The sequence below is a fragment of the Cibotium barometz genome, chromosome 47 (assembly GCF_041138505.1).
Source record: "Cibotium barometz isolate CiBa-2024 chromosome 47, ASM4113850v1, whole genome shotgun sequence".
NCBI lineage: Eukaryota > Viridiplantae > Streptophyta > Polypodiopsida > Cyatheales > Cibotiaceae > Cibotium > Cibotium barometz.
The window spans coordinates 22843085-22915173 of NC_141092.1; the positions used below are offsets into that span (position 1 = coordinate 22843085).

Genomic DNA, 72089 nt, shown 5'->3' on the forward strand with positions numbered 1-72089 from the left:
CTGTCTTTAAAACAATCCTTCAATGAAAATCATAATATTATTATTATTGATCATCATCCTCCAAAATTCTGAGTCCATTATATTACAAAATATGTCATCTGGACTCTCCGTTGAAGACCAGCTGGCCAACCAACGAGATCCAATATCAAAATTGAATTCACAAAAGTCATTCTTTTTAGTCCATCCGAATCATCCTCGACGTACGCATGGGTGTCTTAGCAACCGCAAGTCCATGCATCACCTGGTCAGAACCCTCTAGGATCCTACTTAGGTGTCCTAGCACTTCACTCAAGGACCGCTTCATCGGTCCTCGCCCATCGTATCGAAAGTGCACCATTTTAACCATACCGAGACTGGTCAAGACCTCGGTAGGCTTTGCCGCAAGTGATGTCCCTCGACGACTCCCTACCAACTATTACAACAAGCCTCTTCTTAGTTAAACACATACCAAATGCTTCCTCCAACATTTTGGAGCAAAACAGTCCTTTAAAAGAAAACAGAGGTTCTATGCAAGTAAAATTCCCGGTTTGAGATTGGTTTCACAAAACTCCTTTTTTTTCCCTTAATCCATATTTTCTTAATGAGAATCATTGATCTATCGTCAGGGTAATCTACCCATCATTGAATGTCCAACTAGATTCTTGGTGATTTTGGTTAAGGAAAAACTAGGTTAATTCAACGGTAGTCTATTCTTTGTATTAATAACTAGAATCGGTCACGAGGTTTTTGCTTGATTCAGATCGAGAGATAGACAAGTAGTTTACTGACCATCCCTCTCATAGTCGTGGTCTTACCAAAATCATTCGGTTTAGTTCTAGCTTTGATTCCAATGATTTTCTTTAGATAAACACCTACTGAACTTCTAACCGTAAGGAAATTCCAACTTTGTGAGTTTCATTCCTTCTTAACTACATAATAGATTAAGAAATGGTTTTATATAAGAATATCAGATTTTAATGAAAATACTCTTCTTCCATTTAATCTAATTTTGGGTAAATACCAATTTAGTGATTTAACCACATAAAATATCTATAGATATTCTTTCTACCAACTTAATTTATCAACCCTAATTCTCTAGGTGGAATTATGGTGAAAATTCCTCTTTTGTCAACCAAAATTTAATTCAATTCTTTCTCTACTTAAATACCATAAAAATTCTTCTTTTAACTAAATACAAATATCCATTTTTTTAATAAGCTTAAAATTTCTCTTTTTCTCATTTAATGATTGGATTTCAATTGTCATGGGAATTCCTCTTTTATCATAAAAAAATTTATCTAAAATTTCTTTTTAAATTCAATAAAAATATCCATTAATTCAAATATGCCAAGAATTCCACTTGGGAATTCCTCTTTTATCAGTTAAATTTTCTTATGCATAAAAATAAATTTATCTAAAATTATCTTAAAATTAAATAAAAATATCCATTAATTCAATTATACAAAGAATTCCACTTTTACTATCTAAAAAATTGAATTCCATATGTCATGGGAATTTCTCTTTTATCATTTAAATTTTCTTATGCATAAAAATAAATTTATCTAAAATTCTCTTAAAATTAAATAAAAATATCCATTAATTCAATTATACCAAGAATTTCACTTTTATCATTTAAAAGATTGAATTCCAAATATCATGGAAATTCCTCTTTTTGCGTAAAAATAAAAATACCAAAATTTTCTCTTTTCTTTAATTAATTATTTATGCATAAACACTAAAAATTAAATTTTTATGGATGTGATGAAAATTATTCTTTTAGCATAGGATGACTAATCCTAGAATATGGTAGGAAGTCCTCTTCTCACATTATGCATAAAAATGAGTTATGTATTAATTTCTAAAAAATTTACCATAGCTCCGCTGCTATTACTGATAATTTTTAATATTTTTAGAAAGAATAAGACTTTGTAGTACAATTATGATAGAATGACTATCATTAGACCTAAATCTAATTTATGGAATTAAATCATAAGTTTATTATAATTTTATTAGCATAAAAGCATAAAAAGCCATTTTCTAACCTCTAACCAGCATAGAGTTCGATTTATGAATTGAGAATTTATCAATGAGAAACATCCATTTGAATAAGAATTAGTCATAGGAATAGCTATGGGGGTTCAAAAAGTGAAATCTGCAAAACAGTAAACTTTAGAACAACAAGACTGATTCTGCTAACAACTTCAAGGCCTCAGAGCTCATAGTGCAACTAAGCAAAAAAGAACATACTTGGTTTTGGTTACTTAGGAAAAGTGCTAGGTTAGCACCCCTGCACAAGAGAGATGCTATATCTCAAGTAAAAAAACTATATTAGGCCCAAAGAAATGAGTAAAAAAGCTACCAGAGCAAGCCCTTTATGAGCAGTATAAGTATACCCTACCAAGTCCAAAACCTACAGAGCTAGTATATTAAAAATTAAAGAAAGGGATATGGTACACCCCAAAAAAACCAAAAAGTTTCTGCTTGTGACACTGTAAAAGATTCTAAGAGCCAACAAGAACTATGTAATTCAAAGTAAAAACCAGAAAATCCATTGGGACATTAACAAGCAAAGCATAATACCTTACACCAAGGACCATAAAATCCATTGGGACATTAACAAGCAAAGCATAATACCTTACACCAAGGACCATTTACTTCACATTTTACAAATCTATAGGCAGCAAATGAAAACCATTGATGATCAGAAGGTGACCCAGACAAAAATAGAGCTTAGAGAACTGTAAAATCTCAAGCAGGCATCAAGCCCATGCACTAAATATCCTAACAACCAATATCCATCATGCTTTTATATCAGACCCAACAGATCATTAGCATCTGCATAATACTACATCAACTTGCAAACGAACCATTTTAAAATGTAAGCCAAGTTACATGAGAACAGAAAAAAGCACCTGGTTGGAAGGTCTCCCACCGCATGCAAGGAGTAGAGTCATCACAACAAGCCAAATGCAGACTAAGTGAGTGAATAGATCACTCACCTTAACTTATATAGGAGATGAAGTTCTTTGAAAGGTTTCCCTCCAGAATGTATGGTAGCATGTATCTACTAAATACGCCAGTCCACAACCACCACAAAACAGGCCAGATCAACAAATCCAAAACCTCAACCTCCAAGCCATGAAGTGCTAAACACCAAGCAGGGCCCCACCTAGGACAGGGTATTTGTAGAAAAACCAGATACGGGATCCCGAATCCAAACAAGAGAGAAACAGAACCACTAGCAGTCGGATAATAAATGACAATCCCAAAATGGTGTTCACATTGCCAACTATAATAGACCCCTCCATCAGGGCACTAAATAAGTCATCTCCCTCTTAGTTCAGAGTTTATTTCTTAAAAAAAACAAAAAGAACTCAATATGAGAGTTTATTGAAAAAAAATCAAGAAATATTTAATAAAAAGGATTTTTTAGAAGAGAAATGTGTGTGTGTGTGTGTGTGTGTACGTGCGTGAGAGAGAGAGAGAGAGAGAGAGAGAGAGAGAGAGAGAGAGAGAGAGAGAATAGAGAGAGAAAGACATCCATTAATAACCTCAAAGATTATTACATCATTATGTTCATCAATTTTCTTCTCGAAATGCACTTCAATATTTCCCTAAAAATGAAGCGCTTTTCCTCATAGCTCCTACATTACCCACAATATAGAACCCATGTAATAATCCTAATGCCTCTTTAATTAAGAGGAGCTTGAGATTGTCCTCTAACCTACAAGGTCTAACACTATATAAATATATCGTGGATTACCATCATCCCATCTATCAAATCCACAAACTTCACATTTTGGGCTGGGTTGGTATCCATAAATGTGGAATCTCTTCAAAAAATAGCGTATCCGATAATTTATTATTTTGGTAGACCAACTTTAATATGTCTAATGACATATCTATACATAAAACATAAACAAACTTTACATTAAATAACAATCATGATCTTTTTTTTAGTGAGCAAGAGAAGAAGAGTAAAAGAAAAGGAGTGAGAAACAAAGACAGTATATATATATATATAAACATTAAAATACTTAAAGAAACCTTCTAGCATCAATGGTCACATAAAAAAACATATCCATATTTAATATTTAATGAATTTACGCTTCGGAATACATTTGATAACTTTATCAAATACCTCTCATGTTTGATCTTTGTTGCCCCAAAGACTATATAGCCTATTGGATAAAAATCTATCAAGCCTAGATTTTCTTTTATATACACGATGGCTATAATTTCTTCTAATTGTTTTGGACTTAAACGTATAACAATTTTAAAAACATCATCCCATCCAACAGCTTCAACCTGCCATGGCCCATCGCATCCCCCATCATTAAAGCGATGCTCGAACTCTGTAGCCATATTCACCCTTTCCTCAAAGGAAAGGGTGCTCCTCGTGCTAAAAAAATTTGTGAGTCTAGTCAATCATATATACATACATATATAGTAAGATGTATGACATAGGTATATAGATGTATAACATATATGTAGATGTGATATGTAAATAAACACATGTAATTACAAAAAAAAAACATGAAAATCAAAAAAGCATATATACACAAAAAAAACATGAATATATTTAAAAGAAGGGTCCTCCTCTAACAATGAAGAGTGTAACTTGAAAAGGATATTTTTTTATTTATCTATATATGTATATAGGTATATATGTATGTACACATGTACATCCATGCATACACTCTTATAGATAAATACATACATATATGCATGTATGTAGGTATACACATACATACATACATTAATTAATATGTATGTACGTATATAGGTATGTATGTATGTACACATGTACATCCATGCATACACTCTTATAGATAAATTCATACATATATGCATGTATGTAGGTATACATATACATACATACATGTATGTATGTATATACATGTATGTAGGTATATACATACATACATATATTAATCTTATAGATACATACAAAAATACTCATATAGAATTACTAAGAAATTCAAAGTTAGACCATATAAATGTATATGTATATTTTTGTGTGTGTATGGATGTCTATGCTTATGAATGTGTATCTTTGTATGTATTTGTGTGATCATGCATGTGTGTGTATATATGTACATACACATGTGATGCCATGATGGATTTTGACCCCGTGTATTTTAGTTCTCTCTCTCTCTCTCTCTCTCTCTCTCTCTCTCTCTCTCTCTCTCTCTCTCTCTCTCTCTCTCTCTCTCTCTCACACACACACACACACACACACACACGCACGCACACACGCACACACACAACACTCCTAGAGTGTCTTATCTTAACCGATTTAGGGTTTTTTAGCGCGATAAACGTTACCTATACCTTAATATTAGACATTTCAATTTTGGCAATACCTCCATTATGGGGAATAACCACACTGGTCATGCCTGGCAACACATGAAGGTGCTTGAAAAAAGTACATACATTTCTGTCAGAAGATATTTCATTTTTGCCCTTAAAGAATCTTATGTTTATCTTTTGACATGATATTTTGAATGCTGCTTGGTGTTGTTTTACTATTTTGAATTTGATTGGAGGGCTCATGTATTGGTTAACTCACACCGCATTAGAATATGGGGGTTTGATTACACTATGTGTTGTACTCAACGCATCTATTTTTTTAAGGGTTCTCATTTTTTTGATGATATGATTGTTAGCCCTTAATAAGGTGCTAGTCATGCAAAGGATCGGGCTATTAGCACGTTATTACTGATGAGTAGTATTGGGTTAATCTCAAACTAGGCTATTACTGGTTAGTCGTAATAATGAATGACTCTTATTAGGCTTGACTTATATAATAATATGGCCATTACCATTGAATAATATATTGCTAATCTCAAACCTTACATTAAGAGGGCTTTTTGATATAAATATTCATGCGGGGCTATTACAACCGTATTTAGTTCATATGGCTTGCTCTAGGATTCTTAGAATAGATCACTAATAATCCAAAACATTGTATTGTTTGATCACCACATAAGGGTAATGTTGTCTATGGTGGCAACTCGATTGATTTCAGACCAATCATTTTGAATTGTTCTTTTATTTATGGAATACATTCATTATGGGTTGGATATACATACTTGCTTTCAATAATTAGTTGACTCTATTGATAGGAAATGTTGTTATAAATTATTGGTTGGGTCTACTTAGTTGTTTATTGGTATCTATCATTCGGGTAGGATTATAACTATGGACCCTCTGAGTGCTTGATGCATGATAAGCATTTGGTAGCTTATGGATATTCTCCCCTTTTCTGATTTTTCAGCCGATTATTAGAGGCTCTAATTCTATGGCCAAATATAGTAACTCGCTCTCTTATCTCTTACTTCACATGATGTTGGTATAGTTGGCTTGAAAATAATGTGTGAAAACGTGGATGATTAGCAATAGAATAGATGATTAGTTTCAGTAGTCTGTAGCTTGGGCATGGACATACAAGGCCCATTAGTCTATCCACTATGTGGATTATTATGTCATTTATTTGTCTTGCATTTTTTGAGGATGATTAGATGATACATTTATTGGTTATCTATCTAAAAATTGGGAATTGAGTCTTGAAGTCTAAAAAGGGTTTAATTGACCCAACCATAGCTTAAACATTAGGGTCTTTGAGTGACATCTATAACATGTGGACCTAGGTCTTGGGACATCTATAACATGTGGACCTAGGTCTTAAGACACCTGTAATACACATACAGGCTAACAATTTGTTTGTCTGTATTGGATGGATACATGTAACAGGATCTACCCTCTCAAGTGTCTCATAGTTTAAGCTTTAAGACACATGTTTCAATATTTGAGACAAAGTCTCCCGTATAACTGATGGCATGATTATTGTAGACAATAATTTTGTTATGTAATCATGTTTAACACTTCATTTATCAAGACTATTTGGGTTCTCAAATTGATTGTTCAACTGTGGATATGTTACAAGTATAAATAAAAAACACACGCACTAGTTGCATATACTCTTTTTTCACAAAAAGGATATATAGATCTTTGGCTTGAGATTTTATTGACCTAGGAGTTTAGCTTCCCTCACTATCATAATGCTCTAGGACCAATAGTTTTTAAGCATGTTGCTTAACACCTTGGTTGAGATTATGGCTCTCACTGCATTAATGCTTAGCTTGCTGGTTAAAGGAAGTCTTAGTCTCATTCCATTTCCAATTCAATCTCACTGATGGGATTTTTTTGTTATAGATTTTACTTCTCAGAGGGATTGAAATACCCTTGGAACATACTCCTTCAAAAGCATGCTAACATGTTCTTGCTTGCATAAAGGATAAAGAAGCTCATAACAAAATCATGTCCTCTATTAATCCTGAGGCATTTCTGTTAGGGTCCATCGTGTAGTTTCTTTCGTTCAATGATTGGGTTCGGGTTTTGGCAACACTATCTAGACAAGAATAAGAAGAAGGGTAATCATACCATCTCAGACCTACTTTCACATATTACTATACTTACAAAGGCCGACCACTTGGATCTCACAGCTTTTGCTGTGGTGGGTGTTGACATTTCCAATTTTCTAAGAAAGCAATGTGGGTTGGAGCCTTCCTTTCTAGCAGTTCCTTCCGCACCAAATGTTCCCTTGGCTGGCAACATTTTCAACAATGATCCTACTTCTCTCAAGGCCATCAAATCATTCCAAAAAGACATGAGCACCATGTCTAATTCCTAGCTACTAGAACTAGTTTCGAAGGTATCTAAAGTCTACCCATTCCTACCTCTACCTATTCGTCAGTCAGGTGGAAGTAGAATCAACTGAGGTTTCACATCATCTTTGGACATTAGCAAATAAAGGGTTTCTTGCACATATCCAAGCAGAAACCTGGATTTATCTTGCTAATCTATCGGTGTCCATCCTTGAAGAATACAAAAACCATGCTATCAAAGGAGTTCAATATATGGAAAGGGGAGAGCTATTGAAATCACCTTTTTCTATGAGCTTCTTGGACCCTTCTAAATGTTCATCTCACCAGTGGGCATCTATGGGCAGGACAAAAGGTACTATGACCTTCACCAAAGCCAATGTAGAATATTACTCAGAAACTATCTGGAATGTTTATAGACCCTATCTAAAGTGTGCTTGCAAATTTCTTGATCCTAATGCTCCTTGTGACTCTAGTATCATATGGTTTAACCATGCCATTGGTTTTTTCTAAATCACTTGAAATATTTATTTCCAAATAAGCCGGTAGTCTTCCATCTTTCTCTTCTATGTTCTTGGTTTGGTGGACAAGCTTGGCACAAATTTCCTTTTTATAGTTTAGACAGATTATGTTGGATGTAATCATTGAATCAAAAGGAACAAAGCCAGGTACCATACTCACTAGCTATGGAGAATTTAAAGGCATTAAGCTTATAAATTCTTTGATGAACCCTTATATTGATATTGAATTCTCTTCCTCCCCCCCCGGCCCAAGAAAGAAACCTATCATATCTTTTGGAACCCCCATTACTTTTACTTCTTTTCTCTCCCCCTCCTCTGGCTTTAGTTCTACTAGAAGCAAATCTAAATCCTTTACTTCAAGAGGATGTGGGCGTGGTTTCCCCATCCGTAATCTACATGACTTGTAGTTCTTGATTTCATGATTAACAGATTTCAAAAAGTCCCACTAGGAGACAAATGCTTTGTACCAAGGATGAAGTACAAAAAGATAATTTCTTTCATTGCTTATTTGTTTATAAACTTTTGGAATATGCTTCACCTAAGGAATTATTTCGAGCAGCCTTTGATTTGGTCTTAGGAAACCATGATGTTTTACAAAATGTTAAAATTGGATGGAAGTATGCTACATGTTTAAAGAAATTATTTTGCAGGCATGATTTTTTATGAGAAGAAAGGACTCCTCCATGTTTTTGTTCTGAATTTCAGACTTTTATGAAAGAGTTTATTGATTTTAGTTCACATGTATGCACGGTGGATCTTAATATTATTTCAAATCTGACTATTATAAATCTACTAGCAAAGGGGTTAAATCACATCCCTATTGCACCTCTCAATGCACATCAATGCCTTGCTAGATTGATTGTCAAACATTGCCAACAAACTCCAACTGGAGTCTTTGCAACTTAATATGATTACTGCAAAAGTCCCTCACATTTTTTTGGGAAAAATAAAAGGGATTCCCAAGAAATGGCTGTCAAACGAGAACTCGTGGACTAACCCTCACTTCATGCTTTCTTCATCACCATTACTATAAAAATTCATGGTGTTTGGTCTTGATAAAGCACCCAATAATGTGTCTATCATTTGTAAACATCTTGCATATGAGGCTGGGAAGAAAAGGTTATCAGGCGAAGAATTTTATGTGCTTTCATACACTCCTTTTGAGATTGCCAAAGGTCTACAAGAAGAACTTAGGAGCATGCATATTGAATTGCTTAATACTAGATTACCTGTGCTTGTTCCTACTTTTAAAATACATAAGAATAAATTTAGATGGATTTCTAATGCGGCCAATGGTATCTTCACATAAAAAATTTAGATGGATTTCTAATGCGGCCAATGGTATCTTCACAGAAATTACTTCTATCATTACTAATGTCCTTAACTCGGTTCTTTATGACTTTCACATGATTTGTGGGATTAAGCAGCAGGAACTTAAAGTTTTTTTAGATATCCATTCTAACCCTTTTTGGATCACAACAAGAAATGTAACCGAGGGAATCTTAAACCTTCTAGAATTTATCTTTCATAGATTCACTACAAATATCACACAGTGCTATTATGAAAATATCCCATTGATTGGGAGCCTAGCCTTATGAACATACTATACAAGGTATGTAATATGGTATTTGACAAAAGAAGGTTGGATGGCTTCTCTAAGATTTCTCTAAGTCATGGCAATGCACGATGGGTTAAAAAACCATCAGCAGTATTTCTAAGGACAATTGATGCAGGAGAAATTCAACATTTGCTTTTCTGGCTTTTTAATCACAATTTCATTCAACTAGGCTCTTAAGTATTTAGACAAATGAAGGGTATTCCCATGGGATTTTCTTGCTTTTCTGGCTTTTTAATCACAATTTCATTCAACTAGGCTCTTAAGTATTTAGACAAATGAAGGGTATTCCCATGGGATTTTCTTGCTCCGTGGTTGTGTAATATTTATTTTGCTTATTTTGAATATTATTTTTTTGCTTCTAATGTGGACATTACACAAAAAAAAAATTTATAGAAAGCATCAAACACTCTTTTAGATATATGGATGACATCCTTAATCTTAATTATCCTGAGTTTGCTTCACTCCTCAAAGAAATTTATCCAATTGACCCGATTTCAATCGAACCTACCTAGCTAAATGGGTTAAACTCTAGGGAAACCTTCTTTGTCACCAAAACTATTTGAATATTGAAATTTCACTTATAAGTCCTTTTACATTTGGTAATTCTATTACACGATATACTTGGAAAAGGGAAAAACTACCAATTACACCTTCATAATTTGTCAAGAGAAAAAGTAATCCTCCCTTTCCTTAGACATTAAACACCATTCTCATATAATTTCACTTGGTAATGTACTTTTCAGCTAACCCCTTTATTGCCTTTAAAGGTCTCTAAACTGATCAATAAGTTTTGTAACAATGGTTTCAAGAAAGCTGATGTGTTCTTAGGATTGTTGTTGAATGTCTGGCCTACAACGAATGGCTGGGGGGTTAAATTTGACCCATCTCTTCTTATCAACTTACTGAGGCAGTAGGCCCATACTCATGGGGCCTATTGCATCAATGAGTATGGTTCTTAGGTGGTGATGGCGCACGCACACACACACACACACACACACATAACACTCCTAGAGTTTCTTATCTTAATCGATTTAGGGTTTTTTTAGTGATAAACATTACCTATGCCTTAGTACTAGACATTTAATTTTTGGCGATACCCCCATTATGGGGCATAACCACACTGGTCATGCCTAGCAACACATGAAGGCATGAGCTCCACACAAAAATCATCGAGGGATTCTCCTTGAAGGCTCCTGGGCTATGGTAGTAGCTGGCATCCTTTGCGCGAATGCGGGTATAAAAAGGCCACCTTTCATGTGGGTTATACATGATTTGGTTGTCAACGTAGAGGATATGCTTTTGATTGTGGCTTTTGGAGCCACAAGTGTGTGTTGCCTTCATGGAAGCCTTGAGCTTTGAGCACATTGGTAGGCACCTAGCGTTGCTGGCTACGTTGTGCTTGGGGTTGCCTAACCCATGGCTATGGGACCTTTTGTCATGGCTTCCTAGGGAATTGCTATGGGGGAGGAGTATAGGCGGTATGCTTGGATAGCCAGAGGCGAGTGTTGCCTTCATAGTAGCCTTGTGCTCGTACCAAGTGGTCGAGGATGAGCCAACATTGAAGCTTGGGCTTAGGGTTGGTTTTTGTTGGCTTAGTTGGATTCTTGCACTTGGGTGTGGCAGAGATGGTCGTTTGGGGATCCATAGTTCTGTGTAGCCATTGTAGAATCCCTGAGTTGCAAGAAGTTTTTTGGGCTCTGACCAGTGATTGTCATGATAAAGGTAAGAGGTCGGGGTGCTTGCTATGTGGGTGATCAAGGATGTCCAAGTTTAGGGGGATTGTCGACGAGACGAAGCTTGATTATCATTGTTGGAGGGTGTCGACAATGCCTGATTAACCAATTTTGGTGAGGCATATTGTGGTGTGGTGACAGGGGAGACTGCTAGTGATGAGGATGAGGCATGAGGGGGAAGGGAAGTCGAGGGTGAGAGTGTGTGGATGATTTCCTCTTGGGGACACAAGAGGACAGTGGCCTTTTTGCTGTTGATTTCCATGGTGGCTATTTCTTTGCTCCAATTGATTTAGCAGCAGTGAGTGGCATCAATCCACTCTTTTCCAATGATAATCCAGCCTTGGAGTGCTCCTGCACTAATGACATGAAACCTAGATTCCAACTGGTTATTTATAATAGAAATTTTAGGAATGAAATACCCAACACTCATTAGACGCATTTCATGTGATATTTGAATGTAAGGGTTTTTTGTTATTAGTGTGGGCTTTCCAAGAGTTTTCCATGCCCCCAAGAATATGAGATTAGTGTAGACCATAGGATATATGTGGGCTTGCCACCGTTATAGACCATTTGCGGTCAAGAGTCTAATCCATATGCTTGGTGGGTTGAGTTTTGGTGGTGGTAGTTCAAGGGCAGTGGAAGATTTACTATAGTTAAGGTTAGGGGTGTGAGAGTACCTTGTATGGAAGCAGTTGATGGTTAGGGGTGTGAGAGTACCTTGTATGGAAGCAGTTGATGGTTAGTGGAAGGGCACTGGAAGACTTACTATAGTTATGGTTAGGGGTGTGAGAGTACCTTGTATGGAAGTAGTTGATGGTTAGTGGAAGGGCAGTGGAAGACTTACTATAGTTATGGTTAGGGGTGTGAGAGTACCTTGTATGGAAGCAGTTGATGGGGGTAGAGGATCGGATTCGATGCACTCCCCATCCCAGAGGATCATTGTTACCTTACCCTGGCGTTCTGGACCTAGCTCCCGCCAAGGACGACTGCTTCCTTTGTCTCACTTGTTGGAACCACATAAAACTTACAAGCCAATGGGTTAGATACAGTATGTACATTTTGTGTAAAGGACCCAAGGCTTTGTATGCAGTTTCCACTAGGCAATTGAACTTTGGCATGGGAAGTTTTAAGAGAGGGTTTTTCCATAGAGACCCTGTTTCCCATGGAAAAAGATTGTGGCTAGCTATGGGAGACAGCAAGGCATGTTTTCATTGCATATTTTTGCCAAAGGGGAAGTCTATCCATACCCTAAGGGTAGTTTTTTCTGCTTGTGGAGCTACACTCACACTCAGAGTGTTAAGCGAAGCAGTGGCTTTATACGGTTCATAAAGGTATGGCCATTTGGGAGCACGAATTTGCGATCGGTGAGGGTGTAAAGTGTAGCAAGGATTTTCAACTTCATCACTATTGACAGAAGCAATCATGCATGGCACCCGCGCGTCAGCAAGGGCTTGATGACAAGCATCACAAACAAAGAGCTCATCGCTCCTAGCGGTGGTCATAGAGTCTTGGCAAAGGGAGCTTTGGCCAGGGGATGGGAGTGCCAGAGGTATATAAATTTATTTTGAGTGTTTGAGACCCTTTGCGGAGGTAGACATGATGCGTGTCCCAGTCATGGATCAATTATGTTTGTCACATGAAGGGTCTACCCAAGATGTTGTCATATGCGACATTACGAAAGTCCATGACTATAAATGTGAGGTGGAAGGTCATGTCACAGACTTTGACCTTGAGGTCATGCACTATGCCCAGGGGTTTTAAAGATTTTCCATCTGCGAGCTTAATCACCAATGTGGTATGATCACGTCATGGTTGGCCCCAGTTTTCCCACCATGTTCTTGTGAGGATGCTGATGCCAGCACCTCTATCCACCATGCCTTTGACCACATGTCCGTTATAGGAAATGGGCGAGGCTGCATTGGTGTCATCACCTTTAAAGTGGTGGCCGAGTGCAGACTCAAATTGTTAGTGTGCCTTTGGGTTGTGGGTAATGGTGATATAGTAAGTCTGGATGATGGGGCTCAGATTCATCTAAGGAATCTGAGTTAGCTCCCTCCTCTTGGGATACGTGGCCAGCCGTTTTTCCCATTTGGTGAGTTTTTGGTTAGTTGCATGGGGGAGTGGTAGTTCGGCATGATCATCGCTCCTAGAGGAGGAGAATGTGGTCTTTGTTGAGCCAGTACGGATGCTAACCCAATCTTCACCTTGGCCAATGTTCTTAAAGCGTTGTTTCTTTTGGGATGTGGCCTTCTTTAGCTTGGCCTGCAACCATGTGACGACATTCAATGGGACAATTGAATGCTCAACACATTGAGGGATGGCATGCCTTTGATTGTGGAGTGAGAAACCGATTGCAAAGGGAAATATTTGATAATGGTTGATTCCACAGCCATGACATTGTGGTTGCATTGGCAGACATTTCTTTTGAGGGCATTCAACCACTCTATGGGGTCCATGGCAGAGGAAACACAGAAGACGTGGTTTCCCTGCGGGTGCACCTATAGTGCGCACAAGTGGTTTAGGGTCCATGAGAGGCATTAACAAAGGGAGATGAGGTGTTAGGGGTGCCTCTGGGATGGCGGAGCGCATGGGCTCCACATGTTTAGCAATGGACCTAGGTGGGATCTTTCCATGTGCAATAGGGTTTGCCTAGAAAGATAACGGTTGGAATGGAAAGATTGGCACTAGAGAAGGTTGTGGTGGTGCTTTGTGTGAGTAGGGTGGTACCACCAGTAAGGCTTGGGGCCCGGGAGGAGAGGAAGGTAATGTTACAAATGAGCTTTGGGTTGTCACTGGCGCGTGGTGGGCAATTGCGTGGAATAACTTTCTCGCATGTTGTCATCGAGAAAGATCGGCCATTTGTAGGCTTGATCAAAGGTGGAGGAGTCCTTAACCAACATGTGGTCATGAAGCCTTGGATTATGCAACCCAAGAGGAAACAATCCATTAAGTGTTTGTCACTCAATTTTTCCCTCTCTTCACAATGCGAATCAAGGTACTTAATGTGTGCGATGTAGTCACACAATGCGAATCAAGGTACTTAATGTGTGCGATGTAGTCACATAATGTTTCCTTGGGCTTTGTTCCAATTGGAACAGTTGGATGATGGGGCTCCATTTGGGCCCGTAGGGTGCAAAGCCAAGTATAAAGGCCTCTCTCAGTGCTTTGAAAGCGCCTTTGTGCCAAGAGTCCAAGGATAGGAACCATTGCATGGCCTTGCCTTCAAGGCGGCTGAGTCCAAGGAGATGGACTTTGGTTGCATCATCGAAAATTTCAAATGCCTGATAGATTTGGTTAAAGACCTCAATGTGGTATACGGGGTCTCCAACTCCGTGGAATTTCAAAAGAAGTTTGAAAATTTTCACCCACATATGTTTTGTATGTGATGTTCGTGGGTGCAAGTGTTGTGACACTCCCCTTCCTAGAGCTTGTGCTAAGCTTAGAATGTGAAGCTGTGGCGCAAGGGTGGGGGGTGGGAATAAACCCATGGTGGATAGAGAAGAAGGTACGTGAGTATGCTCAGGGCGTCTATCCACACCGGGGTGCATGTATGGAGGGGCCCCTTCCTAGAGCTTGTGCTAAGCTTAGAATGTGAAGCTGTGGCGTAAGGGTGGGGGGTGGGAATAAACCCGTGGTGGATAGAGAAGAAGGTACGTGAGTATGCTCAGGGCATCTATCCACACCGGGGTGCATGTATGGAGGGGCCCCAATAGATGAGGGCTCCTCAAAAATTGTTTCGGCCTCATGACTAACCATATGTGGCGTGGTGACCACATGTGAATGTTCAATTGGGGCTGGGGTGCCGCCGAATGGAATGGGGGCATTGCGGGCATGCAGCCATGACCGAAAGGTATCCATGGTGTGCGGGGAAGCTTAGAAAAGCTTCAACAATGTGCGAGCACTCCCAAAATAGGAGTTTTGGTTCTGTTTTTCCTCACGTGTGTGAACACACCCTTGATGTTAAAAATGGTATTTTGAGGGGTTTTATGCATGTAAAAATGACCCTAGTGAGTCGGGGGTAGATTATAAGCACCACTAAAGATTTGAAATTTTTTTAATTTTTTGTTTCAAAATTTTATTTTTTTTCGAGAATGGTACATCCATACACTTAAGTTGGTACAGCCGTACGCTTAGGATGGTACGCCCATGGTTTTTTAATCGAGATGGTACGTCCGTACGCTTAGGTTGGTACGGCCGTATGCTTAGGATGGTACGTTCGTGGCTAAGGTTGGTACAGGCGTATGCTTCAAATGGTACGCTCGTGGGATAAATTTTTTCGAGATGGTACGTCCATATGCTTAGGTTAGTACAGTCGTATGCTTAGAATGATATGCCCATGGCTAAGGTTGGTACGGGCGTACACTTTACGATGGTACGTCCATGGTAATTTTTTTAAAATATTATTTTTTATTTTTTCGGGATTGTACGTCCATATGCTTAGGTTGGTATGACTGTACACTTAGGATGGTACGCCTATGGCTAAGGTTGGTATGGACACACGCTTAGGATGGTACGCCCGCGGTAATTTTTTATTTTTTTATTTGGCTTTTTTGGGTTCATACGACCGTACGCTTAGAAGCGTGGCCTTAGGTGTGAACGATCGTGGCAAATTTGAAATTTGGAGGGAAGTGAGTGGGAGACAACTAATACCCCCTCGTTAATGCTAGATAGGTGGGAAAAGGCTGAAGTTATAGGCTACCTCTAAATTAGTGGATTTTGACTAATTTAGAGGCACTCTAACTTAACTAATTATTGATCTTCTTAATCCCATTGTTTATCACTCTTTAACCCTCTTCTTTGCCCTTTAATTACTTCTAATTAGTGAGGAGTTTAAGCATGGGGATTTGATAGAGTGGATTAGCACTGTTTAGGCTAATCCAAAGATGTGATTATCTCTAAATAATCTCACTAATTAGGTCCCTAATTAATCTACTCAAAAGAGAGAAAAATAGGCAAATGAGACCTAATTAGTGCTAATTCTTGCTAATTAATGCCTAATGGAAGTGGACTAAACATGGAAGGAAACCCTATCCTAATGTGTCGTGAAAAGTTGCTTATCCACCGAGCTTGAGCTAGGCTCAAGAGCTCCACTGTAGCTGTTTGTCCACCGCCATCCTCCCGCACTCGTTTATCACCTCGAGGGGGTTACTTTAATCCAATGAGTGATGCCACCTCTCTCGTGAAGATCGTGTGGGATCTCTGCGGGAGATGATCGTGTCGGTAGCCTAATCGTGAGAGAGAGAGAGAGAGAGAGAGAGAGAGAGAGAGAGAGAGAGAGGCATAAGAGAACAAGGGATTAGCACTAATCACTCCCAAACCCTAACCCTAAGCACACCACACATGCTAGATTAGAGTTACAAGAGAGAGGGAGAGAGAGAACACTCCACTTCTATTGCACAAATGGGAGAATGATTACAAACAAGAGAAATTGGCTTTTATGGTTCCAAGCCTTTTCCCACTAGGGCGCTTAAGAGTGAGTGACCCAGGGTGCCCAAAACATAGTTACAAGGTTTTTCTCTATGGTTTGGCCGCCGCTGACCAAGATACTCTTATCTGTCCATCAAAGCTCAATACTTGGGAGCATCTTTAGAGCGTTTCCCTCATCAAATGACGGGATTTACAATATATAGTGCCGACGCCCATTACATAAGTGTGCGGACATAGTTTTCGTAGGAATGTGTTAACCAATATGTGGTTAACATTCATTTATCAAGACTTTTTGGGTTCTCGAATTTATTGTTCGGCTGTGGATATGTTATAAGTATAAATCACACACACACTCACAAACTAATACACTCTCTTCAAACTCTTGTGCGTGCGTGTGTGTGCATCACATACTTTACAATATACTCTCTTCAAAGTCTTGTGGAATTGCTACACAATATTCAAAGGCGACAAACATGCAAGGGCACACACACACACATGTATCTACATGTGTGAATGTGTGTGTGGCTGTGTGCGTGCATAGGTGTGTGTGTGCACGTGTGTATCACCATATTCAAGGGCACACATATACATATGTGTGTATATGTATGTTGTTGATCTTGAAAATAGTCTCATCTTGAACTTGCTCTCTATTCAAAATACATTATACTATACAACTTTTGTAATATGTATGTGCATCCATGTGTGATCTATCTATTACATGTGTGTGTGTGTGTGTGCGCATCGCCATATTCAAGGGCACACACACATATGTGTGTGTATATGTATGTTACTCATCTTGAACTTGCTCTCTATTTAAAATACATTATACTATACAACTTTTGTAATATGTACAAACTCTTGTGGGGAATTGCCACGTAATATTCAAAGGCAACAAACATGTAAGGCCACACACACACAAACGTGTATCTACGTGTGTGTGTGTGCGTCACCATATTCAAGGGCACACGTACACATGTATGTACTCTCTCTCTCTCTATATATATATATATATGTGTGTGTGTGTGTGTGTGTGTGTGTGTGTGTGTGTGTGTGTTACATGCACATATATATATATATATATATATATGTGCATGTGTATCCATGTGTGATCTATGTGTTACATGTATTTACGTGTGTATGTGTGTGTGTGTGTGCATCACAATATTTTACCAAAACACACAAAAAAAACCCTTTGACACATACTTTACACTATACTCTCTTCAAACTCTTGCGAAATTGCTACGCAATATTCAAAAGCAACAAACATGCAAGGGCGCACACACACACACACACTCACACTCACAAAATGAAATCAATCTCTTTCTCTCTCTCTCTCTCACACACACACACACACACACTCTCTCTCTCTCTCACACACACACACACAAACCAATATACTCTCTTCAAACTCGTGTGTGTGTGCGTGCGCGTGTGCGTCACATACTTTACAATATACTCTCTTCAAACTCTTGTGGAATTGCTACACAATATTTAAAGACAACAATCATGCAGGGGCACACAAACACACATGTATCTCTACATGTGTATGTGTGTGCGCGTGGGTGTGTGCGTGTGCATCACCATATTCAAGGGCACACATATGTGTTTATATGTATGTTGCTCATCTTGAATATAGTCTCATCTTGAACTTGCTCTCTATTTAAATACATTATACTATACAACTTTTGTAATATGTACATGCATCCATGTGTGATCTATGTGTTACATGCATATACATGTGTGTACCCGGTCACATACTTTACAATATACTCTCTTAAAACTCCTGTGTTAACACTAAGCAGCCATGCACACATGGCAGGCGGCTATGGTATGTTGTGGAGCACAAAATTTTAACACACACATTGCAGCTTCCAAGCCACCTTCATGGGCGGGTGGCCCTAGCATGCTGTGGAGCACAAAGTTTTAACACACACAAATTCTAAAAATTGGCATGCACACCGAGAGAGAGAGAGGGCCACCAGTTACTATCGGGTGGTTGCTACAATGAAGAGCGAGACTGCTATGCACGATGCTTGCGCCCACAACCAAGTGAGAGACGAAGAGCTACCGTTACCTGCACATGCATCACACAACAAACAACAAAGGAGAGAGAGAGAGCTCACCGGGCGCAGACGTTGCAGAGAGAGTGAAAGACGTTGAGGACCTCGAATGAGGAGGCGGACGACGACCTGCTGAACCTTGGAGCGAGAGAGAGAGAGAGAGAGAGAGAGAGAGAGAGAGAGAGAGAGAGAGAGCTCACCGGGCGCAGACGTTGCAGAGAGAGTGAGAGACGTTGAGGAGCTCGAATGAGGAGGCGGACGACGACCTGCTGAACCTTGGAGCGAGAGCGTGTGAAAACGGGGGAGCGAATACCTTCGGGCGGGCGGCTCTAAGGCTATAATATTTCGAATTCTCCAAACAATCTTCATGGGCTTTGGCAGTCTACGAACTTGAATGGCAAGGCGGCGGGCGAGTGGTGGTGTTTAAGGTTGAGAGAAGTTGATAGACCAGTCACCAAGGCGACGGCGAGGTCGTGGAGATCTCTGCGTGGCAGTCACCCACTCGCCCAAGCGAGCACCGTGTTTCGTTTAAAAAATTATGACACGTGGCTTGAGCGCAGGTGAAGCTGCGTTATATTATAATAAGGTAGTTTGGAAAAAGACGAAATTCCAATGTAATAATTTATTGTGTCCTCAGCTTTGAAGGTTGATTAATAAGCTGTGTAGTTTACAATATAAATAGGCACAAAGTTTCGGTGGAAAGATCTGTGTAATAAGTTCACAGTCTTCGTTCCGCTGTTGTATCTGGCAATGGCGAAAGGCGCTCGAAGTCAGAAGAGCTCGTCTGGGCCGTCTCTGTGGACGATCGCGATCTCGCTCATGCTCACTGTCTCGCTGGCGCTGCTCGTGCTGCTGGCGCTGGGGATTGTGGCCGTCCCCCGATCCCCCAACCATCACACCAACGGTGCCGCTGTCTCTCTTCGCCTACCGGCAATTTCCATTGTGCAGCACGACGACAAGTAATTCCCCTCTGTTTTCTCTCTGTGTGTGTGTGTTTGTGCGTGCCTGCGTTTTCTAATAAACCCAGAATTGGAACGAATCGAGAGAATGCTCGTCCATAGAATCAATTCGATCCAGGAAAGGGACAGTTTTTCACCCACATTGCCTCTTCTGTTTCCAGCTCAAATAAGCTTCGGGTGATTTGTTGTCTGGATCGCGTAATAAAAGTGGTAGTAGGGTCTTATCCAGGGTGGCACTTGAATGCTGAATGAAGCATGCAGGAACCCGGACAGAACACGAGCGGAAGAAGTGGTCAAACGCAATAGTTTTTCTTTTGGGTCAGGGGGACAGGGCAGAGGCCTCAAAGAAGCAGACACAGCAGAAGGGAAGGCTGCCCACGCTGAGGGGAGCTTCCGGGGGAAGGGGAAGAATGCTTTTGAGGGAGGGGGTTGGGGGGACTGCAAAGAAGAGGAAACCGGGGGGGGGGGGGGGTGCGGGGGAAGACACTTGCACAAACTGATGCCTAATTCTACTCCCCATTTCGCCATCGTCATCGTTGCAGCCTCTCTCCAGAGTTTATGAGCAGTGTTCCTGGCAACTTTATAGGTGAGTTTCATTGGTTGTCTTTCAGATATAGCCTTGGCCACCATTGGTGGAAAGGGGCTCCTTACAAAGGCTCTCTCTGAAGGTCCGCTGGTTGGCTGCTCTGGTTGTGTCATGACATGCTTTTTGGATTAAAACATTATTTTCTAACCATACTAAGGCCATGTGTTGATTTTTTTCCGCCCTGGGTCAAATTTGGCTGTCCCACTTGAATGCTGAATGAAGGAGCAGGCAGGAACCAAAATAGAACAGGAGTCGGAAGGAGTGGTCAAACGCAAGAATTTTTCTTTTTTTGGGGGAGGTGGGGAGGGCAGAGGCCACGAAGAAGCAGGCACAGCAGCAGGAGTAGGATAGAAGGGAAGGTTGCCCATGCTGAGGGGAGCTTCCGGGGGAAGGGGAAGAATGCTTTTGAGGGAGGGGGTTAGGGGGATGTCAAAGAAGAGGAAACAGGGAGAGGGGGGCAGGCGGATGCACGCGAGAGAGGGGGGGAAGACACTTGCACAAACTGATGCCTAATTCTAGTACCGTGTTGCATCCGCTGGTAGCAAATAGCTTTATATACAAAGATGCCAATGGTGGCCAAGGCTTAAATCTGAAAGACAACCTATGAAACTCACCTATAAAGTTCCCAGGAAAACTCAGAAAAGCACTCAGAAAAGCTCTCAGGAACAACCTAGTGAACAACCCAAGTTGATGAGCTACAGGTTGGGCTGCTTTGCTGCTGATTCTTTCACTGCTGTTTGCCGCTCATGAACTCCGGAGAGAGGCTGCAACAATGAAGATGGAGAAATAGGGGGAAAGGGGCTCCTTACATATGCTCTCTCTCAGAAGGTCGGCTGGTTGGCTGCTGTCATAACATGCTTTTTCCTGCTTTGATCAAATTTGGCTGTCCCACTTGCTTTTGGTGAATCGTAAGTGCAATAAGGCATTCACCGGATTTTTTTAGATAAAAGATGATATTGCAACAGAGTGTGATGATGGTTACAAAAAGGTGGATTAGCCTGTGGTCTGGTATAGCAATGGTTTTAAAAAGGTGGATTAGCCTGTGATCTGGTATAGTAATGGTTTTCATCGTTATCCTATTTATAGTCCATTTGTAATGATCCTTGGGCTCCAGCTTTTGTGAATACTTATACTTGTTAAATTGTTTCATGCACATCAAATGGATTCAACCTGTTGTGTCTTAGATTGTTTTGGAGATAGTTTGTGATTTCTTTCAAGCACCTTAATTGCTGCTGATTCATTGTCATTCATTTTGGGATGGTATTGTCCTTTGCTATTTCAGGTTTGACAACGATGATGTTCACACTGATGTCAAGCCATGGGTGGAACTTATCTCTTGGGAACCTCGTGCTTTCATCTACCACAATTTTCTGGTGCTATACTTTTGAAATGTTAAAAGGCTTTGTGAGTTTTAGTTTAGAATACTTTTATGCCATAAAATGGGACGATCTTCGTTTTTGAAGTTCAAAGAAGTGGACGAGTCAGCGCATCGGATTATTGTGTGCGTGGATAAAGGAGCAGATAGATCCGTCACCTAACTCTTTGAAAGAATCATATTATCTGTAAAGCATGATGCAAAATGAGTCCTTGCTGAACTCTGGCTGTAGCATGGCGGTATAGAAGACTTCAGCCTGAGAGTTCTCTGCCACGCACTGTCTGCTGCGTGGCTTCAGTCTTATGGTTAGCTCCTCTTGCCATCCACCTATCGAAAGAAGATGTGAATCATCTCTTCCTTTAGGCCTTGCAGCTTGAAGCCCCAACAAAACCTAATTAGCACAACTTTTTTGGGGAATTGTAGCAGCAACCGTACCAAAAGGGTGGCACATCTATGTCGGTGGATCAAGTGGCCAAGGCAGTTCCCAATGCTGGGCTGCAGCATCCTGCTGGCTGAAAGCAAAGAGAACCACATCATCTACGTACACGAGCAACAAAACCACGTGCAGATCCATTGATACCTTTATTACGCAAGGGCCATTATTATTGTTTCTAGGTCATCTATGCATAGAGAGTGTATAGTCTTGCTTGACCCTCATATTACTATAAAAGGGTTTTGACATCCCTTTCTCTGTCTGGAGCTTACATCTGAACTTCTTATAGCGATGGGCAATTGCTGTTCTACAACCGTGTGGCATGGTCTTTTCCATTATCCTCCATAAGGTCCTATAGGGCACATTATCAAATGCTTGTGTGTCACAGGCATCCTTCGTGTTGCCCATATCAGGGCCAGTGAGCGGACCCAAGTGCCTGGTGCGCCCAAGATCCCTGTCTCGTGCTTTCAGGTGAGCCAGACCCAGACCCAGACCCAGACGTGTGCCTGGAAATGCCAGTGTTTTACAGGTTCCATGAAACAGAGATTTCCCCATGGCAAAATTGCACGTGCATGCGGAGCTGAGAGCCCCCTCCACGACTTTACCTGCCTGTCATCCCCCCCCCCCCCCCCCCCCCCCCCCGCGCCGTGAGGTGGGATTTCTATCCGAAGGGACATGGTGCCTCGAGGGTATGCTAGCCCCGCCTTGAGGTGCAAGGCGGGGAGGGCAACCCCCGGGGCACTCGGCACCCATGGAACCTCATCTGCACCCCGGAAGGCCTAACGTGCCTACCCGGTGCGTGAGTGCGTTCCTAAGGTGCTTACCATGGGTCCGTGCTTTGCCTCTCCTTGCACCTCCTCCCCATATAGAGGCAAACTATTCGGGGCGGGCTAGCATACCCTCAAGGCACCATGTCCCTTCGGATAGAAATCCCACCTCACACCCCCCACCAATGTTCGCCATCGTCACCCCCCTCCCCTTCATGCTCCCGCCATCGCTACTCCACACGCCGGGTGGCACATCTATGCCAGTGGATCAAGTGGCCAAGGCAGTTCCCAATGCTGGGCTGCAGCATCCTGCTGGCTGAAAGCAAAGAGAACCACATCATCTACGTACACGAGCAACAAAACCACGTGCAGATCCATTGATACCTTTATTACGCAAGGGCCATTATTATTGTTTCTAGGTCATCTATGCATAGAGAGTGTACAGTCTTGCTTGACCCTCATATTACTATAAAAGGGTTTTGACATCCCTTTCTCTGTCTGGAGCTTACATCTGAACTTCTTATAGCGATGGGCAATTGCTGTTCTACAACTGTGTGGCATGGTCTTTTCCATTATCCTCCATAAGGTCCTATAGGGCACATTATCAAATGCTTGTGTGTCACAGGCATCCTTCGTGTTGCCCATATCAGGGCCAGTGAGTGGACCCAAGTGCCTGGTGCGCCCAGGATCCTTGTCTCGTGCTTTCAGGTGAGCCAGACCCAGACCCAGACCCAGACCCAGACCCAGACCCAGACCCAGACGTGTGCCTGGAAATGCCAGTGTTTTACAGGTTCCATGAAACATAGATTTCCCCATGGCAAAATTGCACGTGCACGCGGAGCTGAGAGCCCCCTCCACGACTGTACCTGCCTGTCATCACCCCCCCCCCCCACCGTGAGGTGGGATTTCTATCCGAAGGGACATGGTGCCTTGAGGGTATGCTAGCCCCGTCTTGAGGTGCAAGGCGGGGAGGGCAACCCCCGGGGCGCTCGGCACCCATGGAACCTCACCCGCACCTCGGAAGGCCTAACGTGCCTACCCGGTGCGTGAGTGCGTTCCTAAGGTGCTTACCATGGGTCCGTGCTTTGCCTCTCCTTGCACCTCCTCCCCATATAGAGGCAAACTATTCGGGGCGGGTTAGCATACCCTCAAGGCACCATGTCCCTTCGGATAGAAATCCCACCTCACAGCCCCCACCAATGTTGTACAGTCGTGGGGGGGGCTCTCAGGTCCGCGTGCATGTGCAATTTTGCCATGGGGGGGGGGGGGGGGGGGGGGGCTGTGAGGTGGGATTTCTATCCGAAGGGACATGGTGCCTTGAGGGTATGCTAGCCCCGCCTTGAGGTGCAAGGCGGGGAGGGCAACCCCCGGGACACTCGGCACCCATGGAACCTCATCCGCACCCCGGAAGGCCTAACGTGCCTACCCGGTGCGTGAGTGCGTTCCTAAGGTGCTTACCATGGGTCCGTGCTTTGCCTCTCCTTGCACCTCCTCCCCATATAGAGGCAAACTATTGGGGGCGGGTTAGCATACCCTCAAGGCACCATGTCCCTTCGGATAGAAATCCCACCTCACAGCCCCCACCAATGTTCGCCATCGTGACCCCCCTCCCATGCTCCTGCCATCGCTACTCCACACGCCGGGTGGCACATCTATGCCGGTGGATCAAGTGGCCAAGGCAGTTCCCAATGCTGGGCTGCAGCATCCTGCTGGCTGAAAGCAAAGAGAACCACATCATCTACGTACACGAGCAACAAAACCACGTGCAGATCCATTGATACCTTTATTACGCAAGGGCCATTATTATTGTTTCTAGGTCATCTATGCATAGAGAGTGTACAGTCTTGCTTGACCCTCATATTACTATAAAAGGGTTTTGACATCCCTTTCTCTGTCTGGAGCTTACATCTGAACTTCTTATAGCGATGGGCAATTGCTGTTCTACAACCGTGTGGCATGGTCTTTTCCATTATCCTCCATAAGGTCCTATAGGGCACATTATCAAATGCTTGTGTGTCACAGGCATCCTTCGTGTTGCCCATATCAGGGCCAGTGAGTGGACCCAAGTGCCTGGTGCGCCCAGGATCCCGGTCTCGTGCTTTCAGGTGAGCCAGACCCAGACCCAGACCCAGACCCAGACGTGTGCCTGGAAATGCCAGTGTTTTACAGGTTCCATGAAACAGAGATTTCCCCATGGCAAAATTGCACGTGCATGCGGAGCTGAGAGCCCCCTCCACGACTTTACCTGCCTGTCATCCCCCCCCCCCCCCCCCCCCCCCCGCGCCGTGAGGTGGGATTTCTATCCGAAGGGACATGGTGCCTCGAGGGTATGCTAGCCCCGCCTTGAGGTGCAAGGCGGGGAGGGCAACCCCCGGGGCGCTCGGCACCCATGGAACCTCACCCGCACCCCGGAAGGCCTAACGTGCCTACCCGGTGCGTGAGTGCGTTCCTAAGGTGCTTACCATGGGTCCGTGCTTTGCCTCTCCTTGCACCTCCTCCCCATATAGAGGCAAACTATTCGGGGCGGGTTAGCATACCCTCAAGGCACCATGTCCCTTCGGATAGAAATCCCACCTCACAGCCCCCACCAATGTTCGCCATCGTGACCCCCCTCCCCTTGATGCTCCTGCCATCGCTACTCCACACGCCGGGTGGCACGTCTATGCCGGTGGATCAAGTGGCCAAGGCAGTTCCCAATGCTGGGCTGCAGCATCCTGCTGGCTGAAAGCAAAGAGAACCACATCATCTACGTACACGAGCAACAAAACCACGTGCAGATCCATTGATACCTTTATTACGCAAGGGCCATTATTATTATTTCTAGGTCATCTATGCATAGAGAGTGTACAGTCTTGCTTGACCCTCATATTACTATAAAAGGGTTTTGACATCCCTTTCTCTGTCTGGAGCTTACATCTGAACTTCTTATAGCGATGGGCAATTGCTGTTCTACAACCGTGTGGCATGGTCTTTTCCATTATCCTCCAGAAGGTCCTATAGGGCACATTATCAAATGCTTGTGTGTCATAGGCATCCTTCGTGTTGCCCATATCAAGGCCAGTGAGTGGACCCAAGTGCCTGGTGCGCCCAAGATCCCTGTCTCGTGCTTTTAGGTGAGCCAGACCCAGACCTAGACGTGTGCCTAGAAATGCCAGTGTTTTACAGGTTCCATGAAACAGAGATTTCCCCATGGCAAAATTGCACGTGCACGCGGAGCTGAGAGTCCCCCCCATGACTGTACCTGCCTGTCATCCCCCCCCCCCCCCCTCCCTTGTGAGGTGGGATTTCTATCCGAAGGGACATGGTGCCTTGAGGGTATGCTAGCCCCGCCTTGAGGTGCAAGGCGGGGAGGGCAACCCCCGGGGCACTCGGCACCCACGGAACCTCACCCGCACCCCGGAAGGCCTAACGTGCCTACCTGGTGCGTGAGTGCGTTCCTAAGGTGCTTACCATGGGTCCGTGCTTTGCCTCTCCTTGCACCTCCTCTCCATATAGAGGCAAACTATTCGGGGCGGGCTAGCATACCCTCAAGGCACCATGTCCCTTCGGATAGAAATCCCACCTCACACCCCCCACCAATGTTCGCCACCGTCACCCCCCTCCCCTTCATGCTCCCGCCATCGCTGCTCCACACGCCCCCCCCTCCCCCTGTCGCCCTTGGTGCCTTCCCCTCCCGTTGGCCGCCGCCGCCCCCTCCTTCCCTAAACTAGCCTGCTGCCCCCCGTTCCTCCCACCTTCTCCCTCTCCAGCGCGATGCTACCCCCTCCCTCGCCTCCCTCCGCCTCTCCCCTGCGACCTCTTCCATCCCCCTCCCCTGTCCCTTTTGGCTTCGCCTCTTCCATTCTTGCCTCTTCCCTTTCGTAAACAGCAGGCAGTTTTTTCAGCTCTTGGGCATCTTTATCTTTAGGCAAGCTTCGGCCTCTTCTGGTCTTCATCCCTCAGGAGGACTCCATGGCAGCCGCTCTGTCATCCCTGACCAAGGCTGCCGTCCCTTGCCTATCCTTTTCAAAAGTGGAGCTTCAGCTCCTCGCTTTGATAGTCTCATCCCTAGAGGCCTCCACTCTGGTGTGCAAGTTTGTTGGTAGTTGCCCGGTGTGTGGATAGCTCAAGGATCTTTTACAGGCTAACCTCCTTCGTGTGCTTGGAAAGATAATTGATATTCATCCTTTGGGGCATGGCTACTACCAGGTTGAGTTTGACTCGCTAGCGGCGTCAAATAGAGTCATGCAGTTGAGCCTTAGCGCGCACAGCATACGGCCTAGGCCTTCTTTGCGAGGTGCCAGCATGACTTCGACCATTGGCTGGCGTTTCAGGCTTTCTTGTGACAGTCTGCTTGCCAGGCCTCAGGAAGGAGGACCTTCCTCTTCTCCTGGTAATTGGTGGTGCTATCAAGAGAGTGATGGAATCCCCCCCCACCACCCCCCCCCCCCAAACACCACCGCTTCGGCCCTCGCTCGGGCGGACGGGATTCCATCTCTTCGCATCTATGTAGCCTCCCCGGAGGTAGTGCCACACATCATATCTCGTCTCCGGGGAGTCCCCATTTTGCAGAGAGGAGAGTACTCTGGCCTCCCAAGACAATGAGGTTTATTGTCTTATGGATGATTACCATGAGGTTATAAATTTCACTTAAGGTGAATTTGGGCATGTTCTTGGATTCATCTAGGTATATATCCCAAGACAATACTTAATATGCAGGCAGATGGAACATCTCGCTAGAGCTTGTCCTCGTTGCCAGTCGAGGAGACTGCCTCCGGTGGCCCCCCCTAGTCCCAGCTCAGATCCTCCTTAGGGGGAGCGGTGAGCCGGAGGAGAAGTGCATTCTTCTCCCCCCTTTTGTTCTTTGGTCCTCGCTCTGTACATGGAAGCGAGTTTCTATTTAGCCCTTCAAGGCTGTTTTTTGTTAACTAATAGAAGGATCTTGTTTCCGGGAAAAAAAAAAGAAATTGCACGTGCACACATGTTTGCATGTTGAAACTGTTTTCTTGTGACTGCCTGCTATGTGTGTGCAGTTCACGGGCAAGGGACAACCACATGTGAACCATGCCTGTGCCTTGTCTTTTGACTTGGTTTGTCGCATGTGAACAGGTGGCAAGCTTATGCCTAAACACTTGTTTCATTCGAATGTACTGTTTTATAACTTTATAAGCTCACACAAGCATTAAAACCGAGGGGCCCAACTTATAAGAGTGCCTGAGATCCAATTTAATATACCACCAGGGCCAAGTTATAGAGGACGCCCTTCTCATTTGTGTAGAGGGGGGTGTGGACACCCACACACACTTAAGGCAAGTACGCCGAATGTGTGGGGTTGGCTGCCAAGTGGCCAATGGAGGGTGCATGGGTCTGGCTGACCCACGACCTCACATGGATGCAACTGGAGCACAGAAGATTATGCATGCCGAAGATCAAGGCGGCACGCAAAGAAGGGAAGAAGGCACATTATAGGGATGGTCACATCTACATTGATGGGAAGAGGGTCGAATAGCGCCATCTGGCCTATGAGACACGGAGGAAACAACATGAAGACAAAGAGATACACATAGCAATCTGGAACTGTAATGGAGTCCTATGGACACATCCAGGGAGACTTGAGGAGGTGATGGAGGGCCGGGATATCATCTTGATGACAGAGACACACGAGAGACCGGAGAGGGGCTTACCACGGGTTGAGGGTTATCAGTGGGAGTCAGCTCACCGACAGGGGATGAGACAGGCCACCTCCCGAGGTTCAGGAGGTAGTGCTTTTCAGGCATGGGTTACATGAGCATGTTCGAGTCGTAGCACGAGACTCGGAGGCGAGATACATGTGGATTAGCTTACGCCTCTCGGAGACCAGATGGATTTATATCGCCCTTTGCTACTTTCCTCCGAAGGGGTCGCGGTTTGCCACCACCGAGGAGCCGGGTGGAGGAGAGGCTAGTGAGTCTCCATACTCTGTCTTATCTGAGGAGATCTTACACTATTCGACACTGGGAGAAGTCTTCTTGATGGGGGACTTCAATGCACGGACTCAGAGCAGACAGTGCGAGATCTATGACTTTGAGGATCCCCTGAGACTAGAGCCGCTAGTTACACAGGATACAGGGACCACTCGGATCTCCGCTGATGGAGGAGCTGACAACACTGGATATGGGCAACATTTGCTGGAGCTTGGGGCCCGACACCATCTTGTTATTTATAATGGGATGACTCAGTGGCCAGATTCAGGTGGGTTGACTTGCTTTCCAGTGGGAGGTGGCAGCAGTACAGTGGTGTGATGGGATCCCGAGAGGCAGCAGATATGGTGTCTCACTTCACCGTACCACCATGCCCCATTGGGGCGGATCATACATACCTATCCCTCAATTTCAGGAGCTTATTGGAGACCCACCCACCCATCATACAGCCACCACGCACTATTTTTCACTTCACTCAGGACCTAGCCGAGGTGTACGACTATCATGTTCATGATTAGCTATTTGTCTTAGATCCATCGGCACCCATGGCCATGCTTACCTCCCAGCTCTCACATGTACTGCACTCCGCAGCCGCGAGGAGTTTCCCATACCACATTCAGACAGGACGGCCACCTACATCTGGGAGCATGCCCCAGAACCGATGGTATGATGATGAGTGCAGAAACCTTTACCGCAGTCTCCGAGTGCAGAGGGCTCGCGGGGAGATCACCCGGAGGCAGGCAGGCAAGAGGATGCATACTCTCACCTGCCGTAAGCGGCGAGCTTATGAGGAGGCTCAATACTGGGACACGTATCACATGCTCATGAGCAGAGATGCTGTTGCTGCTTGGAGGAGACTCAGAGAGCCCCATCCTCCCACACCTATTGCTGATCCTCAGACCTGGCAGACATATGCAGAGAGACTCTATGATGTGCCTGCACAGCCCCCTATACCACAGCCCACAGCACAGCCCACAGAGCCATGCTCCACAGTCTCCACCTTCTTCACCCCACCTATGGTTAGGAGGGCCATATGCCGACTCCAACATGGACGGGCGACAGATCATACAGGATTACAGGGAGAGCATCTCATCTATGCTATTGATACATTGGCACCATTTCTTGCTCATCTCTTCAACAGAGCTTTGTCAGAGGGGTTTCCGGCTGAGTGGACGATGCACACTATTGTGCCGATCCATAAAGCGGGAGATGTACTAGACCCCGGGAACTACAGGACCATCATGATTGGCCAAACTATACGGGGCAGTTTTGGAGGCAGAGCTGAGCACTCATGCAGAGGTTGGGGGATTTAGAGCAGCAGGCCAGGCAGGCTTCCGTCGAGCCTTCTCGACCATCGACCACATTTTTACATTGAGGTGCCTGATTGATCAGGCCAAGGCACGGAGGCAACGGCTCTGTTGTTGCTTTGTGGATTTCCGCAAGGCATTTGATACTGTGCCCAGAGAGCGCCACTTTCGGCGACTACAGACACTAGGCATACCTTCAGACATGATGTGGGGCATATACATGCTATATGAGCAGGTCTTTGGGAGAGTCCGATGCCTAGGAGGCTTGTCCGACACAGTTGCTAGCACCATTGGTGTGAAGCAGGGGTGCCCGCTCTCCCCCTGTGACATGTGGGAGGTTAAGACCGTAGTAATCACAACCTTAGTCTAACTAAACTGCACTTAATGATGTTTAAGAGAGAGACAAATATGTGTCAATGCAATGCAGCTATATTAGATGATGAATGCGGTTACAATGAGATCCAAATGGATCTATACTGCTGAATATGCTGCCTATATGCTGAATATGCTGAATATGCTGAATGAATTGCTGTCCACTATCTTTCCCTTGTCTCCTGGGAAGGAAACGCTGAAGGGATGCTTTGGAACAGATGCTATGCTGACCTGATGATGAAACGCAGATGCTCTCCAGCACGGGAAGGTGGATGCTCCATGCGTTTGCAGATCTGATGGGCTGAACTGAATGCGTTTGCTGAAGATGATGCTGATGATGATGCGTTGCTGATTATGCTGATGCGTTGGCTGGATATGCTGCTCCCAAAGCTTCTTGGAGGAGATGCGTTGGAGCACACTGGGCTGAATGCTGCTATGATGAGCTTGGATTGCTGAATGGAGAGGCGCCTGTATATATATGCATGAATGCTGTTGGTCGGCCAGCATAACTGCTGTCGGCCAGATGCCATGTCCACAACTGCTGTTGGCTGCCCCATAAATGCCTGTAATATTGCATAAATGCCAGTAAAATACCTGATGACTCCTGATGATGCTAATGATGCTAAAATGATGCCATGTCACTGTACACCTGACGGGTGTGCACGTGACATTTCCCGCTGCTGAACTGTTGCTGGGTGATATACCTGGCAACCTTCGACTCCTCTGTGATCCTTCTCCTCCGAACCACTGCCCCCTTCTGTCTTCTGCTGCCGGGACTGAGGCCGTCTGCAGGAGTGAAACCCTTTTGAGCCAAGACTCCATCTACTGCGGGAACTGAATGGCAAATGCTGCTAAAACTGCCTGGGAATACCCGAGTCACCCCTGACTGGCCCTTGGAAACCTTTCACCTACCATCTCCGTCGTTCCTAAAGCTCTGAACCTCCTGAGGCCATGTTGGAGCAAACTTCCGTCTTCTGTGGAAGAGAAACCCCGTGCTGCTGCCAGTTGAAGCCCAAAACTTATGTCCTCCTTTGATGATGGATGTCATTCTTTCCCAAAGAGTTCATGGGCAACATGTATGCAAGACTGTCTGCTAAGATGACTGCTAAGATGTCTGTTATGCAAGCCATGTGCAACCCTATACGCTGTGCAAGAATGCAGATGGATGGGTTACTGATGCATACCTAAGGGAAAATCCCTAAGGGTGGCTTGCAAAATTTTGAGAACTGGGTTTAAGTGTGCGGAAGCGATTAACATGATGTCTGACTGAATGACTGATGGAATGAACATGCTCTAAGGCTGGTTACCCTGTAACGCTCTGATACCAATGTGACATGTGGGAGGTTAAGACCGTAGTAATCACAACCTTAGTCTAACTAAACTGCACTTAATGATGTTTAAGAGATAGACAAATATGTGTCAATACAATGCAGCTATATTAGATGATGAATGCGGTTACAATGAGATCCAAATGGATCTATACTGCTGAATATGCTGCCTATATGCTGAATATGCTGAATATGCTGAATGAACTGCTGTCCACTATCTTTCCCTTGTCTCCTGGGCGGGGGGGGGGGGGTGGGGGGGTACCCTCTCCGTGACTAGAGGGGGCTCGCCGTCTGCAGGTTGGTGGTGTGATAAGTGCTTGAAATGGTTCTTTGACAGAACCGAATCCTCTTGCATGCTGCTAGCCTGGCGCACACGGCGGCGACGCTCAGCTCTGGTGCTCGGCCGAGATCGGGGCGGGGGCCAACCGTCCGCCATTCTCCGGCTAATGGGTCATCCATGGTCGGAACGTGGTGCTCCATGGCCTGGGAACCTGCTCCTCCCTCGGCCCCCTAGCGAGGATCTGAGTGGGAAGTAGGAGGGGGAACCATTGGGGGCGGTCTCCTAGTCTGACGTTGAGGGCAAGCTCTTGCCAAATGGCCCATTTGTTTGCAAATGAAGCATTGGCCTGGGAGGCCAGAATACTCCACGCGCTGCTGTATGGGATCCCCTCGAAGGCTAGGAAGAGAAATGCAATGCAGTATTGACTCTGGTGAGGCCCCACAGATACGGAGGGATGGGATCCTAGCTGCCCTCGCTAGAGTCGAGGCAGCGGTGGGGGGGAGGGCTCCATCACTCTCCCGATGGCACCACCAATCACCAGGAGAAGAGGAAGGTACTCCTTCCTAAGGCCTGGGAAGCAAACTGTCACTAGGAAGCCTGAAATGCTAGCCAATGGGGTAAGATGCAAGATCGAAGCCGTGCTGCCACCAAGCAAAGAAGGCTTGCGCCGTTCGCAGTGTAAGGGGGCTTAGCTGCATGACTCGGTCTGACGCCAATGGCGAGTCGAACTCCACCTGGTAGTATTTCCGCCCATCGGGTGAATATCAGTGATCTTTGCAGGTTCACCAATGAGGCTGGCCTGAAAAAGATCTCTAAGCTGTCCTCGCGCGGGGCGGCTACCAACAATTTCGCAGACCAGGGTGGAGTGGAGGCCTCAAGTGAGGCAAGAGTGATGGCAAGAACCTGAAGATCCGCTTCGGAGAAGGAAATGCAAGCAACGGCGGGTTCGGTTGGGGATGACGGAGCAGTTGCCATGGAGTCTTGAGGGTGAAGACCAAAATGAACCGAAGCTTGCCAAGAAAATTAAAACCCCTAGATTCCGGGAAGCAACAACCTGCATGGGAGGGGAGGGAGGAGAGGGGCGAGGAAACGAGAAGAAGAAGGAAAAAGGAGGGGGGAGCATCAAAAAATAAAAATAATAACAATTAAAAATAATAAAAATACATTTTAAAAAGCCGGGTGGAGACACTCAATAACAATTAAAAATACAAATACAAATAAAATTTAAAATTTATTTTTTTTAAAAAGAAGAAAAGAAAGAAAGAAAAGGGGAAGGTGAGGCGAGCAAAAGGCAGACAGAGGGAGCGAACAGGGGGCAGCGAAAGGGGAGGGGGGTGGGCAGCGGATTGAAGAGAGGGGGGGAGGAGGCGGGCAATGAAGCATAGAAAGGGGGGAGGGGCAGTGAAGCGATGAAAGGGGGGATGTGGGTAGCGAAGCTAAGAAAGGGAGGGGAGGCGGGCAGCGAAGCAAGGAAAAGGGGGGGAAAGGAGAGGCACTTAGAGGGTGGGGGAAAGAGGGCGTAGGCGACATGAGCGAAAGGGGAGGGGATCTAACTGGAGCTTGCCGACTCAAAGCACAAGAATAGGAACTCGGAAAATTTGACTCTTGTTGGGTTGTCTATTACTCTATTGGGCACTAGGCATAACTTGTTTTGCTCCAAGAGCAATTTGATGAAGTCTTCATTGCTTTGCGGAAGCGTTTCCATAGTGGTTGTCTTCCCTGTAGATCTCTTCTTCCATATCTTCTTTGTAGCTTGCGGACGATGTCTCTTCTGACATTGTGGAGACCTCGGTGGTTTTCCCACAGAATGCTCTCACTTCAGGGTAGCCAAGTTGGGTTACAACCTGCAGCCCTGATACCAATGTAGCATGCAATAGATTGATTGTCGTAATGTGCAACAAAGCCTTCTTTATACGCATGAGTTTATGCAATTCCACTTTGAGAGAGAAGAGAGGAAAGAGGAGTCTTTCTTTGAACTTGTAGTCAACACAGTATTGGGACCCAATTACCTATTGAAGGCCCCCCCCTGCAAGCAAGAGTATTTGCTTGTATTTCTTTGGAGAACTTTTACAATGAATATGAATGATGACTGAGGACTACCAAACGCAAGGATGAAGTAGACTGAACGTAGGCTGATCCAGATGCTGTCCAAGCTCCTTTGAATAGCTCTTCGATGACCACTATGCAAGCCCAAAACTAAGGGATGCACATATGCTGGCTGAATGCTGAAGACACTCCTCGTGGAAGCCTTGGGAATGGTAGCACCCTGAGATGATGGCTGCTGAAAGCATGCACAAGAAAGCCAGAGGCTTAAGCACACCAAAACTGCTTGGGAACTGCTGTGAACTGATTTGCTATGGAATGAATTACGATGAATGTTGGGTGCATCTATTTATATGCTCATGTGCTGCTGGTCGGTGGGCTTCATGCAGTCGGCCTGTTTCATTTGGACAAATTTACAGCATTTAATGCTGTGCTGAAAATATTATGTGCCTTTTCCACTGCTGGCCAACTGTTAGCATCTCCACGGCATGCTGCTGCCCTTTGCCATGCTGGCCGACTGATGCCTGTAGGTATCTAGTGCTGGCCGACAGGTTGTTGGAAGGCCCTAATGCTGGCCTACCACTATCTTGGACATTTACAGGCTGCCGACTGGCTGCCTATGCCCCCTATGGCTTGGATGATGCCCTTATGGGCTGACCCATAAACCTATTTACCATGCAACTACATGCTTTGGTTTGACTTCTACATGCCCTATCTGATGAATTATCCAAGTGGCTAAGAGGACTGACACATGCAGACTCTCTATGGCTATGGAGACTGACCTACGTAGCTCGTGCGTGACATGTCCCGGACTGGGGCTCACAATGGGTCACGACATACGACAAATATTCCTAAAAAGGTAAATCCTACTGATGAATGTTGCAAAGATGTAGAGCCAGTGTGTCACATAGCACTCCAATGCGGGGTGCATGTGACAAAGAGTTCACAGTTAAGACGGATCATCGGGCACTTAAATGGTTGCAAACCATGCCTAGTGTCCAATAGAGTGATAGACAAGCAAGATGAAATCAGATCTTCCAACGATTTGGAGGTATGATTGAATACATTCTTGGCGAGAATAACCGATGCTTTCAGTCGTAAAGGCACAATCCAAAATTTGCATAAGTCCACTGTGCTGGAAACCTTTCCTTTATGGGAGAGAGTTCACAGTTAAGACAATGGTCATCAGGCACTTAAATGGTTGCAAATCGCTAAAGCAACAAATAGAGGCCAAAGCAAAAAAAGCTAAGGAAGAGGCTGAAAAAGCCAAAGAAAAAGCAAAAAAGCCAAAAGAGCTCTTAGAATTGAAAAAATTATTCCTTCTCATGGAGTAGCAATGGCAAAAAGAAGACGCCAAAAAGACGGAAGAAGGACATGATAAATGTAGGGCTGAAGAAGACCAAAGGCGGGCAGACCAAGCCACTTGAGAAAGGCTTGAATGCAAAGCTATGCAACTCCAAAACCAGCAGTTGATAGTTGCTATGTAGGCGAATGTGTTGTCTCTTCTCCCTGCACCGGCGAACCAAGGAGCGAGTTCCTTCACCACCCCAACCAACACCGTCATACGAGCTCGGCCGAACTTTAGTAAATATGATGGTAAGTGTGATCATGCTGCAGTAATGCAATATTTTGTAGCATATTTTCCATTGGATAAGCTTTCAGATCTCCAAGATTGAGTCCACTTGGTGGCACCTCACCTTTCGGGCGAAGCTGTCACCTGGTGGTAGCATTGGTCGAGTCATGTAGACTCATTCATAGGGCCTCCACAGTATGTATGGGACACCTTTGTGTCCGACCTAAAGAAACAGTTTCTACCTCCATAGTACATGAACAACCCTGAGGTTGAGTTTTACAAACTCTCCCAAAATGGGTCACCCATGCTGACATATTCTAATAAAGTAATCATTTCAGCACAACAGTTAGGTATATCCGAGGAGGATAAATTGAAACAATTTATTCGAGGTCTAGACACTATGATTAGGTTTACTATACATAATTTTGAGCTACTATCCTATGACAGGGCTCTCACTCTTGCTCCGAATCAGGAAATGATGCCGAACAAAGGTAAGCCCAGGGAGGCTCGTGCCTGGAATTGTGTCTTACCTATGGGACTGTCACTCCATAGGAAGACCAGGTTTTTATGTTTTACGTCGTGCCATTTTTGTGCCGACAGATATTTTGTACTTGTTCCATGAACGGGAGATATGTCCATGATACTATTTGCACATGCACTCATGTTTTGCATGTTTGAAACTGTTTTCGCATGACCTGTATTTTTGTGTTTGCCTGCTTGACGTGTTACTTACTGAGCGGGGACGCCTGCCAGTGAGTCGTGAAGCTTGCTCTGTCTTTTGACGAGTTTTGGTGCATGTGAACAGGTGGTAAATATATTGCACATGTTAGTTTAATACTTTAATCTCTAACCTTTTGATTTATAAGGTTGTATATCACATACACTTAAAGTGGGCACCCACTTAGGGGCCAAGGTGGGGAGCCACACTTAAGTAGTGTGTGTGTGGGGGTGGGTGCATGGTCACCTACCCACACCCCCATAGAACTGGCCCCCACACCCCCATAGAACTGGCCTCCCACATGCATACGTGGGGAGCCAACCAAACCAATTTGTTATCTCCACTCCAACCTTAATAAAAAAAAGCCACCACCTCCATCGTAAACATGCTGGCGATTATCTCTGCTCCTCTGCAGGCGACTGGCCACCACTCCACAGGCTGCGCATACTCACCCAGGCTGCAGCCAGGTGTCTATGTACAGCAGCCAGGCGCCCCTTCCCTCTCACAGGCGGCTGAGCTCTCTATCAGGCGGCTGCATACCCACAGGCTGCGCTGCCTTGTTCTCTTGCAAGCAGACGTGGGCCATCTTCGGCAGGTGCTGCATCCCAACTGCAGCAAGCTGCGCATGTTTCTCCAGCAGGCTACCCACTACAGGCGACTGCACAAGCTACAGCCAAGTGGCTGTGCACAACAGCCAAGCGCCTCCTATACATCAGGCGGCTGCTTCCCCTCTCAGGCAGCTGTGTCTACAGCAGGTGGCTACGCCTGTCCATAGTGGGCGACTACGCATGCCTCTCCTCCCTCTTTTGTGTTCTTCACCAGGCGGCTGCATCACTAGGTGGCTGTAGCAAGACAAGTTACGCCTCCTCTTCCACACGAAGGCGGCTGTGTCCTGCACAGCAAGTGGTTGTACTTCCTTTCCAAAGGCGGCGTTTTCCTTCTTCAAGTGGCTACATCTGGTGTCCCACTCCAGTAGCTACAGATACCATGGGTATTGGATTTCCACCTGCCATCTCAAGTAAGTGAATTTTCAGATTTAAGTAAAGTATTTTGTGATAAATCTATTAAGGGATTCTCTCCACGGCAACACCCGTTCGGTGCTAGGTAGTCCAAGCTCTATTGGAGAACCTCGGTCCAAAGGTGCTGAGATCGGGAGAGCCAGGCGTTAGTACGGGAGCACCTGTTTGTGCGTGGTCCTGGAACACCAGTTGGGCGCTCTCCGTGGAGTCCAGTGAAAGCACAGGGCCGTAGAGATTGGACCACGCTAGTGGTCGTTCTGCTTCGAATATCTACTTCGAGCCTATTTGTTTGGTACTGTATTCATCTTGTACATGGACATCATCTGGTTCTTGGAACCCATGGAGCATTGTATTTGTTAAATACTCCCAATAAATATATCATATATTGAGGGGGGGGTTGGCCCGTTCCGGCCCTAGTGATGGTGTCCATTTATCTCATTTTATTTCATTTCAATTTCAAGTTGTATTAAGTTGTCCATTTCAAATTGTGGTTTAAAGTTGTGCTATTACGCGTGTGGGTGTCCAACGGAGTCTATTCCCACTTGATGGGATCGGTTTCATTGGTATCAGAGCACGGTTGTTTCCCTCTTCTTAGTGGGGAAACGAACCTGTGTACTGGACACCCCGCTTCTAGCACACTTAACACAATGGACAGCCAAGGCAACCCTTTGGAAGTGCCTAATTCGAGGGGTCCATCTAGTGCCTCTCGTGGTTCTGATGCTCTGCGAAGACACAAGCCCCTTGAAAGGGTTAATGATGGTGAATCAAAGGGTCAACTGTCTCAAGGAAAGACAGTCATGCTTGAACAAGAGCCTGTTGCAATGAGGGCTGAAATGGAACATATGAGAAAACTTTTGCAGGCACAAGAGCAAGAGTTAAAATTTCTGCATGAAGATCCCCATGTGCAAAGTGCCATTGAAGCTAGGAAAGCTGATGTAATGGTAGATGTAACTTTTGAGTCCATGGCACGGGAAGTGGGCAAGAAGCCAAGAGAGTTGGCACTTGCCTACCTCCTCCGCAAAGGTGATATCAAAGAGGGGGACGATGGAGAGCTGAAATTCAGAAATCCACCTCGCTTGAAGCATGGAGATCCCGCATCTCAAAGGCTGAGTTCTTTTATGCAAAAGGAAGAGGTGACAGTCACCTCTCGACATGCATCTTCTCCACAAGGCACAAAGCCTGACAGATATATGTATGCTAGTGCTCATGGAGAGCATAAAAGTCACATGCATGCAAGACATGTATCCCATGGTAAGGGTGACAGGTCTGCTGCTAGAAAAATTTTGCCTTCTGAGTTGTCTCATGGAGAGACACTGCCTTATGCAGGTAAGTCACATGCATCTGAGTTTCAAGTTCGTGGAGCACATGCCACTGTGCCTCATGAAACTTCTATGACGGCCCATGGAGCCCATGCAGATAGGGCTGCCCCGTTGGATAAGGGGAAAAGAAAAAGAGAAGACCATGAGCCTCATGCCAGAAAGCTAAAGGAATTTAAAGCAGGCGATAAATCTGTCAAGTTTGATGTTTTTCATGGAGAACATGATGCTTCTAAAGTGTTAGCATTTGTGGCACAGTTCGACATTGCCTTTAGCGATGAGGACTTCACTGAAAAGTCTAAAGTACGCCATGCTAGCATGTTTTTGAAAGGGACCGCTGCTCATTGGTGGATCACTGAAAAGATCACCAAGGATCCCATTTGCACCTGGAAGGAATTTAAAGACACATTCTATGCTCAGTTTTTGCCACCAAATGCGGAGCAAACTCTCACTCAAAAGTGGGACAGGTTGGAGCAAAGAGATAATGAAAGCGTGCAACAATATGTCAACAAGTTTTGGAAAGTGTTGCTGGAAGTAACTCCCTTTATGCAAATCAGTGAGGATGAAAGAAAAAGAAAGTTTCGCTCTGGACTGCAACCAGCATATCGTTCGGGCATTGAATTGCACCCGAAACATACTTTGCAACAGCTCACAGCTTCTACTCTTACTACGGAGCAATTGGTGCTCAAGATTAAACAGGATCAAGGAGGTTCAAAGGGGAAAGATAAGGCTGTCCCAAATCTGCAAAAGGTGGACAGCCACCTAAAAAGAACTTCCGGGAGACCCACAAGGGTGGTAAAGCTGAAAATACCACATCTAAAGATCAGGGCCCAAGGAAGAACAAATTCGGCTTAACCCCGGAGCAAAGAGAGCAATATGCCAAGGATGGAAAATGCTTTTCTTGTGGTAGCAAAGACCACATGTTTCGACAATGCCCATATCACAAACCAAAGCACGAGGACAAGCAGACCAAGGCTGATGTACATGCAGTTCCTGATGTGCAAGGAAATACAAGTCATGATGCAAAAGAGCGTATAGTATGCAAGGCTTGGGGGCAAATCAAGGATCAGCCCGCCTTATTCATGTTTGATGACTGTGCAACCGATAACTTCATCTCTATGCAAACAGCAGCTGCGTTGGGTATTGAGGTTGAGAACATGGGACCTCAGATTGAAGCCGAAGCTGCATTTATTGGTAAAGAGGTGCAGGTTACCCCATTGATAGGGAAGTTGCGCATTCATATCCAGGGCTACCTTGATAATGAACATTTCCTAGTTGCTCCACTAAATGGATGTGATGTATTGTTGGGCAAGCCATGGCATCATAGGCTTGAGCCCCGCAAAGAGTACAAGACCAATATGATTTCTTTCATGCATAAAGGCCGCATGCATTTTATTGATGCTGGCAAAGAAGAAGATTCCATCCCACTTGCATCACACATCCAAATTAATAAAGCAATGAAAAAGAGTCTTTTTGCGTACTTGGTTTTTGTTCGTGATAGCCTTGTGCCAAATCATCAAAATGTGGATGCTATGTCTAATGATAGGCTGAATTTTCTTCATGTATTCAATGACTGTTTTGCTGACTCGTTGCCAGGAGAATTACCTTCCCAAAGGCCCGAAGATCATCGCATAGATCTTGTGCCGGGTAGTTCTCCACCTAACAAATCCGCATACCGAGTGAGTGCTGCACAACAAGAAGAGATCATGAAGCAGGTAAGTGAGCTTTTAGAGAAAGGTTTGGTTCAGCCCAGTTCCTCACCTTATTGCTCTCCTGTGCTTCTTGTTCAAAAGAAGGACGGATCATTCCGCATGTGTGTGGACTATAGAGCTTTAAACAAGCTTACCATCAAGAACAGATTCCCGATTCCGCGTATTGATGATATTTTGGATAAGCTTGATGGCTCGGCTTGTTTCAGCCGACTTGACCTGAAGAGTGGTTATCACCAGATACGAGTGGTGCCACAAGATGTCCATAAAATTGCATTCAGGACAGCCTTCGGATTATATGAATTTTTGGTAATGCCTTTTGGTCTCACCAATGCTCCTGCCACGTTTAATCGTATGATGGATAGGATATTCCGACCCCATCGTAAATTCACAGGAGTATTCTTTGATGATATCTTGGTTTTCTCCAAGAATGAGCAGGAACACAGAACTCATTTGGTCACAGTGTTCGAAGAGTTGCGGAAGCATAAACTTTTCATTAATGCCAAGAAAAGTGAGTTCTTCCTTTCAGAGATTCATTATCTTGGTCATATTGTATCCAAAGATGGAGTTACAATGGATCCTGCAAAGATAGAGACCATTCGGAATTGGCCCGAATTGCAAAACGCACATCAAGTACGTAGTTTTCTGGGATTATGTTCGTACTACAGGCGTTTCATAAGGCATTTCGCCATGATAGCCACTCCTCTACATGATCTCACAAAAAAGAAAACCACTTTCAAATGGACTTCAAAAGAATAGGATGCTTTCTTGCAGCTCAAGCATGCTATCATATGTGGTCCAGTTTTGATTGTTCCTGACTTGCACAAGTCATTCGTAGTTGAATGTGATGCTTGTGGTGATTGTATAGAAGCTGTTCTAAATCAAGAAGGGCATGCAGTTGCATACGAGAGCCGTCGTTTGCATGATGCTGAGCTTCATATGGATATCTATGAGAAAGAGCTCTTGGCTGTAATTCATGCCTTAAAGATATGGAAACATTATCTTCTTGGGGCTGAATTTGTAGTCAAGACAGATCATCAAAGCTTGAGATACTTTTTATCTCAAACAAAGCTTTCAGAGAAGCAGGATGAGAATGGTAAATTTTCTTTCCATGTTTCATTTTCAGATTGTGCATACTCCAGGAAAGAAAAATGTGGTGGCCGATGCACTATCCAGGAGGCCTTATGTAGCTGCAGTCTCAGTGGCCACTCATGGGGACTTATCTGCTATGCGAGATTTGTATCATTTGGATGCTGATTTTTGCCATATATGGACTGATTTGATGGTTGGTCATTCACATGCCTCTTATGTTATCAACGAGGGTTATCTTATGAAGGATAATTGCCTCAGGTGGTGAAGGATTTGCGTTCAAAGGTTATGGACGAATGTCACGCTCCACCTTATGCTGGTCATAGAGGGATCATGCCTACTACACGCATGATTCAGAGATATTTCTTTTGGTTGAGCATGCGTAAAGACATTGAGGCTTATGTGCGTGCATGTATTACTTGCCAAAAGGTGAAATTTGATAGGCAAAAACCTCCAGGTTTGCTTCAGTCATTGCCTATTCCCTCGCAACCTTGGGAAAGCATTACTATGGATTTTATTATGGATTTGCCTAGATCCCAGAATGGGAATGATGCTATTTGGACCATTGTGGACAGGTTTAGCAAGCAAGCTCATTTCTTGCCCGTCAAGAAAACCATTAAAGCTGATCATATGGTAAAGCTTTTTCTTGCTAATATTTTCAAGCATCATGGTATGCCTAAATCCATTGTTGGGCATAGAGATCCCAGGACTACAAGCCTCTTTTGGAGGGCTTTGATAATATGCGTACTAAACTTGAGTTTTCATCAGCTTATCATCCCAGAACGGATGGCCAAAGTGAAGGTGCAAATTCAGCCGTGTTGGATTTATTGAAGTGTTATGCGGCAGATCAAAAGACTGCATGGGAGAAGTATCTTCCACTTGTTGAGTTTGCCTACAACAATACAATCCATGCCTCCACGGGAAAGGCTCCATTTGAGATTATCTATGGCAGAGTGGTATTGCCACCCATCCTTCGTACAAAGGATGAGATATTTGCAGCTGATGAATATGTTCGTGATTTGGATGTAGCCTTTGGACAGGTGCGGACAGCCATTGCAAGATCTCAGGATAAGCATAAAATGGCTGCTGACAAGCATAGAAGAGACATGGAAGTCAAAGAAGGTGATTGGGTTTTGCTGAAATTTGAGAAGGCTAGGCTTCGGAAGAGGCCAGGACGAGAAGGATCATATCCTAAGCTTTCTCCTCGCTATTATGGACCCTTCAAGGTGATTCAAAAGATTAATGAAGTGTCATACAGGCTTGCTTTACCTGGTCATTGGAAGATTCACAATGCTTTTCATGTGAGTCTATTTCGGAAATATGTGGGGCCAAATCCTGATGTGCCTGTCACAGAAGATCCGCCAGAGATTGAAGAGCTTGAGGAGATCCTCCAGCCAGAACAGATTGTTTCTCACAAGGAGAGAAAGCTACCCGTAGGGAAGCTTTCCAGGAGATACCTTGTGAAGTTTAAAAATTATTTGCCTATTGATGCCAAGTGGGTAAATGAGGACTATTTTGTTGATTACCCACAGTTGTTGCATGCATATCTTGAGGCTTTTCAGTTGAGGACAACTCTTTTGAAGCCCGGGAGGATGTCACCAATTGGCCGACCATTTGGTCCATCTCCAGTTTTTGTGTCTCGTTCACTTGAGGCCAGGCCGGTGTCTCATGTGAAGAAGCCAGTATTTTGCTGACATGGACGGGAGCCAGACTGGTGCCACCCGTGTGTTAGCAGGATGGTGTCATATGGACGGGAGCCAGACTCGTGCCACCCGTGTGTTAGCAGGATGGTGTCATATGGACGGGAGCCACCCGTGTGTTAGCAGGATGGTGTCATATGGACGGGAGCCAGACTGGTGCCACCCGTGTATGACTTGGACTGTGTTTGATCCATGGGATTGTCACGCCATGGAAGAGCCAGTATTCGTGCCGTGTCTTGCCTATGGGATTGTCACTCCATAGGAGGCTCGTGCCGTGTCTTGCCTATGGGACTGTCACACCATAGGGAGGCTCGTGCCTGGAATTGTGTCTTACCTATGGGACTCTCACTCCATAGGAAGACCAGGTTTTTATGTTTTACGTCGTGCCATTTTTGTGTCGCGGCGTTTTCCTTCTTCAAGTGGCTACATCTGGTGTCCCACTCCAGTAGCTACAGATACCATGGGTATTGGATTTCCATCTGCCATCTCAAGTAAGTGAATTTTCAGATTCAAGTAAAGTATTTTGTGATAAATCTGTTAAGGGATTCTCTCCACGGCAACACCCGTTCGGTGCCGGGTAGTCCAAGCTCTATTGGAGAACTTGGGTCCAAAGGTGCTGAGATCGGGAGAGCCAGGCGTTAGTACGGGAGCGCCTGTTTGTGCGTGGTCCTGGAACACCAGTTGGGCGCTCTCCGCGGAGTCCAATTAAAGCACAGGGCTGTGGAGATTGGACCACGCTAGTGGTCGTTCTGCTTCGAATATCTACTTCGAGCCTATTTGTTTGGTACTGTATTCATCTTGTAAATGGACATCATCTGGTTCTTGGAACCCATGGAGCATTGTATTTGTTAAATACTCCCAATAAATATATCATATATTGAGGGGGGGGTCGGCCCGTTTCGGCCCCAATGCTGGTGTCCATTTATCTCATTTTATTTCATTTTAATTTCAAGTTGTATTAAGTTGTCCATTTCACACCGATGAGGAGCGCCTGAGGCAGCCATTGATCTGGAACCCCTTGATTCGACTTCCCAGTGGCCATATGGTTGGATCGCGGTCTCACGTATCGTGGGGCCCGTTGAGCTCCGGCCCAGCCCAGTCCCTAGACGACTGGATATGTTTTCAGCAGCTGCCTCTAGAGGCTCAGGAGAGGAGACTCAGTGGGATGAGGGGCAGAGAGTTGATGAGACAGGACATTGAGGCGGCCATCCCCCGAGAGTGGCGGACCCCAGTACAGGACCCTCCACCTCCACAGTGGATGGGCGTCTTTACTCGGCATGAGATCCTTCTAGCGGTCTGCGGCACAGCGGAGAGAGTCGCCCCACTCACTTTCGAGGTGGGAGAGGGTGGCCAGCTTCAGAGGACACGACTAGATTTGGATGAGCTCCAGGGTTGTATTTTTCAAAGGGTGTGGGTGGTCGGCTTTCATCAGAGACAGTGGCATGTAGACCCCTCACCGGCCTCGATAGGGGAGGACTGTTCTTGGAGATTATGGGCTTGGGACAGCAGGCCTCTTATTCGCCTTCAGTGGGATCCAGGTGAGTGGTTTTGGCGAGATCCCTACTCGGCCCCTACCAGCCCAAGCATCCCCTTTTTTCAGTACACAGCGAGGCTGGGGCGGCGGATTCAGAGGCACAGGATAGCGAGTACCCCGGCGGTGGCCGAGCATTGGCGGCGACAGGGGCTCTCCCCTGCCTTTCTTAGGGACTTCTGGGAGCGCCTTTGGGCCAGCTTCCAGCCCCGGAAGGTGACGCTTTTTCTCTGGCTCACAGCGCATAGAGGACTGGCTGTGGGGGTCTGGCTAGCTTTTGGCAGACACCCAGCGTCCTGCCCTCGGTGCGGCCATGCACAAGAGTCGCAGCAGCACTGCTTATGGGATTGCCCACAGGCATAGCAGGTCTGGCAATGCGCCCTCAGGATGGTTTTTGCAGGCTCGCCAGGTGAGATGCTGGTGACGTGGGGTGCGGTGGCTTGGGCCACGGACAGCGGCCCGACCCTTGGATATGAGGACGTCCCTGGCAGTGCGACCATCCAGGTCTCTGACAGGGCGATGGCGGTGGTTTCGACGCCAGACTTCTCTTCGGCAGTCCCTCAGGAGGGGGTCGGGCACAGATGGGAGATGATCAGCAGCATGACGGCTTGGCACATATGGAGAGCCCGATGCAGGGAGGCCATTGACCGCCAGGCGACTCCACCGGCGGAGGTCTATAGGCCCTCTGGGTGGACATCATTCACACCTTGAGAGGACACTGGGGGAAACTTCAGGACGACTCGGATCGCATGAGAGGTCCCCGCAAGGCTTTCCTCCGCACTTGGCAGCCTGGCCCTTTCCTCATCGCGAGGGGCAAGGATGTCACTTGGCACTATAGGCCTCCAGTTTGGCTTTTCTCACCTCCCACATGTACTACTAGGTAGCCCCCCCAGAGAGCGGCCAGCCCACGGGGGTGGAGCTCAGGTGTTCACTGTGTGTTTTTTATCCCTCCTTGTGAGGTGAGCTTTGTAGCCTTATGGCGTTTTCTCATTAACTAATAGAAGGATCGTTTTCTTTTTAAAAAAAAAAAGTTGTCCATTTCAAATTGTGGTTTAAAGTTGTGCTATTACGCGTGTGGGTGTCCAACGGAGTCTATTTCCACTTGACGGGATCGGTTTCAACTATAGGGCTCTTAACAAGCTCACAGTGAAGAAGAGGTTCCCAATGCCCAGGATTGAGTGTATCCTTGAGCGACTCAACGGTGCAAAGTTCTTTTCGAAGACAAACATCAAAAGTGGCTATCATTAGGTTCGGATCTTTATGGCTGACATTCCAAAAACAACCTTTAGGATTTAACGTGCCCATTACGAGTTTGTGGTGATGCCATTCGGTCTCACCAATGCACCAGTGATGTTTAACAAGATAATGTCTCGGGTATTTGTGGAGCTCATAGGAAAGTGCGTGTTCATCTTTTTAGATGATATACTTATTTTTTCTGCTCTTGCAAAGAGCAGCATGAGCAAGATGTCGAAAAGGTCTTGCAACTTTTGCGAGACAATGTGCTCTACATCAATGCTAAGAAGAGTGAATTTGGAGTAGAAGAAATACATTATCTAGGATATGTTATCAGTGCAGATAGGATTAGCCTTGACCTTGAAAAAGTAAGGGTAATTCTCGAATGGGATGTTCCCAAAAATGCTTCAGAGATCCACTCTTTTGTTGGTCTTTGTGAAGCATACAATACCTATATGGACAAGTTTTTTGACCTTGCAGCACCTCTTACAGATTTGCTCAAGGACGTGAAGATGCGTCAACAGAAGGTGTCTATCACGGGCAAAGCACTCGAGGCATTTCATGCAATGAAAAAAGTTGCCTTTGAGTCTCCGGTTCTCAAATTGGCTTCATGGGACGATCCTTTGGAGGTAATCACTGATGGTAGCAATCTAGCCATAGGAGCTATCCTTTAGCAGGAAGGGCGCCCAATGGCTTATTACAGTTGGAAATTAAATGATGCAGAAAAGAACTATTCTGTGTATGACAAAGAGCTATTGGGTGTGATGAAAACGCTTAAGCATCGGAAACATTTCCTTTACGGGAGAAATTTCACAATTAAGACAGATCATAACCACTTAAATGGTTGCAAACCATGCCTAGTGCCCAATGGAGTGACAGACAAACTAGATGGAGTTAGATCTTTCAACAATTTGGAGGTATGATTGAATACATCCTTGGCTCAAATAATCCCGTTGTGGATGCTCTAAGTCGAAAAGACACAATTCAAAATTTGTAGGAGTCCACTGTGCTTAAAATACAAGGAAAAGATCTCGACAGTATGAAGGCACAATACGAGGATTCATTGGAATTCGGGACTCAGTATAGATTGGCCGTGCAGTCAGAACCGGGTCACTATACCATTCATGATGGCTGGTTATTTTACAAGAACCGGCTGTGCATTCTCAAGGAAAAGAGACAGTCACTTCTCCACGATGATCGTGACTCTCTGTTTGGAGGTCATTGTGGTATCAACAAGACATTGGGAAACTTGAGCGAAAATTCTATTGGCCAAAGATGAGACAAGATATCTATCAATATGTCCAAGCATGCCAGATATGCCAAAAAGTGAAGGTGCCTCATACGAAATAGGTAGGGTTGCTTCAACCTTTGTCAGTTCCAAACAGTCCTTTCCAAGATATTAGTATGGACTCTCTTGGATCTCTTCCCGTTGCATTTGGATCTCGAACACACAGTGCATTACCATTGTGGACCGATTCAATAAATTTTGCATGTTGACCCCGTGCAAGTAAATGGCCACATCTGAAGACATCGCTCGCCGGTTCATTCAACATTGGTATCCCATTGGAAGTTTGCCAAGGACAATAACATTAGATAGGGATCCCAAGTTTACTTCAAATTTTTGGAGAGCATTATTCGACAACTTCGGGACCAAGTTGCATTTGTTGCACTGCAGTCCATCCGTAGACAGACGGCCAGACATAAATCTACAATCAGCTGGCTTTGGATGTCTCAAAGCGTATTGCCATGATAGGCAGTCAAAGCAGGAGCATTATCTTTCTTTGGTTGAGGCCATCTTGAACAACACTCACTCATCTAACATTGGTCGGACTTCGTGCGAGGCAGCATTTGGTTGCCATTTCTCGTCACTTCTGACAAGAATGGTATCACCTTCCTTGGAGGCAAACAAAACCACCAAAATATTTTCAGAGATCATTGAGTCTGTCAAAGAGCGCCTTGCCAAAGGACATGAAGCATACACCAAGCAAGCCAACAAATCAAGATGAGACATCAACTTTAAGAAAGGGGATTGGGTATATCTCCGGATCATGAAGTAGAGATTGAAGCAAGTGGGCAAACATTGTCCAAAACTCTCCTTTCGCAGCTTTAGACCCTTTCCTATCATTAAAAAGATAAATGATGTCTCTATGAAGTTTAAGCTTCCAGATAGTTGGACTATGCATAATGTTTTCCATGTTTCTTGGTTGAAGCCCTACATCGGTCCAGATTTGCAAGATATTGCAGATGTACAACAACCGGATGTGGTAAACAAAGCCGAAGTCATTGAGCCTGACGACGAAGAGTTCTTTCTAGAGTACCCCCAACTCTTGGCGGACTACTTGGAAGCGAGGAACCTACCGCCAAGCGAAGCAGGAGGGAATGCCACATGCACCTTGCATTGGAGTGCTATGTGACACATTGACTCTACATCAGTGCAACATTCATTAGGAGGATTTACCTTTTTATGAATATTTGTCGTATGCCGTGATCCCATTGTGAGCCCAAGTTTGGGACATGTCAGGCACGAGCTACATAGGTTAGTAACCATAGAGAGTCTGCATGTGTCAGTCCTCTTATCCACTAGGAGAATTCATCAGATAGGGCATGTACAAGTCAAACTATAGCATGTAGTTGCATGGTAAATAGGTCTATGGGCCAGCCAAAGGCCAGCCCATAGCATGGCCAGCCCATAAGGGCATCATCCAAGCCATAGGGGGCATAGGCAGCCTGTAAATGCCCAAGACAGTGGTAGGCCAGCATTAGGACCTCCTAGCAAGCTGTCGGTGAGCACTAGATGCCTACAGGCATGAGTCGGCCAGCATGGCAAAGGGCAGCAGCATGTCATGGAGATGCTAACAGTCAGCCAGCAGTGGAAAAGGCACATGATATTTTCAGCACAGCATTAAATGCTGTAAATAGCATTATTTGTCGAAATGAAACAGGCCGACAGCATGAACCTCACCGACCAGCAGCACATAAGCATATAAATAGATGTGCCCAGCATTCAGGAAAATTCATTCCACAGCAAATCAGTTCACAGAAGTTGCCAAGCAGTTTTGGTGTGCTTAAGCCTCCGGCTTTCTTGTGCATGCTTTCAGCAGCTAGCATCTCAGGGTGCTACCATTCCCAAGGCTTCCACGAGGAGTATCTTCAGCATTCAGCTAGCATATGTGCATCCCTCAGTTTTGGGTTGCATAGTGGTCATCGAAGAGCTATTCAAAGGAGCTTGGATATTCATTGTAAAAGTTCTCCAGAGAAATATAAGCAAATACTCCTGCTTGCAGAGGACAGAGGACGCGGGGGGTGGGGGGGGGGCGGTGGGGGGGGGGGGGGGACTTCAGTGGGTAATTGGGACCCAATACTGAGCTTCTCTCTCTCTCTCTCTCTCTCTCTCTCTCTCTCTCTCCAGTTTCATTTTCTAGGTGCCAGTAGTATCATCTTTATTTTTCATTTTCTGGTTTTTTATCCAAACATTGTATCAGATCCACCATGATGTAACTTTTTGGTCTCATAGGTCATTATGGCCTTATGAAGACGTTAATATAACATTTCATTTCATTTCTCTCTCTCTCTCTCTCTCTCTCTCTCTCTCTCTCAAAGTGGAATTGCATAGACTCATGGGTATAAAGAAGACTTTGTTGCATATTACGACGATCAACCTATTGCATGCTCTACACTCTCCTATAAAGGGAAGGTTTCCAATGCTTAAGAGCTATCATCACCCCCAATAACTCTGTGTCATAGTGTGTGGGGCTGTGGCTACCAAGTGGCCCATGGTGGGTGCATGAGCTTGGCCAACTCACGTTTCTCTCTCTCTCTCTCTCTCTCTCTCTCTCTCTCTCTTCCCTTAGGAAGCTAGTTGACCATCATTCGGCAGGTAAATGTCGAGCAGAAAGGCTTCCATCGCCAGCAGCTTGTTGCTTTTCACTGCAATCTGACCCTGCCATCATCAAATCACCCTGCTGTTGCTGGTCGCCACCCTTCTCCTGCTGCCGGTTGTCTGGTCATGATTTGTTCTATGTACGCACCCATAGCTATGATGTGGTTGCATTGAGAGAGAAAACTGGAAATTGCCATAGTGTTCAGATGTGTTCTCTGGGAAATGCTCTCTAACATTAGATTAGCTAGCAGGAGTGTTGCTCTACCGTGACCTTGCCCTGGTGGCATAGTAAACAGAGCCTGTATGATGGGGGGGGGAGGGGGGGGGGATGGGTGTGCCCTATAGCGTGCCATTGATCTGTCACCATCGGCCTGTCTCACATCGCAAGTGGTGCAAGCAGGTCCGTATTGAGGAAAATGTCTTCAGTGCAAATCTTGGTATGCGTTCGAGAAGGTAGGGTTGTGTGGGATGTCCGTTGGGTGCAGATAAGTAATCTTGAAAGTAGGATTTATGACCTGAGTGTAACATATAGATTTCGTACGATAAACCGCCTGTTCCCAGCAGGTTAGTAGGTGTCCTCGCAAGAACGCCTTTACGATAAACTGCCTGTTACCAGGAGGTTAGTAGACGTCTTCGCAAGAAAGCCTTTATCACTTGCCCATCCTCTTAACACTGTTACCAATAATGCTTCTGCACCCCAGCGCTTTAACCATGGCTTTGCATCTTTCATTTAGAGAGAGAGAGAGAGAGAGAGAGAGAGAGAGAGAGAGAGAGGGCTTAATTTTGGTGGTGGTTTCTGCCTTTCAGTCAAAGGAGGAATGTGAGTATCTGATCGGTCTAGCAAAACCTCACATGGTGAAATCTACAGTGGTTGACAGTGCAACAGGAAAGAGCAAAGATAGCAGGTTCTCTATATCCTATCATTTATCTAGAATTGTATGATCAATTCGCCTTTTCTGTCCTATGATGAATCACAGCTTGCTGCGGCTTATGTTCTTTTTCAATCGATTTTCACAGTTCTAATGTATCTCAACCATATTGGCTTATGGACATCTTTACGGGCTTATGATTCAGCCATATGGGTTTTATGGACAGCTATGTGGGCTACTGGATAAGGCATGTTGGCCTGTATCCACACAGAATATACATATTCTTTGCATCTTCATAGGGCTTTTTGATGACAACCCATGTATATGCATTGTTCATGGTCGTATATGGATAAATCTGGAACGTGTGCTACCCCAAAGCTCGTATGTGATATTTTTCTCCTTGGATAATAAAATATTCCCTGCGGGGGCGTGCTTGGGGGGAGGGGCGGGGGCGTCATTCCGGCCTCTATGTGGTGTTAAATATGCACCTCTCTCTTTAACAGTTTTGTAGAATTAAGTGACAGGTGTTGCCCAATTTAAGTGTTTAATTGCATTAACGGTCAAGTGTTTTGTGAAACCCTTGCCGAAGATGGAGTTAAACCCACCTGCACTCCCAGCTGTTGCGGCCTCCGTTGTCCTGCCCGCGCTTCCCTCCTCTCCTCCCCCCTCACCCTCACCCTCACCCTCCTCCTTCCGCTTCTTCTTTCCTTGTTCGGTTCTGGTGTCCTCCCTACCACTGCCTCCTTTCTGTATCCTGGACCAATCAAGTTCGCTTGCGCTTTATCGGGAGCAGGCGGTTCCCTTTGGTATTTCCCCTCAGAGGACTGCATCCCCCCCCCCCCCCCCTCTTGCTGCCCCGATGTTGTCTCCCTCTGAGAGTGGCCAGCTGGAGAGGGAGTTCCTCTTGGTTTTTCTTTTTCCTTGTACCTCTTAGGAGGGATGTACACAGTTGGCTCCGCTTGGAGATGTTTTTGTAGTTTGCTTTTGGCCGACATTTCTCTTTTATGACTAATGAAGGATCTTTTCTTGGGAAAAAAAAACATGCTATTGAACAAGAGCCCATACTTGGGGATGTCATTGCTAGTTGAGCATTTATGTCCTTACGGTTGAGACCAACCACGAGGCTGAATAGACAGGAACAGATTGAGCACCACCGTCTGTCCCCGCGGGGCGCGCGCTGGGGGGGGTGGTTAGCAAAAAGGAACAATGGAAAGTTCAGGTTGTTAAGTTTTATACTTCAGAAAACCAATACTAAACATGCTTTGATTTGTGTGAGCAAGTGACTATGAAAGAGTAAATAGAAGGAAAAGAAAGCTAAACATGTTTTGATTTGTGTGAGCAAGTGACTATGAAAGAGTAAATAGAAGGAAAAAAAAGTAAAGATCGAAAGCAATTATTTTTTGAAATGGATTAGTGCATAAAGTATCGACCTAATGATGCACAGGGTACGAACGAGTTCAGGGACTTTCTTGTCGCGGGGTCAAGATAAGATCATTAGAGGAATTGAAAAGAGAATTGCAGATTTCACTTTTATTCCAGTGGGTAAGTTTTTTTGTTCTTCAATGATGTGACACAAGACACTGTAAGAATGCTTCAATTGTTGTTTGAATTGTTAACCCTTTGCAATGGCAATGTGTGCAGAGCAAGGGGAAGGAATCCAAATCCTCCATTATGAAGTGGGGCAAAAGTATGAAGCTCATTATGATTATTTTCATGACCAGTTCAATACCCAGAATGGTGGACAGCGTATTGCAACACTGCTAATGTATCTGTAAGCAATTTGTCCATACTTGAGCACTTAATCTTCTTTTCTCAATGTGACTGATTACTTCCTTTGTGAGGTAACCTTTAATGAGGCTTTGGTGCCTGGGCAGCTCAGATGTAGAAGCTGGTGGTGAAACTGTGTTCCCATCTGCAAAGGTAAACACCACTTTGATTCCTCACTGGAATGAGCTGTCAGAGTGTGGGAAAAGCGGTTTATCTGTGAAGCCCAGACTTGGGGATGCCTTACTATTTTGGAGCATGAAGCCTGATGCATCGCCGGATCCATCAAGTCTTCATGGTGGGCTATTTGTAGTTGTTTTGTATGTTAGTACCATTTGTAACTTCCATTGTTACCCTGAGGGAAAACCTTTCTTTTGGTATTTCCTATTCAGGTGGTTGTCCAGTCATAACTGGGAATAAGTGGTCAGCCACAAAGTGGATGCGGGTTAATGAATACAAGATTTGATGCTGACACTTGGAAGGTAGTGTCTGTTTGGCACCTGTGTTTGTGTATTTGTCCTGGAAGGAAAAAGTTAAAAGCAGATATCATGTCACTGATTGTTTCAAGAACTTGTGTGCTTATTAAGGTTTAAAGTCAGGTTTGGAGTTCGGGATTGGGCTGCAGCACATGGGATCAAATGCAAAGGAGTGGACCGAATTCCTCAAATTGTTTTGTTTTGTTTTTTTTTTTGGGTGGGAAAATCAGTGTGGTTTATATATATATATATATATATATATATATATATATTGAAGCAAGCAAGTCGAAGATAGAAGTGAGCAAGTTTTTGTGATGCAATATATACTAAGTTCCACAATTGCGAATGCACAAAATCGTGGAGACGTATAGTATATGACTAAGGTGCTTCTAACCACATGACCATTCATGGTAAGTGGTTTAAAGATATGAAAAAATAATATTCATTGAAGATATAGTGTCTAGACCTATAGAGATGGTCATGAAGCCTCTTGCTCTTGAGACTGATCTCAGAAGTCAATTAATGAGCGATAAGTTATCCAGTATTTTATGGGTATTGTATCTCATGTGGAGATACTTAGTTCTAACAATATAATTCCACATTGTTTTTGTCTCTTCTTGCTTGAGGTTATATATTTGTGAAATGGGACTTTATGTGGCTTCATTAGGTGAGAATCCCATAATTAAACAATCAAAGAGATCTGTGCAAAGGTAGAATATTCCTTAGCATATGTTAGATGGTTAATTGATTGATTGACAATGGAGCATCCTGACATATGACATGGCTACTATAGCTTCCTCAAGCCTATGGGAATCCATTTTGGTAGTAGTGGGGAATGATGTCAAATGCCTAACCATGGGAACACGTATCATTTCTTTTTTTCTTGACAGGAGCGTTATGGATGGGGTAGTGTAGAGTTGGGCCGGTTGGAGTGGTGGGTGGGGTAGCTTTAGAATCATGGGGGTTAGGTTTCGCTTCTAGGTATTTGCTTTGTCACCCACATTATCAGAAGAGAGAGCCTCATTAGCTTACGGGTTTCCTTCTCTAGAAGGCAGGTGCTTGCAAGTTTTCCTTTTGAGAGAGCGTCAAGTTCATCCTCTTCATTCAATTGTAAAATATATAATCCCTACCATGAATATGCAAGGCTTTACAAACACATGCCTTACCCAATAAATAACACCAAAAGGTCAAACTCCAATATAATAGATTTTAGATTTATATATAAGATTGATAAACATACAAAATAGGTCTCACCAACTATGTTCGTTCCCAAGAAAAATAAAAAAAACTTATATGTTTACCTCAAAAAGGTTAATGCTACCACTGTCATTAGCTACATGTGCCTCCTTCAGAGCTATGATGCACTATGGATAAAACCCCTTATGTTGATTAGATTTGATATCTTACAAATTGCTTAGTGAACTCCTGAGGATCCTATATTTTACTCCCAACAACAAGAAAGGGTTGGTCCCCCCAAAAGGTGAGCAACCTTCCCAACATAAAAAGATACCTTGTAATACCCATTTTTTCTTTCTCCAACGGGCACAAAATGTGTTCGTAATGCTTGAAGAATTACATGTATGGCAGGAGCCACTTGCGTAACTTGCATATCCATTCCCTTGACGAAGTTTAACTAGCAAATGCAGTTGCACCAAATACTCTTGCAAGAGGAGAATGTGGTAGGTAGGAGCCACTTGCACAACTTGCAGATCCATCCCCTCCTACATAAGAACATAGGACATGTGATATGTCTGCTCATTCCCTCATTGTATTGTTCGTGTGAAGATTTCTCACATCCTATTCCAAAAGCCATAAATTCATTTTCTAAGCTTATAGCATGGAGTAAAAGGAATATTGCAGTGTTTGTGAAGATTTCTCACATCGTATTCCAAAAGCCATAAATTCATCTTCTAAGATTATAGCATGGAGTAAAAGGAATATTGACTTTATTGGCTTTTAAGATTATAGCATGGAGTAAAAGGAATATTGGTTTTATGATCCTTATGCAAAGAAGATCATGGTGTGTGGATATGTAGCATTATAAGAACAATCACATCAGTGAAGGATTTATCCCATTCATTATGCAACAAAGAAATCTATAAAAGTAACAAAACTTTCATCTTCAACAAGTACTTACCTTGCATCCTCATGAGAGAGCAACTTGTACTACTTCTTTTAAGAATGGATTCTAAAGACAAGACCTATAGTATGTTGTGTTGTAAAGGGACAAGATGTTGATAAGTGGTATATGAAGCTTTTCGATGGAGCAAAACTTCTAGCTAAAGATGTTTGTAGATCTAGAAGGTTAGGGTAGCAAAATAGGACCACAGATAATTGTATAATGGAGCTTTTGGATGGAGCATACTTTTTGGCTAAAGATGTTTGCAGATCTGGAAGGTTAGGGTAGCAAAATAGGACCATAGATAATTGTAAATTATTCTCTTATGTCTTATTCTAGAGGTACTAAACATTTAGGAGCTCATAATTACCAAAGTGCAAGGAGATCCAAATTGGGTAATTTTATAAATTCATTGAACAAAACCACACTCAAAATTTTGTTGATTAGCATTTGGAACATAAATTAATACAAAGTACTTTTACAAAAAGCTAAATATAGATTTCTTGATTTTTTGGATAATTTTGTTACAAGGCAAGACTAATTGCATAAGTCAAAGGGATTTTTAATTACATAGGCAAATTGATCATAACCCATACCGTCTTAGATTTTCTAGCATGAGGGGGGTACACATCTACCAAATAGATGTAATATTCGATTTTCTTACTTGGAATCTCAAGTTGGAGGTATATGTAGAGTAGATATAGAGCTTTGTGATTCCTAATTTAAAAAGCAAGGTAAGTAGTTTAGAAAAGGCATGTTGTGAGCTAAAATACTTTACTAAGAGCATGGTAGCATTTATTTTGACAACGTGTTGATTAGTCACTCTTATAGATGTAAACTTGTATGTATTTTTTGAGCAAGGCATGCATATGATCATTGTTCTTCATGTCTATGATCTACTCTTGATAAGGGATCTCCAACAAAAAATTTCACAAACATAGCATATGCTTCATACTAAGTTTGACGTAATTGATCTTAGGTTTATGCATTATTGTTTGGGAATTAAGATTTGGAAAAATGTATATAATATTTTCATCTATAACCAAAATTATTAAGGGAGATACTAGATATCTAGTATAGTTTAATGCAAGGCAGTGGATACCTTGATGGAGGTTGACATGAAGTTATTTATTAAAATATTTTAGTGAATGAGACCTTAGACATGAAGTTGGTTGGGAGTATAAACTTCTTATGTAATTCCAGACCATACACTAGTCATCTTCTTTTTAGCAATTTGAGCATGTAGTTTGAGTTGGTTTTCTAATAAGTTCTAAAAAAACCATGGAAAAGCATGTGTGTGGGTGTTGAAATGGATTCAAGTACTCAAGGGTATAATATCACATATGCTATAGGCAAGTCCTTAATGGATTTTGTGATTTAGATTGGTTGAATGGTTTTGGTCATTAATCACTTGATAACAAGGTATTATTTTTCTCTTGGTTCAAGATTTATTTCTTAGCCCACAATTGTACTCTCATTGATAATAAAGGCTTAAAAAGTTGCTTGCTTTACATTATGTGAGGCATCATGAATTTGGAAATTTCTACATAAGATGGGATCCCAAAACATTGCAATGTGATAATATTTGGTCATTATCTAAAATCTTGGGTTTCATCCTTGCATGATATACATTGAGATTTATTATCATTGTGCATTATCGATCATGTTTAGAGAGGTAAAAATGACTAATTCTCCACAATAAAGAATTACATAAACATCTTCCTAAAGGAATTTTTAAAGCAAGGAACAAATGGAGAGGTATCTTCATAAACTTTACATCGGACCACATAGATCATTTTTTGGGGGGTGTTACAATATTCCACCCAACATTATTGCGTGGATATTAATACCCATAACAATCCACACATGAGGCTGGTATACTTTAGTCATGGACACCCTAACTTGGGTTTGTGGGGCATAAATATCACTTGGATGATTCTAGATGAGCTTAGAAGCTATGACTAAACTAAAGATTTTTTGTGACTAACATTAAATTATTCAGTGGAATATGGAAGAACGGTCTTGTTAACCTAGTACACACCACAAGTTGCCTAGATTGAATGGGGTTCAGGGTTGCTATTTTATATGGTCACACTCTAGTCCATCCAATTACTAGTTACTTGCCTTATTGTGTCTATTACACCCAAGCATTTATTAGCATACAACCTTTCAACAAGTTTTTAGTCTTTTATTGTATCATGTTAGTATTATAGTATTGTTATCCATCTCTGTCATGGGGCAATTTAAATTCAAGTGTTATGTTGTAAAAGTTTTTACTTCATATGAGCATTGTGTGCTTACACCACATGTTTTAGAACATAGTTGGCCTTTGTTGGTGGCCTCTAGATTGCCTAGGTCTTGTGCTCCTCTTGTGATTGTTTGGACATGATTACCTAGTACATAGTAAAGATATAGGTCCTTTTTACGATTATTTGAACTTGATTACATAGTAAAGATGTACCTTAGCTTGCTCGCCCTTATGGTTGGCCCATCAAGAGATTAAGATTTCTTCCCAAGGATCCTACTTCCTTTTGGAACCTTTTTGAGATGCATGACACTGTTGGTAAAACTTATAAGTAGGTTGCTTCTTTAGTACTTGAATTTAATGGATAGTTTGGTCATTTTGGTCCCTTAAAGTACTTGATTGTTTGGACTTGATTACCTAGTAGATAGTACATATATTTCTCCTCAGCTTTCCCAACCTCAGAAATTTTACCATAGCTCCGCTACTATTACTGATAATTCTCAATAATTTTGAAAGCATAAAGTTTAGTAATATCATATGATAGAATAACCATTAATTGGATCACTATCCAATTATGGAATTGATTCCTAATTTTTTCATAAATTAAATAGCATAAAAGCATTAAAAAGCCACTTCTTTGGCCTCTAATTTGTCAAGCATAGAAATTTCTTTTAGATTAGAGAATTGCTTCATGAGAAGCATCATTTGAATATAGAATAGGTCATAGGTATGACCATTCTGTGGGGGAGAGAGAGACATGCTTTAAAAAAACATTTAATTTAAGCATAAATGAAAATTTATGTGTTTTATCACTACTATTAATTAAATAAGTTCAATTGTATTAAAAAGCCACTCAATTGAATGCTTCTCAAGCTTGAGAGGGGTTGAGAAGAGAGAAACATTTGGAGATTTTAAAAAAAAGACCATAAACCATACTTTACCTCCTAGATTGCTTGACTCTTTAATCAAAGTAGAGGCCCCCAACCAATCAATTGGTTTGGTATGTTGATGAAGACTCCAAGGAAGATTGAAGAGAGAGAGAAGCTCCAATCTCTTCAATTTATAGAAGATTTTTAGAGGATAATAGAAAATATCATTATTTCAGTATAATACTGGCATGGTATAGATCTCATATTTTTTTACAAAGGGCTAAGGATCTATTTATAGGTGAGGGAGGCCTCTAACCAAGTCCAACTAGTTTCTAAAATTTTCGAGGTTCAGTTTGGCTGAATTTGGATAAGATTTGGACCTAGTTTGGCTCCCTTTTGATTTGGTTTGATCCAAGAGAGAGGAGAGATAAAAACATCACAATATTTTTGAGTTTAAAACTCCACCACACATGTGAAATAGGTGCCTCCTTGAAGAGCCCCCTTCTCCTTACCAAGGTGTCAAAATTGAATCATTATACCCAAAATATCTCATTTTTAAAGTAATATTCATAGTTTTTTTACTAATAAACCTTGTACTTAGTCAACTCTTCATCTTATGTGAGCATTTACTCATTTTTGGGGGTTTTTCTTTTATAAATTGGATTTATCTCCTCCCCACACTTGGATTGATCCTATAGGAACCTAGTAGCTCAGCTTAAATACATGCATGTTGTGTGGACTTCACTAATGATGATCTTTCCCATAAATTCTTAGATCTCATGAGCTAGCTTATTATTTTCCTCCTCATTGTTTGAGAAAATTCATGGTTATGTGTAATTAGGATATGAGATTTTGAAATCATAGAGGAGTCATAGAGACAAAGCAAGGTGGGGTAGATTTTGTTGTGAGGTATAGAGGTGGATGCCACAACTACACTCGAACTAGTATTACCATCCAAAGTACATGTAAGAATAACTATTAGCTTTGATGGAAGTAAAGTTGTCTTCTCACTCACTCACTCAATGTTTATAGATAAAAAAGAACACAAGAGAGAGAGAGAGAGAGAGAGAGAGAGAGAGAGAGAGAGAGAGTGGAGAAAACTAGTTCACTAGAGCAAGAGCTCAAGGTACAATGAAGTACAACAACCCTAAACTAACGATGAGGTTGCTTATATACTAGCTAACCCTAAGATGCCTCTTCACACATGGATGACCATGGGGAAAACCCAGTGGGACAAAAGTGCCCATGACATAAGTGCATGACCTCATAGGTAGTACTACCAAATATCTAATAAACCCCCCTATATTACAAATGTGAGGTTTACAAAGATTTTAGATTAGTCTTTACAAGGGGAGAGGCCAAAAGCTTTGAAATAAATTTTTACAGGAGAAGGCCGTCTTGATGTATAAATTGCATACATCAAATAGACCAAGATCTGAAATCTCAAAATTCGAGGCAAGGTTAGTATTGAAGGCTGTAATGAAATCCTCATTAGTGCTTATCACACAAGCATGTCATCTACATAGAGAATGATGACAAGCAAATCTTGCGTATCCTTTTTCACATATAAAGTGCTTTCCATAGGACTATTTTGATATCCCTATCTATTTTCAAATCCCTGTCTGAGAGCTTGTTTCAAACCATATAAAGCTTTATTAAGGTTGCATAAGTTTTGTTCTTGACTAGGTTGGGCAAATCCAGCTGGTTGACTTACATAAACTTCTTCTTGTAAGTCACCATTCAAGAGCATTGTTTTAATGTCCAATTGGTGCACTTTCCATCCATGATTGGGCTAACTAAAGAAATAACGAATTGAATAGTGATAATAGGAAATGGGAGCAAAAGTTTCATCATAATTAATACTTTTCTGTAGGGCATAACCTTTTGCAACAACAAGTTTGGCCTTGAATCTATCAATATATCCACCTGCCTTTTTCTTGACTTTGAAAACCCACTTAGTACCAATAGCTTTCTTGCCAAGTGGTAGATCCACTAAATCCTAAAAAGTACTATTTTTCTAAATGGAATGAGTTTCATCTTGCATGGCTTTCACCCAATTCGGATCTTCTTGAGCCTCTTCAAAAGACTCAGGTTCATCTACATCATGTAGAGAACTAAGAAATTTTAGAATCACTCACCTTGTCTTCCACCGATTAACTTATCATTGGGAAATTTTCTAAAGAGTCACATCATGTGGTGGTAATCTGCAACTTCCTCTTGTGGGTGGCTAGCCGATCATCCACATCCTCAATTCATTATCACACCACCGGAGAGCTCCATAGACAATGGGATGTAAAAGAATGTGCTCAATCTTGCTATGATTGAAGTAAGACGGGCATTAGTGATAGAGGGTTGAGATTGAAGCATAACTAGAGGCATACACTTAAAATGTTGTCGAAGGCAAGATTTGGACCACCTTTTATATTACTAGAGAAATTCTACTAGGTCATTTTAAAGCCCAAAAATATCATCATCATTATTACATGTTAAATATTGCACTATTCTATAAAGTTTTCATTATTTAGAGAACACTTTACTGGTTTAAATGTTGTATTGCAAATTACGAACACCTTCGACTTACATCAACAAGCTCTGCAACAACATCCTAGCGAGTTGGGCCTCAAATCAGGATCGACAAAGGTGACATGAGGACACAGTCACCATTAGGAAGGGAGGTATGTTAACCACTCCGATTAACATGGCCTTGACCATCATATTTTTGTAAGGCATTCCATAAACTTACGATGTCGTCACTTTATTTTTGCACTAAAAAGATGTCTTTGTATTTCAAAAGATGCAACATTTTTTATGACACGGTAACTGTACTTTATGAGTGCGTAACCTTACACTGGGTTTATTGTAAAGTAGGGGAAGTCTTAGAATTCATATGTAACTACTTAGGCTAGTAAAAGGTTGCCATGGACTATTTTTAAGTCTTGGCCAGCCAAGTGTGAACACTAGTCACATGTACATAATAAGCAAAGCATAATCATTCTCCTTTGCAATAGATTGTATGTGAGCTCTCTCTCTCTCTCTCTCTCTCTCTCTCTCTCTCTCTCTCTCTCTCTCTCTCTCTCGCATTGTAATCTTGGTATAATTAGTGGTTTTCTTTTGCATAATCTTTTCTTTTTTAAGTGAGCGTGAGAGATTACCAAAGTAGAGAGCGTGTGAAGTCATTTTTAGCTATCAGTAGCTTCTAAACAGATCGCTAAGTGATTTTTGTATATATATAAATATAAATATATAAATATATATATTTATATGTTATATATATATATATATATATATATATATATATATATATATATATATTATACATATGTATATATATATGTATATATGTATATGTATATGTATATATATATATATATATATGTATATATATATATATATATATATATATATGTATATATATATATATATATATATATATTCTTTATGTGTTTTTTAAAAATAAGTATGTAGTAATAAGGCACTACCTCCTCGTAGAGATCAAAGCAATGGCTCATAGACCGTTGCCAAGAGTTTCTAAGAACCACTAAGTATCTCATTACGATGATGTTATTCTGCTCTATTTTTATTATTATTTTTTTTAACACAAGGTCCCATGGGCCCCATGAAGGTCAAGGCCTAGCCCCAAGGTCTGTAATGAACCTAATGACCTACTAAGATCTACATGATGGCGATGGCTATCTTCTTGGTCTCTTTTCTTGGGTTTTTTATTAATATATTTAGTATATTTTTACCTATGCAAATTACCTACTAGAAGTCTTTACTCTATAGAGCTAGTGATGGCACACTAAAGACGAGGAAAGTTCTTGGTATACTCCTTTGGCATAGTTTATGTTTGTATTGGACAAGGACCTTTTTCTAGAAAGAAATATACTTTTATGTTTATCGAACTAATAACTAGAGGAATATTACCAGTCATAAGATGATATGATGTAGGCACTCAAAAAATGACTAAAACATGAATTTTTAAATTTTGAGAGTTTTAGTTTCGAATGCACCTAGTAGGTCTTGAAGTGTTGAATTTTATATGTAGTCCACTATTCGTGGTTTGTGCTGATCCCGTAAAAATAAACAATCTCACCGCAACACTTCATCATCATATAGCCATAATTGATAGTCAACGGTGTGAGTACTTGTCTATAGAATGGCATAGGGACTACCAGCAAACAAGTAAGCTAAGTAGCTACCTTCAATTAACTGTTCAAGGAATTATTGCATTATGCTCCTAAAAGAACATATAGGTGGTAGCATTACCTCGTAGAATGTTGGAGTTATTACATATCTTCTATTTGTTCTCCATTGTTCTACGAGTTTTTCTTGTTTAGTTTTACCTGATAGGGTCCTCCCAATGAGTAGAGGACACTCATGTCATCGTGTCTTTATGGGGTTTCTCCTACCAATGGATTGAAGGAGTCCTGTCCCATAGCATCTTTATAGTGTAATTTGTTGCAGTTTAATTCATGCTTTTACTAATAGACAAGAGTGTAATATTTGGAGAAATATCATGTAACTTTTGTTCTATGGTTTGTAGTGTAAGTTGTTGAAGTTTAATTCATGCTTTTACTATTTGAGAAGAGCACGTAATACTTGGAGAAATATCCTATAAAAAGGATCTTTTATAGGATATTTCTCCAAGTATTACGTGCTCTTCTCAAATAGTAAAAGCATGAATTAAACTTCAACAAATTACACTACAAACCATAGAAAAAAATTATTCAAGAGAGCACAAAGATAAACTCATTGGGTGTAATCTCTCTCTCTCTCTCTCTCTCTCTCTCTCTCTCTCTCTCTCTCTCTCTCTCTCTCTCTCTCTCTGTGCCGATGTGTGTGGCGCTCCTCCCACACGCAGATATTTTTAGTCCATGAAGCCATGAATAGCACCTATTCCGCTTTTGAGCTTTTGCTTTACATTAAATAACTTTGTCTAAAGTTCTAAGGTCTACACATGATATAACCATGGTCCAACAACATATATAAATGGACCAATGCTTACAAATTCACTTGTTCTCACACATTAAACTATCTTATGCACACGCGCACACATAAACTCTAGCTACATAATAGGCTATGAAATAATCAATATCATAATTAACATATGATCTTTATCTTCACACTACCACTCAATCCACGATCCATACAACACCTCGATCGGTACCCTCGCACACCTCGCAACCCCTCAATAAGTACCCTCACACATCTCACTACCTATACTCATAGACATGAGCCACGTTAGTTAAACAATAAATTTAAGTCACATCAATTAATCCCAATGTTATCTTGAGAAATAGGCCACCATAGTATCAAACTACATGCCAGCACAGTACACATAGGGGTCCCTGATATAAATAAGAAATGTAATTCCCGATAACACAAGAATGATTTCTGTATTAAACATGGCCTCTATGGATCACTTTTGTGTTTTTTTACCGTCTTGATTATGCTCGTGCCTGAGCAACAATGCAACAAGTTGGGATGATAAGGCGATAAAGTGCAATTTATTGGAATACAACGTAAAAAGTAAATAATAGACTTTACCATCCGGCCACAAAGTGGATCTTGGTGATGAGTAGAGTTGTTGTCTGTTGAGAACTCAGTTCATCCATGCTTTTATGCAAAAAACACCACAATGTATGCTCACAAAACATCTTTGATACATTTCTACGTTTATACAATGTCAAGTAACCATTTGTGGAGCAAATGAATGCTCAACAAGGTGCTACAAATAAGCCCATACCAATAGAAAATCAACTCCAATTTCAGCCCACAGATTAGCGAGAATGATGTAGTGGATGAGGAAAGGGCAACAAGGTGTTGCAATAAATAAGCACATAACAACCGAAAATCAGCTCCAATTTCAACCCATAGATCAGCGAGGTAATTGTGGACGATGTAGAGGGAAAGGCAGCTATACAGACATCCAAGAGTATGCCAAAATGGTTGGTGTAAACATTGCGGGATAATAAACTAGCTGCTCTTTTGCCTAGCAGGACACGTGTAGGTTCTCATCATACATCTTATTCTTTTATGGATCATGCTCTCATTGCTAGTATATGCAATAAAGAGGAACCTATTTCCTTTGAGGAAGAACATGAAAACGATCATTGGGTGTGCAAGCCATGCAGGATGAGTACGACTCAATCCTCAAATATGACACTTGCTATTAGCAGATTTGTCTTATGGTAAAAGGCCATTTACACGAAGTGGGTTTGTAAGTTTAAGCATAAAGTTGATGGTAGTGTTGATTGCTACAAGGTAAGCTATTACAAAGGGTTATGCTCAGTAAAAGGGTATAAATTATGATGAGACCTTTGCACCCATGTCTCGTATAAGTATAATCTAGTGTATTATTTTATGCATCATGGTTGCAATGGACATTAGTTGGATATCAAGGCTGCCTTCTTGAATGGTGATTTGTATGATGAGGTTTATATATCTTAGCCTTGTGGTTTTGTTGAGGAAGGACATGAATCTAAAGTATGTAGGCCAAAAACTTTATATGGTCTTAAAAGTAGGCTCCTACTAAAGCAAGATAAATGCATACTTGGTTTTTACTAACAGTCCAACTAAGAGTACCCTCTATCTAATGACGAGAAGTAAAAATTATTTTTTGGTCATCACTTTATACGTCAATGACATGACGTCAATGACATGCTACTCATAGGCTCTACTAACGAGGAGAAGATTTTAGCTTTGAATTACATGTGTCATTTGAGATGATAGATTTGGACTCGTTACATTATTATTTAGGTAAACAATTTATGTAGCGTGATAATGGTATTGTGATGTTATAGTAAAAATAAGACTACTTACATGGTTTAGTCTTGAAGACTATAAGCCTGTTGCTACACTAGGTGAGACATGTACTAAGCTTAGTCTCTAGAACGTAGGTGAACCATTTTATGCATCACTTTATTAGTGGGTGCCCCATTTATCTATACAATACAATGCCAAACATTCAGTTTGGGGTCTCCCAGTTGGGCAGGGTTATGCATAGTCCCGGAAGTAAGCATTGGCAAGCAAGTATTTTGATATATACACATCACTTATTCCTTGGGTTACTCTATGCTAAGAGGGGTAATATTCCACTGTATACTTTTAGTGACTCTAATTGGGCTTGATATTATGACACACGAGTGTCCACTAGTGGATTTTTCTTTCATCTTGGCGATTCATGTATATCATGGCTCAACAAGAAGCAACCAATGGGTGGCCACTTTGAATTATGAAGCTGAGTACATGCTATTATTACAATCGTAATAACCATCTTATATAGCCCATAAAAAGTAATATTTTAAAGTACCTTGAGAAGAAAGTAGCATGCGATTCAAAAATTAATATGCCAAGGTAGCACTTTAGGTGCTTATTGTGAACTATTTTGTATAGAAAGATGCTCGATTATCTTCCCACAAGCATGAGACATCAATACATAGTTAAATAGCTCTACTTGCAAGGGAAAATCATAGCTCACAATCGAATGCATCAATGAAAAATTTAGCTCCATAAATATTTTTAAAAATTTCCTATGGAAGAATTTATATATGTATTTAGAATAAATCGATTACCTTGACATAATTAGAAGAGCATCAAAACAGATACTTACTCTTTTGTTTCGTCAATGTTGTCACCATTTAAAACATGATTTACTAGGCTGGTATATCTACGTAATGCTAAATCACTCTCATGCATATCTTTTACTAAAGTAAATTAGGAGTATGTTAAGGTGTGCGAGCATGCAAGGGCACTTGTTGGAGCATGAAGGGCCTTCTGCAGTAGAGAGAGAGAGAGAGAGAGAGAGAGAGAGAGAGAGAGAGTCGTTGCATGCTACTTTTTTCTACAAGTGATGTTTAATTTTTCATTAAAAAAAGCACTTATAGTTGCCAAAAAGTAACGGTTGGAAAAACTTTAGAGAAACTTGTAAGGTTGACAGTTGGGAAGAAGAGAGGAGTGGGTGTTAGGTTGAGTTAAGTCGAGTGAGAATACTTAATAGGTGAGGACGTTTGTGTGGAGGCGTAGACATGGGTGAGTGGGCATTGCCTCACACGCATGAGTGCATGGAGGATACTTGGATTCATTGTCTAGAGGAGGATGTGGGGGGCTGGGGGGATTGGGGTGAGGAGTATTCCCTACTTTATTAACGATTCTTCTAGCCTCATCCTTGGCATGCCTTAAGCTAGTTTTCCCTTTTACTTTTCTCACACTGCTTCACCTGAAGAAACCCCTTCATTAACCAGAATCCCTTTTCCTCTATCCTCTTCAACACTATTCATGCATGCCTTCTTATCTTTAGTTGTGTTATCTACCCCTATTTCTTCATTATCCTTGGTTTCATCCTCTGGTTTAGCCTACGCCCCCCCCCCCTACACAATTCCTTGATATATGTCCAAACCCACCACACCTGAAACATGCCCTGGGAAAAGGCCCAAATTTCAAATTTAGTTCTAATTTACTCAACTCACCAAGATCCACCTCTACAATTTTGGGAGTCTCTATTGAGGTGTTCCAAGAGATGCACACATTATTAGCCTGACGGTTTCCTACATTCTCTTTCGGTAGATACAGAACTAGACCAATAGCACACTGGCTATTTCACTCAATGCTGGTCGAAGCCAGTGGGTAAATCCTACAACCTCAACCCAAACAGGATAGGCCTCAGCAAGCTCTTATTTACATCAAAAAATGGATCAAACGGTATTGCATGCATCAGCCTATGATCCATGAATAGAGGGGCTTTTGCAAACAACTTAGAAACAGCCTAACCATTAGTAAACAAGATATTAAAGAATCCCTTTCCTAAGTGGAAAACTTGGGAGACAACTCTATCATGGAAAATGCCATCTTGCTGCCATTTAGCAATATCAGTTTTAGACGGAGGCTTACCAAAGCAAAAAACAATTACGTTGCATAGAGAAAACAGACCAACTTGGCTCCTTAGCAGCTCAGGTGAGACCTTCAAACATACCTTACCACTCTTGGTTTGAGGTCTTTGGGCTTGGGCGATGATTCTATCCACCACCACTACCCACTCTGAAACTGCCTTCTTTCATTCCCTTCTCTCATCCTCCTATGTCGCGAGTCAGGGATAAACAAGGAAGTAAATCATTAGATAGCCTAAGCCCTTTGCTGTATTCAAATCCTTTTAACCCTTTAGGAGAGGAGGACAATGGGACCTCTTCTATTTAGAAATTCAACTAGCAGTAGGTCTATTTAGAAATTCAACTAGCAGTAGGTGGATGAAGATTGGAAAGAAAGATTGGATCTTGATAAGGCTAGGTGGCTGGAGAGAAATATTGAGATTGATGAATGCTGGGATGCCATTTTAAAGATGGGGAGAGAGAAATCACCTGGGTGGGATGGATTGTCCTGTAGAGTTCTTCATTGCTTTCTGGCCATCATTAAAGGAATTAGTATGGAAAATCTATAGAGAAGCTTTCATGTCAGGCAATTTGGATAAGGATCTGAAGGAAGGATTGGTGAAATTCATTCCTAAACAAGCTACTTGTGATAGATTTAACCATTGGAGATCCATTACAATGCTGACTATTATATACAAAATTCTAGCCAAAATCATTACTATTAGGATCACCCCTACTCTACAAGAAGTTAGCTCTAAGAAACAACATGGTTTTATCAAAGGAAGGTCTATATATGACAACATTTATGCTGCCATGTTGGGGAGAGATCTGGCTTTGAGAACAAAGCAGAAATGCATCCTTCTACAACTTGACCTGGAGAAGGCTTATGATAGGGTGCACTGGTTATTTGTGGGTAGAGTAATGGAAAAACTGGGGTTTGGCCACTTGCATATACACCCTTACTTTGGGAGGAAACTCCAACTTGTTGCTGAATGGGAGGGTGGTAGGGGGATTTAAAGTGAACAGGTCAATTAGACAGGGTTGTCCCCTTGCTCCTCTATTATTTGCTATTGCCTCTCATCCTTTGATTGTGGCTTTAGAACATGCTTCTGATGAAGGGATGATAACTGGTTTGAAGCTAAGTAATGGGAAACAATTGGTTATTCAATGCTTTGCAGATGCCTCCTTACTCTTTTTAAGAGCTGATAATGATAATGTCATATTGGCCTTGAGCATTATCCAAGAGTCTGCTGATGCATATGGTTCCAAATGTAATATACATAAATGTAAATTAATAAGCCTTTACGAGGATAATGATTTAGATCCAGAAAGATGGGGGTGTAGTCTCTTATGGGCCCTTACAATCCTCTGCACCAAATGACCTTTCTCAAAATCCAACACTGGGCATAAAAAGATAATGTAGGCATTCAGCATTGTGTTACATATAGCCACCCTGCCATGGAAAGGGACTTTGATGCCTTCCCATTTTTTTCAGTTTCAAATAAAATCTGTCGAAGGCCCAGTCTGTTAATTGCTTGTTCGTCACTTCAACCCCAAAGGGGACCCCTAGATGTCTGACAATTTGACCCCTCTTAATGACCTCTACTTCTGGGAGATTTGGACCGTTGTATTTCAAAAGGCTTGTGACATAGGAATTGATGTAACAGGGTTGATGCATAAGTGTATATGTATGTGCTGGCTGGACCATATGTTTGGTTAACAAATTGAATATGGAGGAGTTAATACAAATGATTCAGGCTCTGGAAAACAATCATCAGTTGACCTTTACTTTTGGGAGGGACCTTCACTCATATTGGGCTTTGCCTAATCGATTGGTTTATCTGTTTTTAGGGCCTATCAAAGCTAAATTTGGAGTCTAAACCTGCTAAGTATGGACCAAAGACCAAGAGATGATACAAGAAGGTGAAGCAGATAGACTACACATTTGTTGCTTTTATTGAAAGTGACCCACAATCAAAATTTGGTCTAAGAAAGGGGATGTTCTGGAAAAACAGTCACCCAGAGGATGTACCACTGAAGCTATGGTTGAAGCTTGCATTCAGCTTGGATATCAGATATCTTGGGAAAATTCTTCTTTTGTATTTGAGGATGATAGATGGGATCTGATCTTTGCAGTCTGCTAAAAAGGGCTTGAATAATGAATAAGTTGATGTAATGTTGACAAGGTGTAATGCTTTTTGATTAATACACATATATATATTGGTCCCCCCCAAAAAAAAAGAAACTTGTAAGGTTGCAATAACTAACTAATGAAATGGTAATGCCCACATGTGAACTGTTTTTATATAGAAAGATTCTCAATTATCTTCCCACAAGTATGAGACATCAATATTAATGGTAATGCCCACATAATCTACTTTGAGTGTTGTACTTCTCACTATCTCTCCTTGCTTGGTGCACTTTTGTGTGTAGCTACCTTTATCTCTACTCCAACAGTATTGTCTTTGTCTTACGTTTTTCTTTCGCTTTTTAGTTGTACAAACTTTTTATATATGAGTATATTATTAAAAAGCAACGAGCTCGTAATCAGTAATTTATTATCAAATACATTTGTAAAAATTAATACAATCGTAACAAATCAACTATTACATATAGTCCACATAAATCAATTAAAAAAAACGTGGCATGAGATTCATAAATTAATCAAATAATACCAAGATAGCATTTTGGGTGCTTATGGTGAACTATTTTTATACAGAAAGTGATCAATTATCTTCCCACAAATATTAGACATCAATATATTAATGGTAATGCCCACGTGTGAACTATTTATGTATAGAAAGATGCTCAATTATCTTCCCATAAGTATGAGACATGAGTATATATTAACAGTAATGCCCACATCATAACCAGCTGAACTTGGCTAAAGTCTAGAGTGCAAAAATATTTATTTTTTATTGATAAACCAATAAAAAGATGGTATTTCATACAATTAAATCTTAAGTTGATCAAAGGTTTTTCAAACTAATTTAATGTTTTAAGGATTGTTTGATGATTTTTTTTAAAAAGTTCTTGGATTTGTGAGTTAAAGATCGTAAAAAAATCGAAATTAATAAGATATATGTGAAATAACAACTAATAAAAGAAAACAGATATATATATATTATACAGACAGCGAAGGGGAGTTGGGAGAGGGGGCGAGAGGCATGGCAACCTCAGTGATGAGAGCAGTGGCAGGTGCCGCAGGATCGCCGCAGCAGTCTCCACGCTACCTCCACCAGCAACAATATCAAGAGGTGAGCAACCAACCCCAATCGCCATTGGATCAGTCTTCGCTGCATTTTGCGCCGGGCATGTTGGACCACATCCGCCGCCTGACGGACGCAGGCACCATGACCCGGCTCTTGCACGAGACCATCGCTTGCCAGCGGGGCATCGAGTCCGACCTGGAGGCCCTCTTCTCGCAGCGCCACGAGCTAGAGAGGAAGCTGGCTGCTCTCCTGCTCAGATCTGGCGAGGTCCTGGAGATCGTGAAAGCTGACTCGGACCAGATGCTCTCCAGCGTGGCGTCCACGTGTGCCCTAGCCGACCACGTTAGTGGCAAGGTCAGGGAACTGGATCGCGCCCAGTCCCGCGTGCAGAGCACACTGGCCCGCATCGATGCCATTGTGGAGCGGGCCAACTGCATCGATGGCGCCAAGCAAGCCCTAGATGTCCTTGACTATGAATCTGCCGCCAAGTTTATCGAAACCTTCTTGCACCTGGATGCACAGTACAGTGATTCCACCACAGCAGGAGAAGATGCAGAGGGCAAACAGCAGACCAGCACTGAACAGAGGGCTCAACTTCTTGAATCCAAAGAAAAGCTTGAAAGTTTGATCAGAAAGAACTTGGCTTCTGCAGTGGAAGAAGGAGACCACCAGAGCGTTGTCCGTTTTGTGAAGCTCTTTACTCCACTTGGCATTGAGGAGGAGGGCTTGCAAACCTTTGTCAATTATCTCAGGAAAGTGATAGTCTTCCGAGCCAGAGAAGAATTTGAGGGCCTAGCAGATGCAGTAGAACAAGCCACAGTGGCCGGAAGGTCACAGCCAACACCTGACTTTGTGGGATCCCTGGGTGCTCTGTTTAAAGATATTGCCTTGGCAGTGCAGGAGAATGAGGAGATTTTAAAATCGCTTTGCGATGAAGATGGCATTGTGCATGCAGTTAGGGAGCTTCAAGAAGAGTGCGACTCCAGGGGCACTCTGATTTTGAAGAGGTATATGGATTTTCGCAAACTGGGGCGACTAGCCAAAGAATGTAGCACTCATACAAACAAGAACATAATCACAGTTGGAGCAGCTGAGGGGCCTGATCCTAGAGAGATTGGCATTTACCTTGAGGAAGTGGTTTCTCTCAGCCAAATAAGTGAGGATTACAGTCTGTTCATGATCACAAAGTTGAGAGAAGCAGAGTCTGCAGGAGCTCAGATGAGTCCTCGAGCAATAAATTTGCTTCGCACAGGGGTATTTAGCAGGACGGTTCAGGAGCTGACAATGCAGTATATTGTCCTGGAGGAGTACTTCATGGCAGAAAATGTGAGGAAAGCTATCAAAATAGATGAGTTTGTGGCAGATGCATTAACAACATCCATGGTAGATGATGTATTCTATGTCCTACAGCAGTGCACAAGAAGAGCAATATCTACTTTGAATCTGCAATCTGTCCTTGCAACAGTAAACAGTGGAATCAACCTGTTGAACAATGAGTATAAAGAGGCT

The 72089-nt window shown here is 42.9% G+C and overlaps 2 protein-coding genes across 3 annotated transcripts in view; both read left to right on the top strand.

Moving 5' to 3' along the window:
- Positions 1-19690: 19690 nt before the first annotated feature.
- LOC147611515 (putative prolyl 4-hydroxylase 10) lies at positions 19691-53510 on the top strand. 2 transcript variants are annotated; one of them, XM_086784621.1, is made up of 8 exons: positions 19691-19964; positions 21833-21923; positions 50970-51067; positions 52476-52573; positions 52673-52802; positions 52906-53093; positions 53188-53277; positions 53383-53510. In XM_086784621.1, the coding sequence occupies exons 1-7, from the start codon at positions 19756-19758 to the stop codon at positions 53259-53261; spliced, it is 888 nt and encodes a 295-aa protein (XP_086640747.1). In that variant the 5' UTR covers positions 19691-19755; the 3' UTR covers positions 53262-53277; positions 53383-53510. The 2 variants fall into 2 exon arrangements, with proteins under 2 accessions (XP_086640747.1, XP_086640748.1); XM_086784622.1 differs by having other exon boundaries at positions 19694-19964; positions 53395-53509.
- Positions 53511-70485: 16975 nt separating this feature from the next.
- LOC147611516 (conserved oligomeric Golgi complex subunit 4) overlaps positions 70486-72089 on the top strand; it is a 3195-nt gene continuing 1591 nt past the window's right edge. Inside the window, exon 1 of the mRNA XM_086784623.1 lies at positions 70486-72089. This exon is cut by the window's right edge and continues 165 nt beyond it. Coding sequence (XP_086640749.1) covers positions 70536-72089 — 1554 coding nt within the window. The 5' untranslated portion in view covers positions 70486-70535.

Coding starts and splice junctions, on each gene's coding strand:
- LOC147611515 (XM_086784621.1), top strand. CDS start 19,756: ATGGCGAAAGGCGCTCGAAGTCAGAAGAGCTCGTCTGGGCCGTCTCTG. Junction 21,924..50,969: donor TCATCTACCACAATTTTCTG/GTGCTATACTTT, acceptor TCTGCCTTTCAG/TCAAAGGAGGAATGTGAGTA. Junction 51,068..52,475: donor GGAAAGAGCAAAGATAGCAG/GTTCTCTATATC, acceptor AATGATGCACAG/GGTACGAACGAGTTCAGGGA.